Raw genomic sequence first — 72089 nt, forward strand, 5'->3', positions numbered from 1 at the left:
TGAGTGGGTTAATATTGCGTGTACTAATAGAATACAGTAAATCACTAACTCTGATGGCCTCTGACCCCATTCTATTGTGGCGTCTTTCATACCTACAGGAATTCCAGCACTTCCTGTGCCCAAATATGGTAATTTCCCCTGGAGTCCTGTACTTGAAGTTTTATAAACTCCCTCTCTTAAAGATACAGGCCACATCCTGTTGGATATCACTCACTCACTCACACTCTCTCTCTCTCACACACACACACACACACACACACACACACACACACACACACACACACACACACACACACACACAGTTTCCCTAGTGCAATAAGCAAATACTAGATTTCCTTTTAACCCTTTGCTTGCTGTTATAAACTTATTTATGGTGTATTTATTACTTTAAGAAGCTAATGCAGATTTGGGTGTTTTCTCCTTCCATTTTGCAACAGTTACTGTAAAATCTGCACTTGTTTCTTACCTGCCAAGTTTCTGTATGATGAAGGTAATAGCTAAGCAGTCAGTACGGAAAACTGGAAATCTTTTAACTCATTAATTCCTTCTAGTTTATCACCTTCATTTTCATTTCATTCTTACAGTCATAGACTCTACAGTGTATAGTATTTTAAGTCGAATGTAAATGTCTGTCAACATGAGGTTCAGGAAGTTCAAGAGAATTCCTAGAGATGTGAGAGTTTGTTTGAGGTGAACATGACATCACTGAGCGTATGCGTACTTTAACTGGACGTTATAGGGACACGTTTCTTAAGTCGCATTTCACATGGGCTGAGTCAAGTGCAGTAATCTTCTACGGCCGCCCACGGTGCTAACGAGGCAACTTGATAATACACGCTCTTACTCAACCCCTTCCCGTCACCATAATGTCAATAAAGTATTAGGTGTCATGACTTGACAACTTCTCTGATCTGGGTAAGGAAATAGAATGAAAACACACACACACACACACACACACACACACACACACACACACACACAGAGAGAGCAATGTTGAGAGATTTTTACAAGCTGTGAGAATTTTCTTTGACTCCATCCATACTCTGTGTGTGTGTGGCATATGTGAATGTTTTAGTGGTTTATTGAACCCTTAAATACATTTCCACTTTCAATACTGGCCACAGCAGTTGAGCTTTTTTTTTTTTTTTTGTCATTCTGCCCATTCTGTCATTACACAATGAGAGGCAGGGCGTGTGCACGGATGCTTAGCCTGCTAAGTTATGTGCCAGCACTGCTTGGTTTGCTCAGATCAATGCTGATTCTTGGCTTATAGAAAAGTACACATGTGCTGTAGTCGGGGAGAACAATCAGGCCCTATTCAGCACTGAAGGACACCCTCCCTCAGTCAACATTTGGCTCTCAAATCCATAGCCAGTGCGAGCTCTCTGGTCCCCGGAATGCATCACTTATTTCAGCACTTCAGAAGCTCCTTTGCGGTTACTGTATGACAAAGCAACAGAGAATGTTGTTGACGTTTTTCTTTTTGTGGTGCTGCTGTGTATTCTGATGAGCCACCGTTACCAATGATATATGAACAGCAATTCAGTGTAATGAATGTGTCTGGCTGAAAAGACAAAGTGCACCAATTTGCATGATAGCTCTCTCTCTCTCTCTCTCTCGCTTTTTTTTTTACTAGCAAGTTTACTGCCCCAGCTGATCTATGTGCCTTAGCATGTAATGTCTTGTCTGTTTTCCATCAATGTCTAATCACTGCTTGAGAGCAGATTAAGTGTCTAGATTTAGATCGGAGATTTTTATCAAGAAAGTTCAATTTAGGTGACCATAAGGGACTTAATCTATAAACCGTGACTGCTAATGAGTATTATTGTTGGATGCAGCATAAGTTAATTCACCGTGAGAAGGTCAAACCCAACTGTCAGATAGTTATTACAACACAGTCTCTCATACCTAAGTGCATTAAATTTTTGATCAGCCTGCATACTGTTGTGCAGCGACATTCTTCTATTTCCATCCACATTATACAGAGGATCAGTTCTGACAGAAATTACACAACAGTTGACATAAACACAGACGACCATTAGACAATCAGTTGGTCTCAGGGATCTTGTGTATACCAGTTTGGCTTATAAATTCATAGACATAACACGAAATGTGATCAGATGAAATAGATGACCAGCAGACAGCAAGTTCTCATGGGGGATATTGCATATATTCATGGAAATACAAATAGTGGCATTATAATAGTACTCAAATGACACATAATGAACACCAGTGAGCAAGGCTTATATTCTGACGAGCGCATGAGCTAACTCTGAAACCTGAGCTCTGCTGGTTGAGCAATCTCAGGTAAAGCACAGGTAACCACATACTCAAAAGCCGCCGCAATCCATCGACCAATTCCCCATGCAAATACAAAGCCAGCCAAGCAAAAACTGGCTTGTTTATTACACACGCACACATATAAACATGCACACACATGACTCCATGGAGCTCTGGTGCACTGGTGCTATGCTAAGCAAACTTTTTACAGGAATAATTTCATACCATTGTAAACCTCAGAAAGTCTGGGTATTAGCGGGCATCTGAAAATACGCTGAATAACTGCTGGGTTATGAAGTGCACTTGGGAATTGTGTGTATGTGTTTGAAATCATGTGACTGTACTTTTTATTGTGGCTGATTGCTTGCATGCGGTGTGAAGTTTACAGATTGAATGCACGTTAGAAAGTTAGCATTCTGCCCTCATAATGGACAAAAATTCATTTTTATAAGCCTCATTTTTAAACTCCCAAGAGTTGTCATTGGGTCCATGAACTCCAGGAAGAGAGATCAGCCTGTTCTTATTTTAGTGAACTTCTATATTAGACCAGGTTAAACATAGTATCAGATCTGAATATTAGATATACACACTAGAGATGACATGATACCACTTTTTGCTTTTCCGATGCTGATATCAAAACCATGAGTATCATGGTGTCTGTACTGTTTCCTTTCTTAAGAAAGGTGCATTCATTTGAATACTAAATCAGTTTTCTCATAAGCATTTCAGTTTCACCTACATTCCCTTGCAATGAAAAAAATCCATTTTCATGAACAAGCTTATGAAATGCTTCATAATGTACGTGAAAGAACAGGGTTAGAGATATAGTGCAGTACATGAGAGCTGATATCATGAAAAGGAAGCGCTGTGTAAATTCATGCTATAATGTTTGACTAAATGAAAGGCTCATGAAACCTGAGTATGCCGTGCGCCTCGCTTTGAACTGGAAGCCTCGAGGCTGTAGTCCAGCTGCCGCCATTTTGCATCTACTTAACTTTAGTTAAGTAGGCTCTTCTGTCATCAAGTCCCGCCCCTTCACACGGAGCACGCTCAGTTTCATTGTTATATTTAACCCTAACCCGAAAACAAATGGTGATGCTCGAGTCATAGGAAAAATGTTGACGTCCTCTGACCTCGACACAGGTGCTCAGGCCCTTTCTGACCTTAGGCCGTGATTTCGTTTAGCATAATGCATCCACCTGCAGTGCCCACATCTGTTTTAATCCTGCCCCCTGGTATCTACACACCGTCACAAAGACTAGTGGAATGCAGAGGATCCAGTTTCCTTTTGTCCTACATGGATTTTTATATTACATTATCATTGTGTTACTTCATCTAGATTCATATGGAAAAAGTTTGGTTATTAGTTATGTATCATAACTAATAACAACTCTGCATGCCACTACAAGTAAGCCAGGAAAAGACAGGGAGGCGAGGTAACGTCTAAAGACACGTTTGTAAGAGATGAAAGAGTCAGTGTTGTGCAGAACATCCGAGAGGTGAAATGACGTTATGATGACCAAGCAGATGGGCTTACGTTAATGTTGGGCTTCATGAAGCCTGTAATGACCACAGACTTGTTCACCTAGCTGACACGGGTTTACCTGTCATTCCCTTCTTGTCTCCACTGGAACAGAGACGTGATTGATGGAGCCACGAAAAGCGTCACTCAACCTGAGAGGAATTGTGTTGTTTACAAACTGAGCATTTCCTCCATGACGGCTTCATCTGCATACGGCATATCATCAGATTATAAACAACACAGTTTGTTTAGTGCTTTTTCACTGTTTGGTGTTGTTATGTTTAATCTTAAAAATTAAGCAAATAAGCAGATAAACAAAAAGCTAAACTAAAAAGTGAATTACTTGATATGTCACAGTGAAGATTTACACATTTGTTTGACTACCTTAAAATGGCGCAAATCCTCAGGTAAAGCAAACACCTCCGAGCTCTCACTGCACAGGTGAGTTCCACCTCCACGCCTGTGATTGGATAAGAACGCCTTTCCTTCTCTGCTCTGATTGGCTGCCGCGTCGTGAGGTTCACTTTCTATTCGGCTACTTTACAACAGGTAAAGTCTACCTGATTGACAGAAGGTGGGTTCGGGATATAACGCACACCTGGACTCGGTACAAAAAAAAAGGCGCTGTGTGTGTGTGTGTGTGTGTGCGTGTGTGTGTGTGGGTTTTTTTTACAGCTTGTAGTGATTTAGGGAGCAAAAAAACAGCTTTTTTAAAGAAAAAAAACCCCTTGATATTAGGATGGCAAGCATAGGACTGGCCGTGAGCGGCCCGGGCGCGGAGGAGAGGGCGGTTTTTACGCAGCTGAAGCCCGTGCGGATGTCGAGCGCAGACGGCGGGGAGGACTCGTCCGTGTTCGAGGACGTCAAACCCACGGTGAGGAGCACAGGGACAGGGCCTGGCAACCCTGCTTAGAACTAAGCAAGTGGGAAAAATCCCCAAATCTGAACGCACACCTGTAGTGCTGAATGATCACCAAAGCTGTTCCATTTGGACGCAATAAGGCGCAATGGCTTGCTGCGTAATGTTTACTGCAGGTTTTCTGGTTTTCTCTGTGTAATGCAAAATGTACCTTCTAGTACCATTCTATATATTACTGTGGGTTGATTTGATTTGAGTTTATTAAGTGTAATAACGTGCAAAAAATAATACACTTTGCACACTGAATACATGGATAGCACAAGAAGGTTTTTTTTTTAAATTTCCACTGTGGTCCATTGACCAATTTTATCAATTACTACTAATACTATTACCTTTACTACTACTACTACTAACAACAACAACAAGAACAACAATAATAATAATAATAATAATAATTTAATTGGTGAAAAAAACAAACAAATATGAGCAAAATATAATCATACAATAAGACATATCTGGATAAATTCTCTATTTTCCTTATTTCATTCGTAATTCCATAATTCATATATTCTACTGTCACACTATTATTGTATACATCATATACATAATATGTGAGAAAACTCTTCACCGCCACTAAATTGCCCGGTCCTTACAGCAGAATAATGAGCTGGATAGCTTCTCATTGTGGTGATAACCTTAAATTACACACTGCACTGATGGTGATTATGGCGTAAATTGTATTTTGGGTTAAAGGCTTGTGTGCTGAAAGATTATGACATCAGGAGATGACAGTATGTGGTGAAACCTGTTAAAAAAAAGTACATACAAGGTTTGAGGTACCTAAATTTAATGCCTATTTTTTAGAGCTGATGTAAGCAAGGAATTGTGTATACATAAGCTTAACATGCTGCTTACTGTGTTTGAAGGGATTTCTGATATTTTACCAATTGACAAAGGCTAAACACATTTTATTGCTGCTGTTTGCTTTTGGAGTGTCTTCGGTTCTTGGTTCTGTTGTTTTAGATGTTGGAAAGTGGCTCTCATACTTGTGATTTCCGGATGTTATTTAGTCTTCTTTGGCACGTTTGTGTTCACTGTGCTAAATGTCTTTCTTTCTTTCTTCACGTTAAATCTAACATTATTCCTGTTATTATTTGTCATATAGCCTAGATAAAAAAAAAAAAAAATGCTGCCAGTGTTAATAGACCAAAATACAAAGTACAGAATCAATAGACTTAAACAGTCACAAGACTGATCTTTTATCTCTTCTTGCTCACAGATTTCACTTGCACGTATGACTAATGTGCTATCTATGTATAAAGTGGTGACATGCCACGTTTCCTGTAGTAATTTTGCCCTCCGTCTGAGTCAGTGGCCAGTGTGGTCATTCCAGCGTTAAGTCCTGAAGATCAGCCAAAATGGCTCCATTCCAAGCAAGTGTCCTGAAAAAGACAAAACAACTGTTATCAGTCTTCCCTAAAGCAATAAAACATCCTTTTTCGTTTCAAAGGTTCTGTTTTTCTTCTCTGCCATCCTTGCACAGCTTAACAGACAAGAAGCCTATCAGTGCCCTTTTATGGGCAATTGCAGATAAATGACCATCTTTCTGCATTCCTTTTGGCCATAAAGGACCATTAGGACAGAGACAAGATCATTTGTTTTGTAATTAGGAAAGAGATCTTTAAGCTGTTAGCTTAATATGTGATCGAGGCTGCCTAAGAAAAGCCCCATGCCGTTTGAAACAAAATAAGCAAGCGATCTGGATTTTATCAAATGAATTGTTTTTTTATGACGTATTTACATCGCTTGATTTGAAATATACTTCACTGCATTTTTTATTAGCCGTCTTTAATGGTTAATGCTCATATACTTTGCAAACCCGGAGGGTTTTTTTTTTAAATGGCAATGACTGTAGTTTCTCTGTTTTCCCATTCTCTACCTCTCATTTTCTCATGCTCTTCATCCTTCATTCGTTATCAGCCAGTGCCATACATAACTGCGTAGTCATAAATCTCCTCCAATCATTAACCCGTAGGATCTTGGGCCAGGGTTCAGGTGCTGTCTGTTCTTCTGAAATAAAGACATGATGCTTGGAGTGGGCACTTTGGACTGAAAGTGGGAAGAGCCAAGGTTACTCTCTCAGGTGCCAATTCTACCCCAACTTGGGTATAAATACAATCGCAGCACTCTTTGCCAAGTCTTAACTTCTAAAGCCATTTTCAGTTAATTAGCTGTTTTTATTTCCCCAATGCTGCTGTCCTGGCACTGACATTATTGATGTAGCACAAGAGGGAAAAAAAACTAGCTATAAATACTTCACGTCCAGCAGCACTGTGAGCGTTACATAGACATATGATATGTATCTGACCTCACAGTTTAGAGTATGAGGTTTTCTGTATTTAGTTAATATTTGTAGGTTGCCAAGGCAGAGTCAACAATATGGCATTGTTGACATAGGTGGCATGACAAATAGCTATACACAGAGATAATGTTGAAATGCTTGTCCTCTGGTGACTGCCAGTGGTCAAGAACCAAACGTAGTCAGAGAGCTTTTAAACAAATTAGTACGTCTTTGTGAGGATCTTTTCGCTTTCCAGCAGCTTTTTGTTTGTCTGGCGTGTTTTGGTAACAAAAAAGTTTCTTTTTTTTTTTTTACCTTAATGTTTATCATTTTTATACAGTGTGTAAAATAACAACTACATTTTAAAGATGTGCGTTGAGCAATCCTAGAACAATTACTTTAAACTCTGCAATGTTGTTTGTGTCACACCTTTGGGGAAGTAGAGTTTTATTGCGATCACACTTCTAAACTGCTCAAGGCATACAGTTTCGTGCTGTTCCTTTTTTGCACATGTTCATACCCAGGTTTCTTATCATATGTCATTGTTTTGGTTTTGCTTTTTGTTCCATTCCTTTGAGATTACCACACCTATGAGGTTGCTATTTACTCCTGTGCACTGCTGTGCACGGCTGTGCAGTTCCTCTGTTGTATTTAGCGTACCGTACGCCATTAAAGCTGGAAATGCTTGGCGACAATCTGATGGTATACAGTGCTTTAAAGTCACCAATCACCATCTTACAAACCATGTTTGAAGATTTAGCAAAGCTGAGTTGTTCTCTCCTCTCCCTTTCTCCTCAAATAATAGGTGTTGTGGTAGACGGGCTAAAGGGAGGCGTCTCATTCCTGACATGGCCAAAGACTGGGTCTTTAATTATTATTATGTACAGAACAGGCTGATCTAAAGTTAAAGGGACTCAAATGTGGATATTAGTGCAGTAATCATGGCAATAGAGCTTGCTGATTTGAACTAAAGTTGAAAAGTTTAAATGAATCACATCTTGCTTACTTCTTCACTGTCTGTTATTTTCAGAACCCAATGGAGATGGATAAATATTTGCCCCAAAACGGGCCTGTGCCATCCCCAACCCTTACAGACAAAAAGTACCGCAGGGAAAGTGCCTCCGTAGTGGACGAGTACTTTGCAGATGAAAAGCCAGCCCCCTACAGCCTCAACATCAACGTCATCCTACCCAACACCACCCATCTTCGCACAGGGCTGTACCGTCCAACCAAACCGGTGTCTCAGATCAAAACAGAGCCTGGGGCAGAGGCGCCCTGCAACATCCAGACACTCCCCAACTTCACGTCTGTCTTCAGTGTGCCACAGACAGTTGACAACCTGTTCATTAAGCCCAACATGACCACCACTGATGAGCTCCACATTGGCCCACAGCAGCCACAGGTATACCAGATGGCCATCAGCAGCAGTAACCTCACCTCCATGACTTTCTCCAACAGCCAGCAGGTGAACGGAGCGGGCAGGACCATGCTTAACCTGAACGCCGTGGCCCTGACCACACCATCGGGTGACTTTGTGATACCAGACCAGTTCTACCCGCAAGCACAACCCCACAGCCTGCCGCCCTCGCCCCCCAACTCACAACCAGGTAGCCCTGAGAATCAAGCCGAGCTGATTAACACAGTTCCTCCTCCGCCTTATCAGACCCAAATGGGAGTAAAGGTGGCACAGATGACCCCTCACTCTGTGCTGATGACTCACGGACAAGGCGTTCTCACTGGCCCCAGGTACAACCGAAGGAATAACCCCGAACTAGAGAAGAGAAGGATTCACCACTGCGACTTCCCAGGTTAGCTCTGAACACGTAATTGTGTTGTTTGATGAGGTGTAGTCATGCAGTACACTCTGAACTTACTATCTGGGTCACTTTTTGTCCACAAACTCAAGGTGTGGCTTAATAGCTTTCCACATTTTAACATGTTCTTTTTTTTTTCCTCTTGGCAGGATGCACCAAGGTTTACACAAAAAGCTCCCATTTGAAAGCACACCAAAGAACACATACGGGTAAGAATCTAAAAACACACACACACACACGCATACACAAACCTGAAAAGCTGCATTCGAGACGGTTGTAACTGCCTGACCACATGCAATATACCACCAACACAAAGCCCTTAGATGTATCAACAGAGAAGATGGCCCGGGGAAACGGTGAAAAGAATGAGAAGACAGAGGCGGAGGGAGAGATGAATTGCCTCTCATTTCTCACTTTTATGCACATTATGTCTGCGTGCCCGTACAAGCCCTGCACGCTTCCCCAAGGGGGAAATCATCGAGTAGCGGAGGAAAAACCTGTTCCTCCTGCTTTTTTTTCTGCGCCTGCCCTAAGGAGGGAGGGGTGAAAGAACGCTGTAGTTTCACTGTGCATAAGATGAAACCTAGTAGATCCTCTGCTTCTCAGACTGAGACTGAGACTGAGAATAAGACCTACCCCTCAAAACACCCCAGAAAAGGCAGAATGGCTCCAGCAAAGTACACCCCAGTAAGCCACAACTGCTGTCTAGTGATGCGTAAGATTATCGAAGCACCGCCTATGCTATTGTCTTGAAATAATCCCTCGCCCCTCTCTTGGTCTTATTGTGGGAATGGTAACTGGTGTGGAAGGATTCCCTTTTACCCTCAGGCATTGTTGCTTTGTTATGCCTAATGACAGAAACTGGAGGCTAAGGTCATAACACTCTAGGTTCAGGATGTCCCTATTCATTCTTAGTGCCAAGTTAGGAATGTTTTGGTTTTTTTTTTAATCCACTGAATTTGCAGATGTTCAAATGCAAAATATCGAATGCATATCCATGATCCATTATCCATCAGGTCATAAGTTAGCCAACTTTGTCCTGTTGAATTAAAGAAATACGCCTGTGCTGACTTAAGGGATGAAGTGGTACGATCCGGGCATTTCCTGATACTGTGCAATTCCTTAGTGAAATTGTCATCTTTGGTGACTGAGTGTGAGTTTAAGTGAGATGTATCTGAGAAAGAGTGCCATCTGATAGGCTCTTTCATCATGTGTACGTACAATACATACGTTCAGATTTGGACCTTCGGTTCATTCACTCATGTCATGATGGTCGAGACATCCTTTCATTTCTTGTTGAGGTTTGACCCAATCGTTGATCCCTATCGTTGTCTAGCTCAGTACTGATAACAGAATTGAATTTTGATGGTGTAACATGTCAGACACGTCGCCTGTGGTGACTAGAAGGGTTTAGTGTTTGATTGGAGGGTGTATAAACATTGGAATTAGTCAATGTTCCTAGCACTATTAAGAAGTTAAACTTGTCATTGACCTAGGCATGGTATTATTTTCAACCCTCTTTTTTTGTGCAGAGAACCTTATTATCTTGTTAGCAGCTTTGCCCACCCTGCTCAAACAGAAACCGTTGTTAAAGTCCTCCATGTTTACATGAGTAGCTCTAGGAGTATGTACTTTTTATCTTGTTGAGTAAAACCTCCATAAAATTGGCCATCTCTGTGAGTAAACCTCATATAGTTTTTAAGAGGACAGCATTGACATTGTCTTTAATATCCCATGCCAACTTTTTTAGATGTTAGTCAGTTCTGTTTTGTCCGTACGATCCGACAAAGTAGTAAAATCACTTTAAAGAGACGAAAGCAAACTATTAGAAGTGTTCTCTCCTTGTGTTTTAGCTTGTTAAGAGTTTGTTGCTCCTTTCTCATGAAGGTTCATTGTGTTTCTAAGTGCTGCAATAAGAGGGAAGCTAGAGATAATGGTTTTGACCCCAAGTGCAGGTCCAGTGTTTAAACAAATACACCTGCTAACACCAACCGTCCATGGTTAGCACGCCAACCTGCAGGTCTGTTCTTTCTCCAATAAACATTTGACCCCAAAGGGGCTTAAACCTGAACATTTTCACCCAGCGTAGAATGCATTAAGCTACTCTCAAGCTAAATGAATTCTCGTTATCAGAACTCAAATGTTTGCAAATAAATGTGTGCTATCGGGTAAAGAACGCTGAACTATTCCACATATAGTACAAAAGAAGCTGCTAATATTTACGAGACACACCCCAGAAAACAACACTTTACCGAGGTGAAAATACAACTAGAGGTAATCTGATGAAAGGTTGGCTTATTGCGTAAAATTCTGTCATATATAACCAACGAGTGAATAACGAGTAAGATAAATATGGCAGGTCATAGCACTTGAGATAGCATAAGAGACTTAACATTGGGCTATCACATGTAGACTCTGACTCACTTAACTTTTTGCCTGTGTGTAACTCGCACAAGCTTTTTAAATAGAGCCCATATTTTAGCATTTTAGACGAGCTTTATCATATCGCCATTTTAGTCGTGCTTTTTTTTAAAATTTATTATTATTATTTTTTTTTGAGCATGTACTTGTTGACATGCACTTCGAGGGAAACCCCGTCAGCATCTTATCAGCTAAAAACCCGTTTGTTAGCTTTCGGTGGTCCGAGGGATCGAGTCAGCAGGATTGTAGACTTCAGAACAGAACTTTCCCAGATGTTGAGATCTGACACAGCTTGTGTGTGTGTGTGTGTGTGTGTGTGTGTGTTTATGTTTACAATGAGGAACAGTTAAATATTTTATAAATACCTTTGGTTTATTTTTTCAAATTGTGTAGCCAGTTGCTTAGTCTATACAATCGTTATATGATAGCTGAAGTAACGTCATCATTTTAATCTTCGTCATGCATAATGAATGCATAATAACACCAGCGTGCTTACAGTAAAGGCCAAATCGTGACCTTTGTACAAAGGTTAAGACTGAACAGGTTAAGACAGAACCTATAAAATTATGGTCATGAAATATTTTTCCACTTCCTACTACAGTCTCCTTTCTTCTTCAAGTGAGATAGATGATAAATGTCAGTGGGACTTTTCAGCTACTAACTTCCTGTTTGGCCCATCTGATCAAAGCAGAGATTTGTATCGTAGCCTGTTATAGAAAACTTTCTTTTTTTTGTTATGTTTCAGGCGAGAAGCCATACCGCTGCACTTGGGAAGGATGCGACTGGCGTTTTGCCCGCTCAGATGAACTCACAAGGCACTACAGAAAGCACACGGGAGCCAAACCCTTCAAATGTGTCGCATGTAACCGATGCTTCTCACGCTCGGATCACTTGGCGCTCCACATGAAGAGGCACCAAAACTGAGTTGTCCCCCCCCCCATCCCTCCCCCTCCTCCCTTTTTTTTTTTTTTTTTGTAAAAAAAAACTTTTTATAATATTTGTATCATGTATATGTTTCACCATCTTCACAAAGATCAAACATGTTTCTCTAAAAAAAAAAAAAAAAAAAGAGCTGCCAATTTCTGTCTGACCACCATTTTAGCTCTAGGACTAGTAGACTGCTTCAAGGAAGACAATGGAGTGGAATCCACAGAAATGAGTTTATTATTTGTAGATTACATTTGTGCAACTGTATATACTGTATGTATCTGAGTGCTCTGTGTATAATATGTTGTGAAATCTGTAGCTGAAATCTTTTCCACTTTGGTCTGAAAGGTGTCAGTACTATTTTATAGCAGAAATGGTTGTGAAAACAGGTTTTGCTTAAAATTTGATCATTGTTTCTGTGGAATTTCCCAAGTTAATACAGCAGGATAGGTCATTGTTCATTGATGAGTCTAACCTACACTGTTTATATTGGGATTTTTTTTTTTTTTTTACTTCTCTTGTATAAGAATCTCAACTTATTTGCTAAGGAGTTGAGAGTACACAGTTGAGTAATGTTTGCTTTTCTCAGACATTCGTATCCATGGAAACAAACCATTTTATGAGTAGCTTGAGCAAGAAACGACAGCTCTACCAGATCAATGTGTTCTTCTCATAGTATAATGTTAAAGAGATTACGTGCAGGATTTAAGCCAAGTATTTAACAATGCTAAATATGCCTATATTAATTATTGACCAACCTGTGTCATTTGTCCCATATCAAAGCCCCGGTTATCATGTCACAGTGTATGTGCCAAATTATTAAGAAAAAAAGATAAGATTGTACAAACAAACGACAAGTGGTTTGCGTATGTGAAATGAAATTCCTTGGAACATTTTATCAACTGTTGTGAAGTGACATCACATTTAACTCTGGTCAATACCGGAAGAACAAATCTCATCTGTACACTCGACGAGAGTGCCTCGAACACCATTGCTCATCTTTATTATCCCTGCTTTTAAGCACTTCCTCCTCAAGCTTTCCGTGTGCCCGTGTACATTTCCTTTACGTACGGCACGGAGGGAACTCTGATGCACCATGACTTACTGTACATAATGTAGTTAAACTCAAAGTAGCTTGTAAATATTTGTTCTCTCTTAAGCTGATTCTCTTTTTATCATGAACAAACGGGAGTTGTTTTGAACAGGTATGAGTTGGTCCGTTGTGATAGCACAGATGGACACGAATCATTTTGTATTTTGTTGTTTGAATATGGAAATTCTTGAAAATAAAAACACAAATCAAACATTGTAATCTGAATGGTGTTTATTTTATTTATTTATTTATTTATTTATTTGCATATTTGTGATCTTCACTTTTTTAGTGAATCTACTAGGAGATATTCAAGGATATTTCTGATGAAATAAATGCGATAAAGCCTTTTGTTAAGTCTTCTCGACTGAAAATTAATGGCGAAGTCTCCAAGTAGTTTCTTAGCCAACTTAGTGAGGTATTAAAGGACTGATTGATTGCCTTAACTCGAGTTAATTATTACCATAACCTTGAATTTGGTTTTAAAATGAATTCGTTCCACTCTGTGGTGTTGTAAATCAATAAATTTTTTAAAAATGCAATAATTTGACTTTTAAAAAAATGAAATGCCTTGAGACAAGTATGAGATGAAAAGATTCTACTTTACTTATTGAACTTTTTGAATATGATAAAACAGTGAACTGGTTTGTAGAGGACAAATGGACAAACGCTTAGACAGTTTGAAGAAGAACACAGCTGGGTGGAGCGGGGCTTAGCTTAGTGAAAATAATAATTATGCCATCTGCCAAAATGGTTTACTGATGAGATTCCGCAAACAATAAAAGGTGATTAGTCAAGTGTGGAGCCACCCTTGTTGTTATAGTGATACACTGATACACTGTAGCATGTGTACAATAGCCAAACATGACAATTATAAGATGAATGAACAACTACACCCTTGTTATTTTTTCTTTTTCTTCTTCTCTCTCTCTTTTTTTTGTTTTCTCTTTCAGACACTTTTGAGACACATCAGTGCAGGTATGTATTTCTTAAGAGGAAAAGTCAAGCTCTTTGTGTTACGTCCTGACTGATGAGTTGTAAACTGTTCGTTGTTCATTCCTATGGCCTTATAAGTGATTAGAGCAACTTGAGAATCCAGTTAAAACTTGCCTCGTGATGAGCTTCACTGCACAATAAAAGAGGCTTTTCAACAAGGTAACGATACAGGTGTGTTATAAATATACACACTTTAAACCCTGTAAGCGCTCAACACAGTCTCCTGGATGATATACAGGTACATATACATTTTTTTTAACAAAAGCACATTCACAATTATTGGTACTTGTCATGAACAAAATGTAACCGAAGCACGTTCGCACCTAAACCTCGGAACTGGGATATAAATATGAGTTGACACAAAAGCTAAATTCCCTTAGACATTCTTCAACCATGGGAAGGACTAGCGAATACATAAAGGTAATGAGACAAGTGTGCTGACCTTCATAAATCAGGCAACGGCTATTAAAATGGCACCAAACACTCACGTGGGTTTGGCATTAAAAGTATGGTGGTTATACGGAAAATACCTTAAAGGCCCTGGGAACCTTTTTATGATACATATCATCATGGACTCCATGCAGGAGCAGGATATTTTAAATTACTGCGTCTGCCAGGAAGTTACGACTGGGTCATATGAATCTTCCAGCAGGACAATTATCCAAAACAAAAATGATTCACTGTCCCCAGAGTCAGGCTTTTGACATGGCCGTCCCAGTCCCCTGACCTATAAACGGATTGAAAATTGTAGAATGAGTTGAAAAGGAGAGTCCACAAGATAGGATCAAGGACTCTCTCTGGAGGATCTGGAGACATTCTGTATTGAGGAGTGATCTCCTCAGTTTCCCGGTCTGTAATCTCATCATACATTATAGGAGATTCAGGATTATAAAGTACTAAATGCACAGGTGCCATTTATTATGCACACCATACTAATGCTCTCAGAACAGCCTTAATTCTTAGTGGCATGGATTCCATAAGGTGGCCCAGTTCCCCACACCGTTACACCATCACTAAAAGCCTTAACTCTTGACACAAGGTTAGGGCCACCAATTCATATTGCATTTGCATCGAGATTCATCAGACTAGGCAACAATCATGTCCTGTTTGGATGAGTCTGTGCTCACTGAAGCCTCAGATTCCTGTTCTTGGCTAAAAGAAGTGCTACCTGATGTGGTCTTCTGCCGTTGTAGCCCAGCTTCCTCAAGGTTCGGCGTGTTGAGATGCTTTTCTGCTCACCACGGCTGTAAAGTGTAGTTGTTTAAGTTACCTTAAAAAACCTTATTTTAAACCTTTCCGTTAGCTCGAACCAGTCTGGTCATGCTCCTCTGACCGCTCTCATCAATAAGGCATTTCTGTCCGCAGAACTGCTGCTCACTGGGTGTTTTTTGTTTTTCGCACCATTCTGTGTAACCTGTAGAGAATGTTGTGCATGAAAATCCCAGAAAATTTTCAGCCATGGTCAAACGTTACAGAAATCACATTTTTTTCCCCATTCTGAAGTCTTGGGTACTGAAGCGCTTGACCTGCATCTGCATGATTTTATGCATTGTTCTGCTGCCACATGGTTGGATAATTTCATGGTTTGTTTTTTAATTTTCTTAGAATAAACTGACTTCAATAAAAATGAAGCATCTTTACCAAAAAGTGCCAATAATTCTGGAACTAACAATAATGCACATATCTTGCGTATAGCATAATACACCTCTGGCTACACCTCTAACCTGTTTCCTCTTCAGATCGTCCTAAGTTTCTAATGTGCCATAAAAGAGTTAATCATTCTCCTACTACTAAAGTGGTGGAAGCTATAAAAACTGTTTTGACCTTTTTTTTGTTCAGCTCTTGGGGACCATAAACATTTAGCTGAAAAGAGCTTCACAGATTCCTACAAACTAAAAGCCTTTTAGCTAAAATGCTACATTTTTTATTACTACACACATTTCTTCTTTATCTTTTATTATTTTTGTTAATACTACAACTACTACGAGAATTACAAGTGCATGTGCATGGGAAATATAAACTGTAGCTTATTAACATGATGGCGATACAGCTAGAACAACATGAAACAGAGTTTAAAATATGCACAGGTTTACACTGGTGAAGGTTTGGCAAATTCATAAATAATTATTATTCTCAAAAGTGCAAGCTGAGGTAGTCTGAAAATACAATGTGATTTATGATTGAAAGAAAGTATACTGTACGTCTTGTTGCTTTTTCTTTAAAAACACAACTGGAAGTAGTAAACAAATCTAAAGACGCATAACTGTAAACATTACAGAGATCACAATTTCTCGGAAATGCACATTGGGCAGAGAGTGTATAATGCATGAAGAGAAGTAGAAGTGAAACTGGAAAGCAATTTTGGAGACTTTGATCCTGAGCTGAATCAACACACGGGACAAATGAACATGACGCTCCCTCTATTGGTCACTACACCGAACTGAAGGACATGACAAAAGATGTCTACATGCCCAAAATAGGATAATAGTGTACTAAATAATATATCAAAATAATACACCACTTATGACCTATTATTATTTAGTACAATAGTAAATGCTACCCAATAAAGTCTTAAAATGCTACTCATCCACTGCGCTTTATTTTGCAAGTACGGATCCATGTGAGGTCCAAAATCCTGAGACTATTAGTGAAAATGCTTCTTGCAATTTTTCATTACAAATGTTATCATCAGCAATAATAGGAATCCAATCACGTCGCAGCAGTGCAATGCATAAGATCATACAGATACATGTCTTCAGAATGGGGGAAAAATCTGATCTCTGTGACTGGGCTGACTGTAGCATGGCTGTTGATGCCAGAAAGGCTGGTTTGAGTATTTCAAAATCTGCTGATCTCTTGCGATTTTCCTGCACAACACAATAGTCACTAGATTTTACACATAATGGTGCAAAAAAAACAAACAAAAAAACCAAACAGAAAGCATCCAGTGAGCGGCAGTTCTGCAGGCGGAAACACATTGTTGACGTGAGAGGTCAGAGGAGAACGGCCAGACTGGTTCAAACTGACAGGAAGGCTAAAGTAACTCAAATAAGCACTCTTTACAACCGTAGTGAGCAGAAAAGCATCTCAAAACACACTACATGTCAAACCTTGAGGTGGATGGACTACAACTGCAGAAGATCACATCGGGTTCCAGTCCTGTCAGAGATGAACAGGAATCTGATGCTACAGTGGTTCCCTCACTCAAACTGGACGACTGGAAGAACATCACCAGGTCTTCTTCCAATCTTCAACTATCCAGATTCCATAAGGTGGCCCAGTTCCCCACACCATTACACCATCACCATTACCAGCCTTAACTCTTGACACAAGGTAAGGGCCACCAATTCATATTGCATTTGCATCAAGATTCATCAGACCAGGCAACAATCATGTCCTGTTTGGTGAGCCTGTTCCCACTGTAGCATCAGATTCCTGTTCTTGGGTGACAGGAGTGGAACCCGATGTAGTCCTCTGCTGTTGTAGTGCATCCACCTAAAGGATCGGCATGTTGAGATGCTTTTCAGCTCACCACGCTTGTAAAGAGCGGCTATTTGAGTTTCCTGTCAGCTCGAACCAGTCTGAACATTCTCCTCTGATCTCTCTCATCGACAAGGCAATTCGGCCCGCAGAACTGCGGCTCACTCACTGGAGTATTTTGTTTTCCGCGAAAATCCCTCCAAAATCACTGAGATGATATCTAACCATTACTTACATCACATTAGTTATCAATGAAATGACACTGATCTGAACAAAAAAACACTTTATTCTATAAAAGGCGTAGATAATCACAACTGTACAGGGGAAACTGACTTTTAACACCATTTCTCACAGTATCAAAAAGCTTGTGTTCGCCTCACTGATCTTTACACATTTGTTCTGTACAAATACAAAAGAAATAACATTAATTACTTGTATTATTATAATGATAACTGCATTGCACTGAGTAATATAGTACTGGCCCATAAGTTACTGCATTCAATATAAAATACCTATGATTCTGACCTTTAAAACAAAAAAAAAGAAAGAAAGAAAAAGAAAAGATTGATTTATGATAAAGACGCTTGCATACACTCATACAAACCAAACCCAATATATGTGTATGTGTTTTAAATTTTTTTTTTTGTTGAACTCAAAGTGAAAATGAGTAAACATGCTTGCAAAGATGTATACGATGGCAAATTCAGTCACGGGACATAAAATATAGGTAAAGGTCATAAATTTGTCAATTTTAAAATAAAATTCATCTACAAGAGTTCCTACTTGAGGTTCCTGATGGCATTTCCGTTGCACGGAACTGAGACGACGCATATTTCATTTGTTCAAAGGTTTTTTTTCCCCCTTTTGCGTCGTTTTAGTACTGTGCCTATCTATAAAGACAACGTAACTAAAGTCAGGTAGTAGCTGTTTTTTTTTTTTTTTTTTTTTACGTGCAAAGAATGGCTTTAATTGCACAAGAAATGCCACGTTGTATCGTAGATGGATTATCAGTGCTTACAGGCCACGTTTGTCAGGGCACCGACATGACACACTGACATGCTCAGCAACTTCACAAAGAAATTCTCTCCATGCAACACAAAAGAGTTACAACACATCAGATTAAAAAGGGATTTTTAAAAAAAAAAAAAAAAAAAAAAGAACACATTGTTGAGCCAACAAAGGGAAAAAGAAAAAAAAAATTCACATTGTCTAGTCAGTGTTAAAAATAGAAATCCACCCGTTACGTTTATTCAGAACTTTGATTATATACAGTATGTACATGTATTTGTTAATTATTTATAATTGTCTGTATGCCTATGAACAGTTTATAAAAAAAAAAAAAAAGAAGAAGAGAAAGGATCGCAATCGAATGCATATACTTTTCTACAAAGATGTGCTTAAGTTTAGAGTTGAAGCAAGAGAATAGAACGATAGATCTGACGTCTGAAGATTGCACTGGATCAAAGATTTTTTTTTTTTCATTTTTTAAAAATTATTTATTTATTTATTTATTTTTGCAAACATGCAGTCAACTCTTGAAGGCTGGAATCGAATAAGCTGCGTTTATAGCTTCTGAAACAACGAAAAGTTATAATGCACCTCTTCATAATCTGCTAGCTGTTGAAATTATGACCATGATTACAAGTGCTAGCGTGAAGGGATAGAGACGAGGTCGACAAATCTTCCTCTCTGAACGGGACTGTGCTCTACGTTTTAAATTAAATACCGCAAGAAGGTCAAGGGGAAGGTCTGAGTCTAACTTTTGCATAATCAAGTGAAACCAGGGCTGGAGCTAAAACTGTTCCTTTAAGAAGTGGTTATTGTCGATCTAGATATAAAGATGGTTGTTGTTGTTGTTTTCTTTCTTTTTTTAAATGTTGCCTTACTTTACTAGGGGTCCCAACCCAGAACCCTGAGGAACTCCGACGAACGAGTTGCACATTTACTTCAATTAAGGCTCTGACGGGCGTGAACAATATGTGCCTAGAACACACACCTCTACTATTTAAAACTCTGATTATGTTTCTTAGAAACACACACACACACACACACACACACCACGCACACACTGTTATCAAGCGCCCCTATTTCCTGTTCTAATCCCATTTGGATGAACTTTTTTTTTTTTTTCTTTCACAGCCTCATGTGAGAAAGCACATCCACCAAATCATATTCATTATATCAAATGCCAATTCTGGCAGAACGCAAATAAAAAGGATTTTAAAAAATATATATATATTTTATAAATACTGTTACCAAGCCAAATATATTTTGTTTGTTTTTTTTTTGTTTGTTTTTTCGTTTTTGTGGAAGATGTTCGGTTGCGATATCTCAGCACAAAATTCCATAAAGTTCAGGAACTCTGTAGCTTGCTGAAAACCTTGGAGTGAGGCCTTGATCTGTTTCTCTCTCTCAAAAAAATTAAAAAAAAAACACACACACAACCTAACAAATTATGAAAAGAATTAGCCAATCTGAGAAAACGAAACCCTATTTCTAAAAAATTCACAGTCTTAGCTCTCTACCTCTCGGGTGGCGTGGGGTAGATAGTTGATAAAGACGGAACAGCGAACCCCTAAACATTTGTTCGTAAAATAGCGGGTAGGACTTATTTTAAAAAGAAAAAAAATACACGTGAACATTCAGCAACACACAAACATTCAAACAACTCAACACAACAGAGCTAGTTCATGCAAACCAAAAAAAAATAAAAAAATGTCTAAAAAGACTAAAATGTTCAGGTAAAACCTACAAATCAAATGATCAGAAGAGACTTTGTAAACTCATCATCAAAACCATGCCATTTCTCTTCTCGTGCCGTCTCCATCGTCTGGTCCTGCTCTGCTCTGCTCTGCTCTGCTCTTCTCATGGTGACAGGCTCAGACAAACCCTCACCCCTTCAGTCTGTTATCAGCAGTGAGTCTCACTGGTCCGGCTTCCCTGCTGAAGCGCGCGTTGAAACAGCGTAACCTGGTACACATGAAGACTGGACGGATGAGCGGATTTGTTTTTTTGAAGCGTGTTACGTGACTTTGTGGGAGAAGAACCCCAAAGACATGCGGCGTTATCTTCATCGTATGCGGCTCTGAGGAAGGAAGGGACAGCTTCACAGTTCTCTCAGCCCTTTCTGAGGGGGGTGGAGTCTCCTGAGGAGTAAATGGGGGAGAGGAGGCGGGGCTAAACTGAGCCGGCTGCGAAGCCGGGCTCACATCATGACGTGGCGGCGCCGATGAAGGGCTAGATGGTCGGAGCGGGAGAAGCTGCGGTCGCAGTCAGTGCAGCGGAACGGCTTGATGCCTGTGTGCTTGCGAAAGTGACGCGTTAGCTCGTCGGAGCGGGCGAAGCGCCATGTGCAGCCCTCCCACGTACACTGATATGGTTTCTCTCCTAAAGAAAGACAGACAGAGAGGGAATTAGTTAGCCATTACACTCAGGGTACAGGTCACATTTGTCCTTTTCAATACTTAAATACAGTAGATGCAGCAATCTCTAGAGATTTTAAGGTGACTGTGTTGTAAAACCAATTCCCCCAATCATCTTTATTTTAATAATTAGCAAAGAAAACAGTATGATGAGAAGAAGACCTAACAAATCCACTTCCTGTATTCTGGAGTCTCCTGATGTAGGAGAATTTTGAAGCAGTTGAATCTGGAGTATCTGTGACTTATACCTCGTCCTAGAGCTGATGTCAAAATGTGTAAAGCTTGGCAGGTCTGGTAATATAATACAGCCAGAGCAAATGTCACTAGATATCATCACAGTGTGTTGTCGCTTAGATCATTATTCAAGCAATATCGCACGAGCTAGAGTGAGGTTATACGATATATCGGCACGGACGTAGCTAATCACAGCCGTGGCGATATTCAGTATAACCACGTGATTGTGAATGCGATATTGCTTTTATACAACAGTTCTGTAAACAAGAAATTTATATCAAGCAATTGACATTTCGGACACAATATGGACAAATGTTCTTGTAGCTCTGCAATTTAAAATCAGCACTAGGATGAGGAATAAGTCACAAATACTCCAGATTCAACTGCTTCAAAACTCCCCTAAATCAAGAGACTCCAAAATACAGGAAGTGGTTTTGTTAAGTCTTCTTCTCTTAATACTGTTTTCTTTGCTAATAATTAAAAAAGATGATTGGAACATTTATCGTATGTCGCATACAACAGTTAGTTTCAGTCCACTAATCTGATTGGTTGAGCAGCGTTCCAAGAGTGTTTGTATTTAGTGTATAGTAGCCCTGTGACGTTTCAGTGTGTGTATCACTCCGCTTATCTGTGTTCACTACACGCAATTCCACCTCCTACTTCGAAACGGTTACTACAGCAGTGTTAGCGACATCATCAGCACACATTGCAAACGATACTTTTCAGGAATACAACGTCTGACTTTCTGAAAATAAATAAAACTCTTAAAATAAAGCTTGACAGATGAAGATGAAAAGGAAGAAGGGAGGCCAATTTCACCAGAAGCACCTTTAACAAGAAATGTACAAATCAAAGTAAGTTAGCTAGCCAGCTAGCTGACGTGCTATAAAGAGGCTTCTTCAGGATCTATTTCCATCAGCGGAGCAAAAATAAACAGAACATATAAAAGCAATATTGTACTCATAATCATACGGTTATACTGAATAACGGCACGGCTGTGATTAGCTACATCCGTGCCGATATATCGTAGAACCGCACTCTAGCTCGTGCGATATTGCTTAAATAAATTGTTACATCGCACACACCAATTGTGGACTATCATTATTTCAGACATTATAACAAATATTCAATGCAGAGGAACAAAAAGTTCCTAGATCCTACCCATGGCCTGTTTACTCATCGCAAATCATCCTAAAAACATGCAGGTTAACGAGATTATCATCTCCACCTAGAGAACGCCTCGAATACTTACACGGTGAATAATATACACAACTGGTTCAGTAATTATTAAGTTGTTCGGAATGATGGCGGTGGCTGTAAGTAACTGATAATAGCTCTGATAATAAGAATGCCACAAGAAAGCTTGATGGATTTCAGCAAACCATCACATGTTTTTTCACAGGCAGAGCCACGCCTTGTTACCTAAATAACCTAAACGATAGCAGATCAGTGAGGTGGAAGTCACAATGTAGCTTTAAAACGGATTTACTAACACTTCGTGATAGAACGCAGAGACTAGGCATTTCTCAGGAGAGCTGTGGTTATTTCTGTATTCATTTATAAATCTGGTTATTTGCCTATTTCATTAGTTTTTTATATACTTAACATAGTAGTTTTAATACACTGAAATGTCAGTGGTGTATTTTGATTCTCTGTTTTAACTTATTTTCACCACCAATATAAATGATTTCATTCCTTTATTAATAAAATGATTCGCTTCTGTTGCACTGGGAAGATTAAAAGTTTCACATTAGGGAAACAAAAGTTTATGTTTCAGAAATTCCTTCTTTTTAACATAAGAACAAATTAATGAAATTTAAAATCAAGGCTAAATGATCTTAAAAATAAGGCCCTAAATATTTATTTACTTATTTCAATTATTAATAATAATAATAATAAATTAATTAAATATTAGAGAAATCTTTAAAGCCAAGCAACAAGGTTAAAGCTTTATGTCGGAAAAAATATTTTCAGTACTGTTCTACTTTTAGTAAAAAAAATAAATAAATAAATAAATAATAAAAAATCATTTTGACCCAAAAAGAACATATAAGTTATAAGGATCATTCCAACACCAGGACATATTTCTAACAGCGAATCAGATTAGCTTTTACTTGTTCCATTGCGAGCTACTCAGAAAGCTGAAAACACACACCTGTGTGTATTCTGCGGTGAGCTTTCAGATGAGAGCTTTTGGTGTACACTTTGTTGCAGCCATCGTAGTCGCACATGTGCACTCGTCGTCTCTTCATGTCAGGTGAGTCGGGGTCTGCTTGGATGTCCACATCTGTGCTTAAGCTGAAGAGAAGACCGGAGACAAAATGTTGATTTGGGCTTCAAGAGCCACGTAATCATGTAGCGAGTCACAAAATGGAGTCGCTTACAGCAATTAACAACTACAAGGCTGAATTCATGGATGAACTTTGATGTTGGCTTTACAGTGTTTTGTTGTCACTGATTTTAAAATGTTAAACATTTAAAGTGTAAAAGGCTAAAAGTTTATAATATGTAAAGGTTAAAATGTTAAAAACAGTGAAACGTTTAAAGTTTAAAACACCAAAACACTGCTATGCCATCCCAGCTGGTTGCTAGGGTGTTGCTAGGTGGCTGTTACGGGGGTCTCAAGTGGTTGTTATGGTGTTTCTATAAGCTTTCAATATGATCCCAGTTGGTTGCTAGGTTGTAGCCAGTCGGTTGCTAAGGAAACTCAGCTGGTTGCTAGGGTGTTAGCTGTTTGCTGTCATAGTGCAGGTGGTTGCTATGGGTTTTATTAGGTGGAGCAATGTCATTTTAATTGTCTTCAGTATATCTGAATGAAGAAAGGCTTAAATCGTGTGAAAGCAGGATCAACAAAACATTTTCGATGTATTCCTATAATGGAAAAAAAAAAAAAGGCATCTGGAGCGTTGCTACGCGGCAACCGTAATTCAGCCCTCCCCCAAAAGCACACGCACACTATTCCTGTATAGCATCTGTGACTGTGTCGAATTTCATGGCTCTGCAACCTGTGAAGACAGACAACATTTTGGAATAGAAGAAGAAGAAGAAGAAGAAGAAGAAGAAGAAGAAGGTGGTTATGGAGAACAGTATGTTGGCTCCGTCAAGCAAACATAATTAAAAGAAAAATAATTGCTTGTGCAGACACAACATTAATAGTAAATCATTAGATAGATTAATAGTTTTGTTTTATTGTAAACGATGATCGTTACGCTCCGATCACTCAGAGGAATTCCACATAAACTGCCGGGCATTAAGGAGAACGGTGCTAATCACATTACGGATAGACACGAGTGAGCTGAATAGATTACAACAAGAATTTCCACCATTTCAGGTGTAAGGAGAGTAGGGAGGCGTAAAAACATTACCAGCTGTGCAGTCAGGAGCTGCTTGGTGGCAGTGGCAATTGCTAAAACTCAGCAGGATGGTGGATTTTTAAGTAATTTTTCCGCAATTTGCAGTAAATAGAAAACCATTAGACAGCTGCAGCTCATACAGAACGCTGCTGCCAGGATTCTGACAAGAACCAGAAAACCTGAGCATATCACACCAGTCCTCAGGTCCTTACACTGGCTTCCAGTTAGATTTAGGATTGATTTTAAAGTACTTTTACTCATTTATAAATCACTCAATGGCCTAGGACCTAAATACACTGCAGATATGCTCACTGAATATAAACCTAACAGACCACTCAGATCATTAGGATCGAGTCAGTTAGAAACACCAAGGGTTCACACAAAACAAGCTTTAAAATAAAATAAAATAGCTTTTAGCGATTATCCCGTTGGAACCAGCTTCCAGACGAGATCAGATGTGCTAAAACATTAGCCACATTTAAATCTAGTCTCAAAACTCATCTGTTTAGCTGTGCATTTACTGAATGAGCACTGTGCTACATCCGAACTGACCGCACTGTATGTTACGTATAATCATTTTCTATTCTTAACCGTTTTAATTCATTTTAAATCAATTTTTAAATCATTTTAAAAGTTTTAATTTCCTTGTTTTGTTGTGATTGTTGTGATTTTTTAATGATTATTTTACTTCTTTTATGTAAAGCACTTTGAATTACCATTGTGTATGAAAGGTGCTATATAAATAAACTTGCCTTGCCTAAATAAACCATAAAAGTACATTTTTGATCAATTTTTTTTTTTACAAATCAGTTGACTGCTGTCCACATGGCTGATATTTTTCACGGCTGAACTGCTGCTCAAAGTGTTTGTGCACGTCTGATCGCTGACAGCTCAGGAAAAAAATAAAAGAGTGTATTTAATTACTTTCTAATTATCATCATTATTCCCATTATTTGACATTTTGTTAGGAATGTTGTAGGAATATTTCATCTTTATTTATTTATTTATTCATTTATTTATTATGATGATGTCCAAAATATTTCAGCATGATCTGATACTTTTACTTTTCCTACTCTAATATTGAAACTGTCCCTTAAAACATTATTCATTATTGTGTTTTTGCTTATCACATGAGTTCAAATCATGTATTAAAACCGTCAGTGGATTGGATTTGGGATGATCTCAGCTCTGACACTGATCCAGGTTCATATCGTCTGACCCTAATGCACATGATTAGTCACCCATAGCTGTCTGACCTTTTAGTGAAATACCACTAGAGCACCAGCAGAGGGAGCTAAAGGGTGTGAATGTCTAAATCCCATACAGCTGGAGCATTTCCAGTCCAATGCTGATCTCTCCTTCTTCTTCCAACTTACCCTCCCCCTCGTTTTTTTACGCCTGTGTGTCTCTTGCTCCCCTATTTTCCTTCCCCTCTCTCTTCCTTCTCGCCCTTGCCTGTCCACTCCCTCTGCCTGCCAACTAGTTCGCTCCCTTTTCCTTAATTTCAGCCCTGTTTCTTTGTCTTTTTATCCACACAATTCAGCTGTAAGATTTTCAGTACTCCATCCTGTCTTATTATCCTCTCTCTCTTTCTCTTTCTCGCTCTCTCTGTCTCTCATTCTCTCTCTATTACTCCCTCTTTGAAAAGCATTCATCAGGAGGTGTGACGACAAACTGAGTTACGTAACCTTGTTTATACCCAGTTTGGAGAGAACCCTGCCCAGCAACACACACACACACACACACACACACACACACACACACACACACACACACATATATATCCACACCCAGCTTGTAGCTCCAGGAGAGCAGAGCAGTGGTGCTGCAGTTACGCAAGTGTCGTGTCTATTAGTGATGCAGCTATGCCACACAGAGCTGCAGAGATGCCACTGGTTCAAATCTTACACACACACACACACACACACACACACACAAACTCTCACCTGTTGTCCATGCTCTGTGTTCTGAAGGAAGCTGATCCAGACTCTGTGCCACTCTCTGCATCGCTGTCACTCTGGTACTCCACCGGGGACGTCGAGCCAGGCTTAATTCGCACTGAGTACACACAGAAGACAAGAAAAAGGCCAAGAATTTTAGCAATTTGACCTCAGCTAGACCCGAAACACGGCACTAAGCGAGCAGAAATCGGTTCCAGACGCTCACATGACCAGCACTGACCAAGAGCTTTCTCATTAACACTCAGTGTAGCTGTGACCATTAAAGGAATACTCCGGAGTTTTTCGACCTAATCTCTATTATCCGCATCTGCAACATATGAACAATTACCGCAAAGAAGTATTTCACGTGTCCCTGTACTGAGCAAAGACAGAAAAACCAATTCACGTGACAGTCTTGTATAATGGAAGTCTAAGGGAAATTGCAATACATAGCTACTACGCAAAAACAGGTGACAAATTAAAGGAAAATCCATCATAATGTGTCTTGATAAGGTCTTGCACCACCACAAGTGACCAGCACGCACCATGTCATCGATTCTACACGTCTCTGCAACTTTTGAAGCGATGAACACAAAAAAAAAAAAAAAAAAACCATCTAAGACGTCGCTCCAAAATATCCTGCAGATGTTCAATCTGATGAGTGTGAAGGACATAAGATCATTTTCATCCTCATCAGTCAGCTCTCATGCACTGGAAATGGGGGGCGGAGTCATCCTGGAAGAGACCACGCCCAGTCAGGAGAGAAATGGTTCCTCGTAGGACAAATGTGATCAGTTAGAAGTTTGTATTGATTTGCGATGAACTTTTGGATCCAAACCAAAATTTCTACAGCAGAGTCAAATGGGTATTTTCCTTCAATTTGTCACCCAAACTCAAAATTGCCATTATACTAAAGGATCACACAAAAATGAGAACAATTTGTGTTGCATTATATATTGAAAAAAAAAATATATGGGAAAAAATTTTATGCCTGCAATGTCTACAAAAACATAAACTGAAAAGGATACGAAAAAAAGTAAAAATTACAGTAGATAATTTTTTTTACCATTTTAAAAGTTAAGTACAAAAATCAAATCAGCTGCTTCTACAGTTTGTAATATTTATTTCTGAAGTTGTTAGATACCTGTAATATCACAGAAAAGTGTATTTCGTTGATCAGACACTACTCCAGGCACTACAGATGCTGCAGATTTAGATCAGGTTGACAAATAGGTTGACAGATAGATGGCTATTTTCTCCACTTATTCAAGTCAAACAATATCTCTTCCAGAACAACAAGCCGTTCCCTCCCGGTGTCTCGTTCAGAATTGGTGAGAATATCTCGTTAAAGCTAGGTGTGGCTGTGGTATGCAGACTGCTCTTTGGGCGCGTCCAGAAAAGATGGAAATATGGAGAGATCGTAAATTAACCTCAAGCTCCCCATTAAAAATAGGTGTGGCTGAGCAGGACGTGGGCGGATCTCTCTTTGGGGCAACTTTTAACCTCCTGGTGGGAGAAGAGAATAGAGCGCTCTTCACACAGTTCAGTTGGTTTGATTTGGAATCAAAGAGGGAACTGTTTGGACTGAAAAGTGTTGGCAAGCCCCCATCTTCTCCCAAAGCATCCCAATATTATTCTGCTCAATAACTATGTGTGTGTGTGTGTGTTGGGGGGGGGTGCCATTTTAAATTCAGAGCTCTTCCATCTCAATGTTTTTCCACAAAGTGAAATTAGTAAGTGAAACTAACCCTCTTTATAAGCCGCTGTAAAAAAGGAACCCCACCCAAAAAAATAGCATAATTCACCTCCCTAGTGTTCATGTTCAGCCCTTGACATTTTACTGTGCGGACCATTAAAAAAAAAAAAAAAAAACTGTCCCTTCCTTGGGGTTAAGAATGAAATCACAGTAGCTAATACCCAAGTAGACAAGTTTTCTAATCATTAGCTTTGTGCAGAATCCATCAAAATCCCCCTAATTTCACCCCCTGCATATTTCATGCTGTGTTTTCTCTTTCATTTCCCATCTTTGTCTTAGTTTTCATTATTAGGCTTCATTTCCTTTTTGGCAGAGTGAAGTGGAGAGCTGTGAAGTCAAAAGGGCAATGGGAAGAAAAAAGCCTCAGGCGGAACAAACCATTACAGGATGAAAAAAAGGGGAAATCATGTCCACTCCAATGACCACCCAGTTGTATAGGTCCTCCTTGTGCCGCCAAAACAGCTCTGACCCATCGAGGCATGGACTCCACAAGACCTCTGAAGATGTGCTGTGGTATCTGCCACCAAGACGTTCGCAGCAAGTCCTTTAAAACCTGTAAGTTGCGAGGTGGGCCTTCCATGGATCAGACTTGTTTGTCCAGCACATCCCATAGATGCTCGATCAGATTGAGTTCTGGAGAATTTTGAGGCCAAGTCAACACCTTGAACTCTTTGTCATGTTCCTCAAACCATTCCTGAACAATTTTTGCAGTGTGACAGGACGCATTATCCTGCTGAAAGACACCGCTGCCATTAGGGGATACCGTTCCCATGAAAGGGTGTATTTGGTCTGCAGCAATGTAGGTAGGTGGTATGTGTCAAAGTAACATCCACATGAAAGCCAGGACCCAAGAGCATCACACTGCCTCTGCCGGCTTGCCTTCTTCTCATAGTGCATCCTGGTGCCATCTCTTCTCCAGGTAAGTGACACACACACACCAGGACATCCACATGATGTAAAAGCAAATGGGATTTATCAGACCAGGCCACCTTCTTCCATTGCTCCATGGTCCAGTTCTGATGCTCACGTGCCCACTGTAGGTGCTTTCGGCAGTGGACGGGGGTCAGCATGGGCACTCTGGGCCCCATACGCAGCAAGCTGTGATGCACTGTGTGTTCTGACACCTTTCTATCATAGCCAGCATGAACTTTTTCAGCAACCTGTGCTACACACCCCACGCGCATCAATGAGTCTTTGCTGCCCATGACTCTGTTGCCGGTTTTCATTCCTTGGATCACTTTTACTAACCACTGCCTATCGGGAACATCCCACAAAACCTGCTGTATATATATTAATCCTAATAATCCTCGTTATACAGACAGCTGATTAATGATCTCTCATTCTCATTTCAACCTGATAAATGATAAAGTATAGGAGCACAGGTCACAGTTTGATGAGGGTATATATTCTTCCACTCAAATTCACTACATGGAAGCAACACAAGCGGGCAAAAAAAAAAAAAAAAGAAAGAATACATTAGTGCTTTTTCTGGCCAAAACAATTCTGTGGGTGGAGCTTAAAGCATCGCTCCACCATTCAAAATCACTGCATCATCCGTATTGGTTAATCTTTAGTTCTCAGTCTGTCATGTGTATTCTCAAATATTTGTGAGAACAGGAGTATGTTGACTAATACATAAAAAGGATGTGTTCATCGAGACAGAAAAATGAGAGAGAGAGAGAGAGAGAATAGGAAGAGAGATAAGAGATACCAAAAGGCCTACAGCCACAGATTATAAGGCATTAGAAAACAGTGAGTATGTTCACATGTACACTAATAATCATTCTGGTTTTGGTAGACCTCAGTTCACTCAAAGTCTGATTACTGGAAACAGTACATAATTTAACAGCATCAAGTAGTACTTTCTAAGAACTATAATAAAGAGACCTGGATTTTAGCTCGATAATCAGGTTATGGCTCCTGAAACAATGTAAATATTAAAAAGCCACTTGGTTCAAAATCTTGTTCATTAGTTTTATTTAATTATGTTTTACTACCACCTTGCTACTGTAGAATGTAATAAAATAAAACTAATGAACAAGCGGGTGGCACACTGGATGCTGGTGCAGCAGGTAGAGTTGCTGCTTCACAGCTTCAGGGTTCTCAGTTTGATCCTGAGGGTTTGATCGTGGGTTTTCTCCGGGATCTCCGGTTTCCTCCCACAAACAGGCCGGTAGGTGGCCTGACTGCTCTGAAATGAATGACTGTGCAAATGGTGTCCTATTGAGAGTGTAGGATCCACTGCAACACTTTGAAAGAAATGTAATGAATGATTGGCTCAGGTAAACCCTGTAAAAATGTAAAACTTCTCAAAAACACACGTTTTTCATGTATATCAGCTTCAGAACATGTATATCAGCTTCAGCTTCCTGATTTTAGACCAGTCGTGGAGCGTCAGATCTCCCTCAGTTTTCTGCGTAGGACATGAATACTATAAGCTACCTGACACCAAAGCAATTGTATACCACGCTAAATAAAACAACAGCTAGAGGAGTGAAAGAGAGGAAAACAGATAAGGCGTTCTCCTCACCTGACCCTTCGGAGCGGCCGTCTGTGCCAATGAGGGGCACGGTGATGGCGGCGGCGGGTACTCCGTCAGCAGGTACGGCCGTGTAGACAACAGGCAGCGACTGTACCACCACAGGGATGGTCTGAAGCTGGCCCACTTTGCCCGCAACGTTCACTGAGGGGATGGTGTGGATGACGTGTAGGATCTGTTGTCCCCCGACGCCCTGTGCCGAGGCTAGGATGGAGCCCGGGGACGCCAGGACAGCTGGGAGCGTGGCGCTGGTGCCGATGCTACCCGTCGCTGGCGCAGGGTTGACTGGCGTGGCTGCGGGTGTGGCAGCGATAGGTAGCGAGGGGCGGGGCTTGTTAAGCGACAGGTCCACGGGCTCGGTCTGGTCAGCGTCGGCCAGGTGGGTGCTGATCACGCAGAGAGGAGGGGGAGAGGACTTCAGCTTCAGATCTGTGGGCTCTGGGCAATCGTCCTCAGGCTCTTGCTTCTGGCGAGAGAGAGAGAGAGAGAGAGGTCAAGAGGGAAAAAAAGTCTGTGTGAAAACAGGAAAATAGAGAAACAGAAAGCAGAACAGAAATAGAACCGAAAAAGCAGAAGAAGAGACGGAAGATAAAGATAACAGAAGGAGAACTGTAAAGCAAAAGAGAAGACAGAAAGGGCAGGGAGTAAACGTAGAGCTGAAAAAGACAAGGAGAGAGATGAAGAAGAGAAGGTGTGGGAGATGAACATGGAAAGGAGGAAGAGATGGAGACTGAAGAAGAGAAGAGAAGAGAAGAGAAGAGAAGAGAAGAGAAGAGAAGAGAAGAGAGAATGAAGTGAGAGAAGCAAAATAGAAGAGAAGAGACAAAAAAGAGAGAAGAGGAGAGGAGAGGAGAGGAGAGGAGAGGAGAGAAGAGACAAAAAGAGAGGAGAGGAGGGAAGAGACAAAAAGAGAGAAGATGAGAGAATGAAATGAGACAAGCAAAACAGAAGAGAAGAGAAGAATGAACAGCTCAGGAAGAGAAGAGTTCCAGCTCAGGAACAAAGGTTGTCCTGATGGGGCCTCAACGCAGCAGAGGTTTGGGCCTGAACCCTGGCGTCTATCCAGCTCCACACACACACACACACACACACACACACACACACACACACACACACACACACACACACACACACACACACACACACACACTCCCGGTGGGGGGGGCTATAGTTTTTCACAGCAATGTATTCAGAGGAAACTGAGTTGAAGAATTCTCCAGATCTTTTTAAGTTAACAAAACACAATGAGCACAAACTGTAAAAACGTAAACGACGCTCTGGTTTCATTAAAGCACAAACGTACACAGCCTCCGTTCACGTAGCATGAATGACAGTAAACAGTGTGTGTCACGGAGGCCCAAGCACACAGCAACGGAACTACAGGGCGAGACTGTGAAACTGAATAACAAAGAATTTGATCCGTTTAATTCCCCTCATAGGCGGCCTGTAAATAAAGAGGCCGCGAGGTTGAGGCTAGGTGCCAGGAGGGAAAAAGACGTGACAAAAAGGAGTGAGCGAGTAGGCAGAGAGAGGGAGAGAATCAAAAAAAAAAAAAAAAAGAGTGGGTGGGAAAGGCCTCCGGTTACCATGGAAACTGGGAGGTATCAGCTGAGTCATTTTTCCGCCTTTGCTCCCTCGTTCCCGCCCTCCCCCTTTTTTTCGCTATGTTCCTCCACCCTGTCACCTCACCCTCTTTCGATCTCCACCCTTCCTCCACTCCACCTTTCGCTCCAGTCCCTTTTTCAGCTACTTGAGTCCGGAAGAGAAAGGCATCGATAAGCGGCCTCGTTATCAGCTCGCCGCGCGTGACGTTAATCGAGAACGTTTCAATAGCTGTCGCCCGTTGTGAGACAAGCTGATGTGAGCGGTGAGATAAGACACAAAGTACCGCGGGCGAAGCCGGCGGAGGAGAATTCAGTGCTCCACCAGGGTGGGGGTGGTGAAAATGTTGGATGCATCATGGCATCCGTGAAAGTGCATATAATGAACATAGCTTTAGAGCTGAAGTCTCGGTGCAATTATAATGTTCTCCAGCATCCAGTGGTGCGTCAACCAACGTACAGGCTGCCAAGAGAAAAGAGAGCAATGTTCTCGTCCAAAGCTCGCTCTGTCAGAGCCAAGCTCATACTACTGACTGCACTGCAGAGAGAGAGAGAGAGAGAGAGAGAGAGAGAGAGAGAGAGAGAAGGGGGAAGGGGGAAACCTTTGTACTAAATCAACTGCCAATTTCTTGGGAAAAAGAATAAAACCGTCAACAGCACTGTACTGACAGCAATCCTGGTTGATACTCATCATTTCATTGATTATTAAAGGAACATTCCGGCATTCTTCAACTTTGTCTTTGTTCATCACCAAAAAAATATCGATACACTTCCTGAACTAAGAAATGAACAGAAGTGGAAACCTCTGATAAATTCCATCAACAGGCTTATGCGATTATATATCACGAATTCAAAACTCTAAACAGGGCTGTGCGATATGACGGTATGATATCGATATCGTGATAAACAACGTCACAATATGCTTTTCTTAGATATCATGGCCAGGGCTGTGCGATATGACAATATAATATTGATATTACGATAAATTAGGTGAGAATACATTTTTCTGAGATATCACTGATATTGTGATATCTTTGTTATTAAACATTTTACAAACTGACTCCAAGTAGCTGATGTGGTGTTAAATGTTATTTTTTAAAAATAAAAATTATAAATAAATTTTATTATCGCATTATCGCACAGGTTCTTTTTAAATGCAACACTACCACATCGCTGGCAGTTTGTGAGCAGATCCACATATCGTGATACGTTTCCTGCGATGTAGAAATGCCTTCGAGAATCGTGATATGATATTTTTGTAATATCGCCCCACTCCTAATCGTGGTATCTATTTATTACATTTAATGGAATTTTTTTTTTATAATTACAAACTGACTTGAGAGAAGCTGATGTGATGTTACAATCTCTTAAATTGTAAAATGTAAATATTTTATAGATTTTTATTTTTTTCTCCTTCTAGTGATGTTTTTAGTACTTCAGTTACAGCAATAGCTATACTCGTTATAGTACTCAGTACTAATATTAAGCACTAAAAGTACTATGTATTTTTTTCCTAAAGTCTTAAAGTCAGTACACATATTACAAAATATATTACATTCATTATCATTCATGATCACTTCTCACTTTTCCTGTTTAATCAATTCCATAAAAGTCTTTGCTGCATCTCCTATTTAACTCATGCAACATTTCCTAATCTCTTAATCTCGCTGCTTATATGATAATGAGGGGGCGTGTCTTATCGACCCAGCAGTACCTAATGCAGGGGTTCCCAAACCTTTTAGGCAAATGACCCCAAGTTCACATTATGAATTTTGTGCAAGGTACAGGCTTTGGCATCATGACCATCATGCTCAGAAATCCATATTTAATAAAAGCTTATTTTCATGTTTGTTTTGTTGACTTCAGTCCTACCGCTGTGTCAGAGTCACACTATTATCAAGGAACTAGCGGTGGTTGTCTTCATGCGACACCATTTGTAGATCGAACGACCCCACACGGGGTCACGACCCCTAGTATGGGCCCCGCTGATGTAATGCATCGTAATCAAAGTGCACATAATCATTGTGTCCTCAACTACCATAGTCTAGGAATAAATCCCACCGTAGCACCATATTAAAGCTGATAGAGGTCAGTGAGTCTATAAGTGGGTCAATGTATTTTCAGAAGGTCAGTTTACTGAGAGATTTTTCACAGTCAAGAACAAACACACTCAGTTGTGGATGAATAAAACTAAATCATAACCCTGAACATATATAGCTATATGAAGTGTAATTTTTTTATTATTGCCTTGAGATAACTAGCAATAAGCTGTACGTTCTGTAGCTCGTCATTCGTGCAAAATGCGGTAAAGAACCTAAAGTCTGCACATATATGAAGCATCACAGTGCGTTATTAATGTCTGCTTAGTATCCCCACAGCGTTAAAGCGTACACATGTCGACTGTATGCGAGCTGCAGAGCCAAATCCGTCCAAACCAGAATAGACTCTCCGCTGCTGACACGGACACGGAGCATGGACTGGTGTGTATCTATATACAGTCTAGTGCGTTATTAATGCTAATATTAAGCAGCGACTCGAGAATAGATACAGAGCCCTAAGGATGACATATATGAAGTATTACAGCGCATTATTAATCATTAATGAATAATCCCACATCAAATTCCAAAGGGTTTTGGGGAATAAATTTGCAAGTCTGTCCTTTCATGGTCACAAAACTTTAACTTTGCGATATTCGATTGAGGCATTTCTGAAAATATTTCTGAGGTCTCACCTTTAAACAATGTTGACAGGGAAGACTGCTGTAATCTAGTATGGTGTAATCTATTAAAATCTGAAAAACTCCATCTTAACCAGGAGCAACTCACTGAAAAGAAGTTGGACACGCCCCCCTCATCATCATATAAGCAGTGACAATACATGAGTAAATGAACAAAAATAGACTGATAAATGATAAATTAAAGAATAACATAAAGCTTTTTAAGTATTTTATTTGCTAAGAATTAATTATTTAAGAAAAGAATCAAAAACACACACATATATATATATATATATATATATATATATATATATATATATATATATATATATATATTAATTCAGTTATATTTTTTTACTCATTAGATCACCTATTAATGACTTAATGAGATTTCCATGACTTCAAATTCCACAGGTTCATGTGATTCGTTCTGTTTCGAGCTAAAATGAAGAGTGTAAAATTTCAAATCAACTATTATGGATGACAAAAAATAATCACATTTAAAGTAAAAAAAATTTGTCTCTTCATCTCAACAGTGAGATCAGCGATTGCACTTTATGAGCATTATAAAGTAAATAAATAAAGATAAAGAATAATCAATTTTTAATTATTGGTCACACCGTGTCCAAATTATTTTCCAAGGTATCCACACACACTACAGATTTAAGAAGAACAGCGATTATATTCTGTAATGAAATGCTTCAATTGACAAATTTATTGAGGAATAAACGCCTTTAGATATTAGATAATGATGTGAAAATGTTGCCAACCAGCCACATGGGTGTCTTTAATAAGTCATTTTATAAGCTTTTTAAGATTTTAGATTTGAATACAGTGAATAAAACATAGAAATATTTTCTAACTCCCTGAGAGCAGCCCATAAATAATAGAAATAATAGAAATATAACTAGCTCAATAATAATCCTTTCCTTATCATTATTTTGTTTTTTTTGGAAAATGTCTTGCCTTACTTGTCTTACTTTGTTCCATGAGCCACGATAAAGCCTTTCCTGTTTCTAAGCTCCACTAAAGCCAGTACACTGCATCTATCCCTCAATCAGAAAGTCCCGGTCCTATTTCTAGACAATGAATCCCAAAGTTTGTTTGTGTAACTTATAGAAAACCCCGCATTGTCACACAGCGGACGTGTTGCGGTACTGTACGTCTGCGCTGGCCTCCGTCTGCTGGGTGAGGTCAGCCATCAGTCTGTTTGCCATGTGATGTGCCAGAGTGTGAGGAGAGATATGGATGATAAACTGGAGGAGGCGGGGATGGATGAAGGGAGCGGCTGCTGAGGGAGATTATTAATGCCAGACAGAGGCTCAGAGAGGGAGTGGTAGTTGGCCGCACCCTTTAACAACTATCCGAGCAGCCAACGCGGCAAGTAACAGCAGCTTTATCACGCTGCAACAGCTCTATCACTGTGGATCTACTCAATCTTCTCTACACTCTTAAGACTCATCAGATCCTGCACCAAGCAGAGGTCACTGTAATAACAACCAATTAATAATGCACTTATTTGAGTTTTCAAAAGGCGATATAACAGAAATGAACCTAAATAAACAACAGCAAGACACAAAAACCTTTCAAACTACTGCAGAATACTTTATAAAATTCCAAACATCTATTACAAACTATTGCTCTTATAAGTTCTCATAAGGGTTCAGTATGAAATAAAGATAACATGAACACAGGAAAAATATTACTATTAACATTACTATTAAGTTATAATCTCTCAACTATTAACATTACTATTAACAGTACTATTAGCTTATAATCTATTAACTACTACCATTACTACTGTCATTACTAATCTATAAACTTACTAATCTATAAACCTAATATTACTATTAGGCTATAATCAATAAGACATGAACATTACTATTAAAATGTACTCGATAAGAAATAAATAATATTAACATTAGGCTATAATCTACAAAATATGAACATTACTAGAGACATTACTGTAAGGCTATAATTTACAAAATATGAATATTTCTATAAACATTACTATTAGGCTATAGTCTTTAAGATATCAACATTACTGTGAACATTAATATTAGGCTATACTCTATGTATAAGATATGAACATTACTATTAAAATGTACTCTATAAGAAATAAACAATATTAACATTAGGCCATAATCTGTAAAATATGAATATTTCTATAAACATTACTATTAGGCTATAGTCTTTAAGATATTAACATTACTGTGAACATTAATATTAGGCTATAATCTATGTATAAGATATGAACAACATGACTTCCATTGCCTAGAGAGAAATATACGATGCTGTTATAAGGTGCTATTACTAGGTTTATAATATGTTTAAGTATTTTGAAGTCCGAGTAAATAATCCACTTTGTTCGTGTTTAAATCACCTGCATGTATTTCACGTGTGCTTTCTCAATCACTGCTGATGATGTGTTATGGATTGGAGTCAGCAAAGCGGGCTGAATGCACTCAAAATCGAGGGGACGTGGCACTCTGTGTAATCACCCGACACGCTGGTCACTGATAAGCTGCACGAATCTACAGTCTGGGCTGGAAAGAAATCGTTTCTCGCTACCGCTGATCAAACGCAATCATCACAGCATCATCAACTTCCTCAGCTTTACATGATGGATAACAGACACGTCATCCGTGGTATGAATAGTTTCAGCGTTTGGATTCATTTCACACTGCATCGCTTTGTAGTAAAGGAGTTTTACAGACTTTTTTTAACAAAAAAAAAAAAGGACTTTTACAGAAAAAAAAAATAATAAAGCATTTGCTGTACAAAAGCAAAAAATTTAAGCGGGTGTCCATGTGTGTAAAGAAGACAAATAGTAGAAAAAGGGTGTGGAGCATGTGTTGTGCATGAATGCCCCCGTTAGATTCAAGATGAGTGCACACAAGGACGTGTGTGTGTGTGTGTGTGTGTGTGTGTGTGTGTGTGTGAGAGAGAGAGTCTTCCGCTGCAGGTATATAATCTTCGGTGTGCACCTCCTGGCTAAGGGAGTGGAGTGTGTGGGAGTGGGAGTGTTGTGAGGGGGTGGGTTAGAATGAGGAGTGTGTGTGTGTGTGTGTGTGTGTGTGTGTGCGTGTGTGTACAAAAGGAGGGGTGTGGGCTGGCTACATCACAGCCTTTCCAACTCCCGCCAGAGCCCCGTTGCCATGACTACAGCAGAACGGAAGCCTCCCTCGATATATCCTATTAGGGCCTAGCCGAGACTTGGAATGAACAGATAGAGAGGGATAGAAATGGAAAGGTATTGAGGGAGGAAGACAAAGAGGAAGCTGAAGCTGTTCACAAACCAAAAAAAAAAAAAAACCCCGATTCATTTAGGCAGAATAGCATTCAGTCTGTGAGCGACAGTCATAGCTCATATTTTCACAAAAAACTCCAAATAGCCTTGGGATGCTAGTCGAAGTGCTCTCTCATGCACGTTACACAAAAGTGCTTTTGTTAATCATTCAGCCCATTTCTGTGCAGCCTCATATTGGTATCTAAACACTTCAGCTCGTGACCGTAGATTTTGGTGCAGCGTGATGGCATTAATAACGACAATTACGTCACATTTGACTTATGCTATAGGCTAGTATCAGGTGAAATTAAGACTCGTCAACATACCGTCATCCAGCGTACAGTCTAGCAGCTCGTTCTGAGCGGTTTTAGATGTACGACGGTGTTCGATACAGCAGGTGTGCCTCCAGAAGTGCTATTATCATTAACCAGGGTTGCCAGGTTTCAACACAATTTCTAGCGCAACAACAGCTCAGAAACCTGGCAACCCGGGTTAATGATAATAGCACTTCTGGAGCTATTATCATTAACCAGAGTTGCCAGATTTCAACAAAATTTCCAGCCTGACTACATCTCAGAAACCACACAGTCCTGAATCTAGCCCAAAAAAATCATTAGAAAACAAAGACAGATCATCGTTTTGTTCTTTTTCTCAGCCTTTGCATGGGAAACAAGGTCACCATGGTGCACACACATTTCTGATGCACATATTATCCACACCATAATCCCCCTTTCTGGCTCTCAATCTTTGCAGTATTACTCAATAGAAATGTGTCTGTCCATCACAGACACACTGCCTCCACTTAGACTTTGCCTTTGTTTGCGAAAATGGATTAAATTTCATTCGGAATATTTGCTATAAATAAGATCTTGGCATGGAGTATTTTTAAACTAGCACAATTTTGCATAAAAAAAAAATTAAAAAAAAAAAAACTCAACCCAGTTATTAACTGTCCTGTCCACTGCTCCTCCCCCGTGCATGGGGCAGCGTAATTCCTGCCCTATGTACATGCTCCATCTTTCACACAGTAACACAACTACTTGTTTGGTAAATCTGACTGATTACAAATGTCCTTTATGTGCGTTAAGATGCTTCGTAATGTAACGCGACTAAAAGATAGGGTAGCTTTGCAGACAGCGGAAGATAAGAATTAGGTAGTACTGTCATTTGCCTTTAAAATGTCTTTAAAAGCTTAACCTCAAGGACGAACTCTAGCTGTGCTATATTCTAGAGAAAAAAAAAACTCCAAAGACGTTCACTTAATTTGTAATGACATCCTGACCACACCTCTTTTGCCCCCATCCAATCTCCACCCACTTACCCAACTGCCCAACCCCCCCCAACACACACACACACACACACACACACACACACACACACACACGAAAACACACAAAAGGCCACTCACCACCGTGCACTCCACCTCCTCTGGCTCAGGCTTGATCTGTATGGATGGCATCTCCTCGGAGGACTCTGAGGTAGCGGCGTTGGATTTTTCAGGATTCGACTGGCACTGAAAAGTAAAAGCACATTTAGCCACATGCTAGTCACAAATACAAATACAAATACGCCTGGGGTACCACAAAACATTCTGAGGAGATACCAAAACGCTCACTTAAACAGGGGTAATGCAATGAAATGGCGTAAATCAGCTAAACATTGGCGAGTTAATCGTGTTGATAAAAACAAAACAAACCAATAAGAAATGAGATCAAACAACAAAAAGATGCTGAAAGGTTGATCTATGGCTGTAAAAGAGAACACAAACATGTGAAATGTTACCTTCTATAAGATAAATCTAGAACTTCGGATTAATAAAAGAATAAAACATTTGAGAAGATTTTGCCCTTGAGATGGGAAGTGAGTGAAAGAAGACGGAGAGAAAGAAAGAAAGACAGCAAGCAAAACAGGAGCAGGGAGGAGTAGTGAGAGATCCTGTGTAGCCTCCCTCTCTCAGCTCAGTACAGTCACACCCTGTTCTTTTAGAGGAGAGAGAGAGAGAGAGAGAGAGAGAGAGAGAGAGAGAGAGAGCAATGTGGTAATGCTTAGATATGGGGCGGATGCTGGGGGCCATGTGACTGCAGCAGATTCCACACAGAGGTGTGGTCACCAATCAGCCAGGGTGTGGCTGCACAAGATGTGGTCCTCTTCCTGATCTTATACACACACACACACACACAGTGACAAACATGCACTTATACCCATTACGAGATAATTCAGTAATCATGCCCTAATATCAGTAAACACACATGCTGTAAATGTAACATCTCATGGAAGATGTATGTACTTCTGTTAGTGCTGAAGTGTAAAAGTTTGAGAATGAGAAGTCTATTTCTCCTGAGACCAACCTATTCCTGAGTGAGCGAGCGTATCTGTGATTGAAATAGCCTGTGTGTGTGTGTGTTTTAAAGCTCCCCAGGGAACTTGCACAGTGAGTAATTTAAGGAATAAAAAAAGGGTGGGGTGGGTGTGACTCTACTCCCCAGCAGGAAGTTACACAGCAGGGAGGGGCTTGGTGTGGAGAATGGCCATGAAAGGGATTAGAGAGAGAGAGAGAGAGAGAGAGAGAGAGAGAGAGAGCACAATCTAGGTCATGGCTTCACTCTGTAACTCCCACACCCCCATGGCCATCAGCCCCTACCCCAAAGCAGCCTGGGTACGAATGACTGCCTGGGATAGCAGTGCTTACCACACCCACCCTCTGGGCCTCTCTCATTCCTTCCCACAGAATAAACTACATGCAAACATGTATGGATGCAGACTTTCACATCAATTCCTGTATTCTCTAGGCTTCTCTACGATATTACACCGCCACGATATCCCATACTCCGATTATACTCTACTACGTCATATGACCAGGTCTGACAAACTTCACACATTTTGCGTAGAAGCTCCTAATTTAACATCAGAGTACGACAGCATGAGTTATCACTCAAAAATATATCAAAAGAGTAGCTTTCTCTCTCTCTCTCTCCAATAAAACAGGAGCTCATATGAATCTGCAACGATTTGTACAAGTGTTTCGAACGCGCCAATATTAACTGACACTGCCTGGAAGCCCCGCCCCCTTCTCCTCATCTCACACGCTCGAATGTTTTTAGTTCATTAATGTGCAGTAAAATCTATCAACGTATGTTTTAGTTAGTTACGTAACATTACTTACTGTAGTACTCTATTTATTAGGGATGCCACTGAAATATTTCAGCTGAAAGAGGAAAAAAAAAGGACGAAGATTTTGACCATTAAACATGTCTACAACAAAGTGTCAAATCTCACACTTTACAAATAATGTGAATGTATAAGTAAATGACAGCAAATAATGTTAATGGTGATAATTAGAAAGTGATTATATACACCGCTTTTTTGCGCTCCCTTACGTCGGTCAGCGCTCAGACGCGTTAAAACACTTCGAGCAGCAGGACAGCAGTGAAAATGTCAGCCATGTGGACATTAGACAACTGATCTGTAAAAGAACTATATATTGAAAATGTACTATATGGAACAACCTAAAAATCCACCATCCCGCTGCGTTCTTTCGTGATCGCCGCTGCCGGCAAGCGGCTCCCGACTAGTAATATTATTACACCTTCCTCTAACTCCCCTTAAACCTGAAATGGTGGATATCCTTGCTTTTCTATCTTCTGGATAATTAAATCACCTATCACTGTTTTTTTAATGCTACATTGTGAGCAGGGAAAAATCAATACGCACATAATGTCACCAAGTACAGATCTTCAGCAGTTCTTTAGTAACGTCTTAAAACAGGTCTAAAAGCACAAATCAATACTTGAAACCTTGCAGTGACACACTGTTATTTATCAAGCGATCTGGAAAGGGATGGACCGATCCGATAACAGTATTGAGCCAAAATATGGACCAGAAAATACGAAGCGTCATGTTTTTCCAGGATATTTTATGCCATACATGCAAACAGCGTCTTAAATCATGCTGCCATCACACCTGCAGTGTTTCACACAGACGTATTAACGGAAGCTTGCAGAGAATCCGCTCTGACCATGTGTGACGATATGTGTTCTGTATTCGGTATTGGCCGATGTTCAGATCTCTGATACATGCATCATATAGGAAAAAGTACGATCAACAACGAAGGAAGGACAACGCCCTTTTGCTGTTTGGTCGCTGATACCTATAGTAATCTGACAAAGTTCCACATATTAACAGAATATTAGATTCACATCACACACACAAAGCAACTATTACAAATGACTTCCATTACTTTCACTGCAATATAATGTCTAATTACATAAAACTTATTGATTTGTCATTCAGTTGATACTTTGCCGATACCTAAACCGAATACAAGAGCCAATAATGACTGCAATTAAGTTTCTAAAGAATATACACCATGTCATAACAAGAACTGCATACTCCATGCCCCAAAACACAGAAACTAAAAGTAAAATCTGTCATGTATTAACAGGGCTGTCAGCAGCACTGAAATTCTTGCATGCTGTTATTTATGCTAAATGTTACTGCAGCAAATAAGAATGTTAAGGAGTATCATGTATACTCAGCTGCATGACAGAAGACTGAGGACCCATAAAAATGATTTTAATAAATGAATACTTTCTTTCTCAGTCCAAACAATCAGTCAGTTTTTCCGGGCGTTCCTCATGGAAGTGCTCTAGGACCTCCCAGAAGTTTGTAGAGTTTCCTGGACACCACTCTCAAACATTTCAATCCAGTCCCACCCAGAGCACCTGACAGCACTGCCTCCTTCCCCTCCGAAGGAAAATCAAACAGTACTCGAAACATTTGGAAATGGTATCTCAAAACTTTTATCTGCTGGTGCATAAGTGCATTTTTACACAATGTTGGCAATGAGGAAGAGCACAGTATGGAACAAAACTGTACTCTACCAGGCTGAGTACCTGGGTTTTTCTGTGTTTTTCATTGCAGAGTTGTACCCATTAAAGGAAACATCCTCAGTTGTCCCTATATGTTGTAGAACCTTGTTATGATTCTGAATTTTTGGGCTGCATGCATGGAGTTTCGCATGTTCTCCCCGTTTTCATGTGGGTTTCCTCACACTGTCCAAAACCATGCAGGCAGGCAGACTGACTACAGTGATTTGCCCCTAGGTAGGTATAAACGAGTGTGTGAATGTGTGTGGGCATGGTGCCGTGTGCTGGACTGGCATCCCATCTGGACTGAATTCTCCCACCTTGCACCCAGTGTTCCCAGGATAGGCTTCAGATCTATGTTACTGAAGATGAATGAATAAATGTTGTTCTAGTTTCTTTATTTTTTCACAGCACCATTTGGCTCCCCATCTCCAACAAACATTCAGAATGATTTTTTTGGACCTTCTGGAAGACCAGGTCTTGCACCTTTACCAACCTACCAAACAGAATTTTTCATGTTTTCGATTATACTCGATGGGAATAAGTCGCTTTAGACACTGCCTTTACTACACATCAGAAAAGCAATTCTGGGTAGCTATGGTGTACACAAAATGGTGATCTGGCTGATATGGAGATTGGGCTTGACCAAAAATTGCACCAATTTTGGTCAAGGCTCCCCCATATGGTATCCTTGGTACCCTGGGTACCACGGCCATTGGCAATAGAAAAACGAACAAAATGTGGGATAATGAATTTGTTATCATACCATGCCATACCACTTGGTTGGTGTTGAGTTCTATATACTGAAGACATTTGTATATCAATACTACCGAACTTTGCATCCCACAAATTCCAAAAAGGAAGACATGCCCTTGACACAGACAACTAGAGAGGGGAATCTATCTAATAAGCCTCATTCATCATAAAAACTGACTTAACTGACTGTAAACCCAGCCTCCACTTTGGGGCAGTGGTAAGTCAGTGGTTAAGTGGTGGTCGAAAGACTGTAATTTCAAATCCATGGACAGCCAGAGAGCCACAGCTGTGCCCTTGAGCAAGACCTTTATCTCTCAGCTGTTTAACTCTAGGTTTGGATTGTATTCTGCCTCATGTATATGTCACTGTGGATAAAAGCATCTGCCAAAAGAACAAAGAGAAGTTGTACTTAAGGACGACATACCTTCTCGATTATCAAAACCTGACTTTAGGCAGATGTTGTTTGTATTTGGTTAGAGGTATGTTGCTTTTCAAGTCATTCCTGGTGCCCAACCTGAGACAATTGGGCAATATCTGGCCACCACAGTACCAAAGAAGTGTTGAAACTTTCTGAGAGGATCCTGAGGCCAAAATGTTCCGTGACTGCTCCTTTCCTACAAGAACTTCAATCTTGAAAAGCAAACCAACAATCAGCAGAGGCTGATGATTGTACTTTTGTTTGTAAAGTTGTTCTAGTCCATGGACTAAAGAAAAGTTCATGAACAAAAACAAAAGTGGCTAAAATCACCACGTGAGGACAAGGGCGTCAACTTCTAAGGGCACTGACTTTGTGCGCGTTCAAAGCAACACATTGCACAATCGAGTAACCCGAGCTGGAGAGTGTGCTTCACCCTGGCATGGGGCCTGAGTCAACCCACCCCCTTACCACCACTCTGGGGGAGTGCGATGGGCTGGGTTCTGTGGGGCAGTTTTGCAGAGCAGGAAAAAGAGCAGGCATTTAACCTCCCCCTATACCTGGTTTCCATATTCCAAATGAGAATCCAAGCCAAAAGTCGGCTTAAATTGCAGAGAGCAAGAGTTGCCCGTTACATGCACCACCATCTGGAAGGTGGGTGGGGTTGAGTGGGATTGCGACCATGAGAGAGACAGAGAGAGAGAGAGAGAGAGAGGGACTGTGAGTGACAGCTTTGACACAAGGGGTGGGACTGGTTTGGGGTCAACAATTCAACCTCCCTACAATCAATGCCAGTGGAAAAAGGGGTGGGAGTGCTATAGAGATACTGTGGACAAGGAAGCCCATAGTACACTGACAAGCACTGCAAACATACAGCAGACTCACTGCATTTGAAATATGAGTTTCTGTCTAATACTCACTCACAAACCATATAATTCTATTCAATCTGTCATGGAGGCACCTATAAAGCATGTAGATATAATGCTTTCAATAAACCCGTGCAGCTGTTTGAGAGTTCCCGTATACAGTTTTCATTAACATTAGGATTAGGCTTTGGAAACGGAGACTCATGGAAACTCTTGGTGAGAATGCTTTCACCATTATTCTTGGATTTTGGCTAAACTCAATCGCATAGTCGCACATGAGCTAGGAAAGCCAGCTAATGCATAAGGATCCACTTTTGGGTCTAGGGAGGTTAGGAGAAAGGGAAATTTTGCAGAACGTTACCACTGGCTATGTTTACATGCAGCCTAATAATCCATTAATCATCAAATTCAAAGCTCAATTGGAATAAAAAAAACAAGGTTAAACACCTCAGTGGGAAGAGAGTAAACTAAGGCCAATCCGAATGAAATTTCTATGCAATTGAATGAGATGGGTCACCATTTTAATAATCCATTAAACAGACAACAGATGACTGAGAATTATTGAGGATAGAACATATCTGCGCATGTGTGTTTGAGTCACAATGCAATAAAACAGTCCCGTAAGAAAGCACAGCACATGTTACAGATTTTATCTATTTAAGGTTGGACGGGCGATGAGATGGGCATCAAACTAACATTTTTGAAGAAAAAGCCAGATTGGAATTAACCTCAGTAAAGTTCACCGTTTAATATTCACCAGAAATCCAGTGAGGATACACTTGCACATAGTAAAAAAAAAAACAACATCATATATCTGTTACACCTATAGATTATGTGTGAATTTCATGTTACTTTCAACAAGCCGAGCGTCCTTGATCCTGAACGTTGGACAGATATGAAGTTCTGAGCAACTTATCCACGGTCACCAACTCTTCTTCTCAGTGCCTGTTTGAAAATCATACTCTGATGTGGGTTTTTTTTTTTTTTTTTTTTTAGATGGAAATAATTTAAAACTCTTTAACAGCACGAGCACGGACTCACGCGCTTGATGTGTTCTTATGGCGTTAACACTAAACCTCGCTCCACGCATGCGCATGACTTTGGATCGGATTACGTGTAGCATGCGCATAAATGAAGATTGTGTAAAGTTTAGGATATTCGTAAGCTGCTTCGTAATTCATAATCGGCTTGGCTAAAATCTTTGCATGTAAACACAACTGATGTAGCCCTTTTGCAGCTCGTGACCAAAATGTGAACTGACCTCCGTGATGCCACTGACTGACAAGTAAACTTATTTTTGTCATTGCCTTCTCCAGTGCTGCTTCTCCAACAATGTACACAGCCTAATAAGGTGCACCGAGACTACTGGCTAAAAGGGAAGTAGTTTAAGCAATGTTGAGCAACTGTCCTTGCAGGATTGTGCTCTTTTATGTCTAAGATTAGGATTTAAAAAAATGGTGGACGTGTTAAGGGGGTTTTGCATATGTATGTGTGTGTGTGTGTGTGCATGTGTGTGTGTGTGTGTGTGTATGCATACGTATGTCAGGGCAGTGTAAGTTTAATGCAGTTTGCTGGGCCCTGGGGCACATCTTGTTCTTTGTACCGGTCAGTGCTGTCACTGTGTCCCTCTGTGGAGACAACGTGGCCGTCCAAGGGAACGAGGAAAGAGTGGGGGAGAGAGAGAGGATACACATGTAAGGTCACAGCTGTGTGGGGTGTGTGTGTGAGAGAGAGGGAGGGAGAAAGAGAGGGTGATACATAGGCAGTAGTAACACACACACACACACAGAGAGAGAGAGAGAGAGAGAGAGAGAGAGAGAGAGAGAGAGAGAGAGAAGAGAAAGGAAGGCTATAGACCAAGGACTCTCCCTCTGGATTTCTGCATTACTCCCTTAAAGGTACAAGCCCTCCTTCGGATTCTCATGTGTGTTTTCCGATGTTTCTCCCTTTATGGGCATCTTGTGATGTTTTACTCAACGTGTCCTTCTCCTTCTTCGGGGTGTGCTAAACAGAATGTAGGCATACTGGGATGCCATTAGGCTTGTCCGATATAACGATTTTAATCATCTCTACACGATAGTACACTGCCACGATATCCAGTGACGTTTGCTCCAATTTTATTATATGTAATATTGCCAGACCCGCCAACCATTTACACATTTTGCAAAGGAGTTGCTCGATTTAACATCAGAGTACGTCAGTGCGAGTTATCACTCAAAATAATATGTGAAATGAGCCAACCGATATCTGAATCTGGACTGGTTTGGGCATACGTTTTTGACTCTTCAGTATTAACCAACACCGCCTGGAAGTCCTGCTCCCTTCCCCCATCTCACATGCTCTCTGGGTTCACAGGACTCGCAGGGCGCCCGCGCTTTCCGTCACGATCAAAGGAGAACGTTTTGAGTTTATTAATATGAAATAAAATCTATATTATATAATGTATATCTGACTTAGCTGCCATTAGACACGTACACTGTTAACACTGGTTAACTATATTTATTAGCGATGCCACCAAAATACTGTAATTCAGCCAAAAATGGTCAAAACGGCTCTTTCGGTGTTTGGCAAAAAAAAAAGGGAGACCTTAACAAAGAGTTATTACTGCAGAATCACCTAGAAATCCACCATCCAGCTGAGTTTTCATGATTGCCGCTGCCACCAAGCAGTTCCTGACCGTACAGCTGGTAATACTATTGCACCCTTTCCTACTCTGTTAAACCTGAAATAGTGGAAATGCTCGCTTTCCTGTCTTTTTGTAGGTTATCAGTTCTGGTCATTGAATCAGTTAACTTTAAATTGGTTCATTAATTTGATCATTTATACTTGTCTGTTTGTCAATAAAAAAACTTGTATACTGGTTTCTATCGGATATGATTTCTATTAAACACTACATGAAATACGGATACATATTATCTCGGGTTATTTTGGATTTCTTCTAATCCAGTCCAAGTAGGGCTATAGTCAAAAGTCAGGTGACGTTTAGAGACAGGCAAAAAGTCATCGCTTTTCAATGGAGGACTACGGAAAAACAAGAGTGATCATCTATTAGGTGATTGATACCCAGTGATACCTGTTTGTAATATGACCAGAGATTTGGGCTGCACAATATTTCACTGCACAAATTAGCGAAATATTGCAGATGTAAATATCGAGATATGCATATCTCAAGGGCTTGCAATAACCGAATGATTTTTAATACTTCAAAAAGTTACGAAAAGTCCGAGAATGCTTTCTTTCCCTCAAAAGAACATGAAACATGTATGTTGGTTATGTCATTTTCAGTTTTTAAATATATAGATATATATAAATATAATTTAAATTGACTTTACACACTTATCGTACCGCATATCGCATTTTTCTTCAGTATCGTGCTCTCGTACCAGAGATACGGACTAACAAAGTTAAAAAAAAGGCTCGTTTTGATTTCAGCTTAGCTTTAAAGCCTGTGGTTTTAGTGTCTAATCCTGCCATATAAAATGTCCAAAGTGTATAATGCTTGTTATTGTTACATTCCCACAGTGCTATCCTTTAATATAATGCAGCGGTTCGCCATCTGTACACTTTCACTTCTCTGTGACTTCTCTCTGACTTCTCTGTGACTTCTCTCTGACCAGTTGAGATATTTCAACTTCACCGAATGTCTGTGGTACACTACTGAGGTCTCTCTTATCCTCTTCTTCCACACGGCATGTGCGAATACACCACCGAGGCAAAACGTCCTCTCAGACACTCCACCCTTCCTCTGTAGCAGAGCGTGAGATAGAGCCGTGACCTCTACTTACAAACCCTGAGATGGAGGAAAAAGTTTGTAAAGAAAGACACGTGACCCGATAGGTGAGTTAATGCGTGTGCTCTGACAGCGACAGAACATTTCGAACTAAAGAAGTCACAAAAATGGACCCTGACATAAACCATACAAGGTCACTGAGGTCTAAAGAGTCATATTTACGCACGGTCACATGATCAGACAAAACAGAGAAGGCGCACACTGCCACGCTGAATGGCAGTAGTGTATTTTAGCTTGTCACTTCTGCAGTAAAATTACGTCAACACTCTAGCATGGGTCGGAGCTTAACAGTTCCCAAGATGACAGCTGGGATTCAAGAGTTTAACAGACACAAAGGCTAACATAAATACACACACACACACACACACACACACCACACACACCCCTAGGAGTGTCTCCCAAATGGTTGGCAGAGTCGCCACAGCACAGCAGAGGCAGAGACAGCGAGCTCTTATCTCACCACACCCTGCTGACGCAAAGGCCTGCTGCTACTTCCCACAGGCCTCCCCTCCCTCAAACACACACACGCACACACACACGGAGGCGCGCGCACGTATCACGCTTGATTTGTAAAGCTTGCTAGTAGTATTGAGCGTAAATTTAAAAAAAAAGTAGAAATGATACAAAGGCATAAAGACATGATGCTTCAGCAAAAACATACATTTTACAGAATGAAGAACCTTCTGGATGTCGTCGAGACTCTAGTTATCAGTTTCTTTTTCACAAGCCCTTCGGGGATCTTTGAGGCAGATCAACACCCCAGACAGGAAGAGCGAGTGAGCGGGCGAGGGAGCGAGAGAGCAAGGGTAAGAGAGAGAGAGAGAGAGAAAGAGAGAGAGAGAGAGGGAACTAGTGATGTCAGCGCAGGGCCACAGACTGTTTATTCCCAGAGCGCATACCTGAGTACTTGGTCTGCCTTACTTCCACAGAATAACATCAGCAGTGAAGCAGAGACACACTGATGCTGTGACTCATGTCATTTTTGACTATAACTTACATTCACACATACACACACACACACACACACACACACACACACACACACACACACATATTTCTACATTACCCACTGCCATTGGCCTCCCAAACTGAGCCTCTTACTGCATTCAACATCAATAGCCTCCCCCACTTCCACTTTCATGCACACACACACACACACACACACACACGCATAGACACACCCTCTCCACCCCTGAACACCCCACCCCCTCCGCTCCCTTTTTTTTTTTTTTTTTTTCCATTGCAGCCAGTTTGGCAGAATTGCAGGGGTTGCTATGGGGACGAGATTCTTTCCCTGGTTAATGATTGTGCCGCAGTGGTGGGGGATCATTCTGTCACATCGCCTCGGATCTGGGGAGACATGGACAATATCCTCGAACCCTAATACACACAAATACACACCGGTTTCTATACGGCCTCTGCTCACGTAAGCCCCGGCCCCGCACACTCCACTACCAGGGAAGAGGAGGGGGAAAACATACACACATCACATCGAAGCCCCTTGAACTCCTTCCTCCACCCTGATGTATACTCCTGAATACAATCGCACACACGGGAAACGCATGTATGACTCAAACAGTGGAGTCTTCATCTCTTAACTGTTAGCACGGTTGCGTATCTTCACAATGACGTTTTCCCACAACAAGAAAAACAATCCTGATTTTCGCTGTCCGTGTAAACGCTCCTTGCGTTCAGACCTCGAGTGACTGATACCAGACATTTACCCCAGAACTGCACCAGCCAAGCACTGAGGAAGGCTTTCACCTCAATATCAACATGCTACATGTGTAGTCTTGTGTACCTGGGGATGGCCCTGAGGGCTGCACAGTTCCGAGGAAAAATGAAACTGAATTTCTATTATGTACTATATAAGGAATACTCAGGAATACTGTATCCACCATTTCTACAGTACCGTATAAGCTATTTCCAAGAAAAAAGGCTTTGATTATCTAAGTTTTTTTTTTTTTTTTTAATGTTTTGTGGTATTCACGTGTGATCAATAAGTAGCCCCATCTCAGTGTGCGGTTAGAGAGACGACAGAGAGGTTACGACCCAAAACAGCACATCCAGAAGTGTTTTATTCCTCTTATACTACAGCATTTGGTTAACGGTTACAATTTTTTTAACTTATTATTGAATAATACATTGTGTCAGGGGTCCTTCAAGCATAGCTGGTTTGGAGGGGGGACTATTTATTTATTTATTTATATATATATGTATGTGTGTGTGTGTGTGTGTGTGTGTGTATATATAATTTTTTTTTTTTTTACACTAATGGAAACCCACATTATCAACATTATTATACATAGGTGCCCAAGCACCAAAGTCAACTCAGACCTGATGTATTCTATCAAGGGACACTGTTCAGGATTAGAAAGCGTTATGGCTCTGAAAAAAATATTATTTGAAAATTTGAAATAAATGTTCATGAATAAAATTCATACTGAATTGGCCTGTGGAATTTGTGTTACAGTTAACTGGGTCCCTGAATACAAAAATCTGAGAACCACTGGCAGCCATGGACAGTCGTTCCCTCATGTACTTCTCTTTTTTCTCTCTCTTTTGAAGTTAATATGACAAAACGCAGTTAATTTGAGAGGAAAAAAAAAAAAGCAGTTCATTGTTACAAAGCCATAACACTGGAGACTCCTTCCATAAGCGTTGAATAAACGTCTCCTTACAGATTAATTCAGCAGTTCAAAAAATTCTACATTTTTCTTTGTTAAATAATGACACTTTTTTAAAATCTGTTCGTTATTCTCTTCCTGTTAATGAGCTGTTACTATAGAAACAATAACGTAATAGAACGAGCGTACTAATATAAAGCTGTCATTTGAATTACAGCTGGAATTGCAGCACTCCGTGGGAACAGATGTTACACATCAGGCCACTAATTCAACGCTCAGTGATAATCTCAGATGTATTTGTTATGCATTACAACGGCCCTCCAATCTCGTGATTAGGATATTATATGATATCATGACAACAGGCAATAACGATTATACCGTACACCCTTGTGATTCAAGGTTTCCTTGGAATTTGCATTTCTTTGAGGTTTTCTCAGGTCTGCAGGAGATCAGAGCTTCGACAACAAAGCTTCATCTCCCTACCTGTGACATGTGACCTTGATAACGGGGTTTCATTACACTGACTGATTTCCCCATTTTCATTATGACCATCAACCTTGCACCTGTTCTAATCTGGTGCAAATTTGAGCAAATGTGGTCTTATAGAGTGAACAGTAACTAGTGGGTGTAAAATCTGATCCCAGGCTGCACTTTGCATGAAAGAAAGAAGGCTTCACACTCAGCTATGTGTGAAACCCTTTTAACTTTTATGACTTTTAGATAATAAGAGTCAGCGCTGACATTCAGACATGGTGAAAATACTGTTTAAGGTGTAGGATCTGAAACCTGTAGGCCTCCCAAATAAAACTTCCCACAGACCCCCTGAAAGTCCCTCTAAATAATGTCACTACTCACACAGTTCATTTCAGAAAAGACAGAATCATCAGACTGTGAACTACACCGAAGACGGAGTGAACTGCAGTGCGTGGATGAGCGGTGCTTCGTTAAAGAAAAACACAACCTCGGTCACACCCAGAGATAGCATGTTATAGACACCCAGCTCCTAAAAATAACTGTTCTCTCTAGTACAGAGGCAGACCCTAACTGTCTTGATGCCTAAAACAGACACTCCCTTCACAACTAGACACTTCGACCTGTGATGCTCTCTCAATACAACGCTTCTTCAGCTACACCCTAGGGTTGGGACGGGTGGATGGGCGCACAGTGTTTAACCAGTTTGGCCAAAGTTTGTCCAGGGCTGTTAATGATTACCAGATGTTTGGCACACCCAAGCTGGAACATTCGCTCTTCCTCCAATAGCAACACGTTGATGTGTTCACCTCACTGACTCCACCAGTGTCAAACCCTTCTGCAGCATATCCACTCCTGTGTGTGTGTTTGTGTGTGTGTGCTCACTGATTCCACCCCTTGAAGAATCTATTTCTAAGGGTGTCTCGCATAGTACAGCAACAAAAACAAACAAACGTTTGGTTGTCAGGGTGCACTACCCTGATCTACACAATACACTGTAGGTGGGTAAAGGTACAAGTCTGCTGGTAGCCTTTTGTCAGGAGATAATAACGCAGGTTACAATCGCACTACATCCGATTACCGGCAAAGTACTAGTTATGTACGTGATGTCCATTCAGACCCCTACAACCGCAGTCGTGACTTAAACAAAAATTCCACACTGAACGACTCGCATATTCATCTTTCACATTAACGTGAGCTTCAAATCCATCCCAGGTTTATTTATATAATGCAATTTTAAGTTGACTTTTGTTTTGTTTTGTTTGTTTAAACTTCTTTCATCGACATGTCAGTCTATTTCCTACATTACCCACAATGCCACCTGCTGATAGCGGCGCTCTCCGTGTGTACAATCTGCTTTAATAGATTCCAAAGCCTCAGCTTTCATGTTAATAACATCGTCAACGGCATGACGCTCGTCATTTCTTAGGTTGTAACTAGCTGAGCTGAAACGCAGCGTCATATAGCTGCATTGCATTCTGGGACAGAATTTGCACCATCATCGCCACGACTTCTATGCTGGATTTCTAATAAATATGACATTGGAAATGGGTGAATTTGAAAAGAAGCTCTTGCTCTTTTTTCCCCCCGGTGCCAACAGCAGAATTTTAGCGTTATCCCTTATGTTCGAGATTGTTGATTTTTTTTTCTACAATTGTACCTGCACTAACAATTAGGCTTTTAAGATCATGTGTAAAATGCCACCATCCTGTCGTGCCACCTAACTCTCGCTGATTGACGATAATATCACCAGTGGCTTTGATGGGGATAAGAAGGGGGCGTGGCCAGATATACGTAACAAGTAACGTGTGCAAGTTATGTCATTACAGCAAAAAAAAACAGAAACTAATTTAGTCAGGGGATTTTTTTGTTTGTTTGTTTTTGCGCTTAATTACTCGTTAAACAAGGACAGGAATGCTTGCAAACCTGAAGGCGGGACTGTAAATAAACATAAGGAGCTATTAGCTGTAACTAAGTTTATTATAAAATTTCAATAAAAACTATATAAACTATGCATGCATGTTTTCTGTGTTGAACAGCAGCATAAGAGATACTTACTGAATTATTGTATAGCGAAGTCACCCTGATAAAGAACACTTTTTGTTCTTAATTTAAACCTCTGTTCACGTTTTGTAAGCGAAAACGTTCACGGCTTTTATCGGTTCAGCAGCACGTTCGAGGGAAGATGTTTTGCTGCTCTGCTCCGAAGTCAGACAGCAGGATGTTAAGGTTCACGTAATATACAAAATAGGTGAAAAGGAAACACACTACAGGTGTTTACAACACAACACAACAAAGTTTATTTTTATTTTAGAGTCACAACGCTTATCAAGGATGCACATATTTACATTGGTTCCATCGCAATAGCTGGAATCTATCACTGATTCCTGACGCTATCGTCAATCGTCCCAAGCCATCCATCCTCTGTAGCGCTTATCGTACACAGGGTCAGAGAGCCTGGAGTCTATCCTGGACTCGGGGCACAAGCCAGGGGACACCCTGGACCCATCGCAGGGCACAATCACACACACACGCACACACTACGGACAATTTGGAAACGCCAATCAGCCTACAATGCATGTCTTTGGACTGGGGGAGGAAACCAGAGTACCAGGAGGAAACCCCTGAAGCACATGCAAACAGAGCGGAGGCAGGAATCGAACCCCCAACCCCAGAGGTGCGAGGCAACAGTGCTAACCACTAAGCCACCGACCAGCAATAACAATACCAAAACCCCCTCGCAGTGACGTCAGAGCGACACACAACCTCTGTCTTCTCACAGAAATAACAAATATACCACCACCAGCCATCAAGTCAGCACCAGACTTTTTAAAGTCTTCAGAAATATTTCAATAGAAATATATTTAATGTGTTTCAGGGTGGATTTTCCTTTAATGTGGAACCTAAGAGTAGACATTTGACACAGATGTCTTGTGTAAATGAGGACATTTACAGGAAACGTGCTCAGGTTTAAATATAGAGTAGTAGTGCAAAGATATAAATGAGTGTGGGGGAAAAAAAAAAGCAAAGTGAAATGTTTCAACCCACACACTTGTACTGAGATGAGCATGACTATATTTCCGCTCTCCACTTACAGGTTCCTGTCTCTTTAAGAAACTAAGATGGTGTCTCGCGAGCGAGCTGCATTTGCTTACAGTGTTTCCTTCCTGCCTCACATTTCACCACTTTCAACCTGCACCGACCAGGACGAGGGACGGACACGGATATCAGAGAGAAACAGACACACACAGAGAGAAAGACAGAAACAGAGGGAGAGGGGAAGGAGGAAAAAAACTGGTCTTGACGCTATACTACACCGGCTTTACCGAAATGAGCTCCATGGTTACTCAGGAAGGAGGCTAAGTGAAGAAGAGCTTAACAGTGAAAGCTAGCTAGGAGGCAGGTAGAGAGAGAGAGAGGAGAGGAAACGTTAGCTAAGCTAATCTTCCTGTCACCTGAATAATGCTGGTTTTGTCCAGTATGGCTGCTCAGTTAGTTGCACTGGGGAAGTAGATTAAACCCTGACTGCTGCAGGAAGACTCAGAGCTAGGACTGAGGGCTAGGAGCAAGTCAGCGACACTGAAAATAAAGGACTTACTTTGTTATTGCGAGCCTCCGTGTGCATCTCGGTAGCTGGGCTGGGGTGCAGCGGTACAGAGGGGTGGAGTGCAGCGGGCGGGGTGCTGGATCTCAATAACAAGTTTTTTTAAGCTCCAGCTTTCGGAAAAGGAAAAAGGGGGGAAAAAAGAAGCGACAGTCGGCTCTGAGAGTCAGAGAGGCTCGTTGATCATGTCGGCCCTGATATACGTGTGAGGAGGAAAAAAAAAAAACAACAAAAAAAAATCCGCTTTGCTTTGTGCGCGGCGTCGTTTCAGCAGCTGTGTTTGTGCCGTGTTCGGGCTGGGCTCAGAGTCTCTCTCTCTGCTTCTCTCCTCCGCCTCTGTGTGACCCCACCCTGCGTCTCCACCCCTCCGCCCCACACACACACACACACACACACACACACACACACACACACACAGCTCACTCACACTCTCACACATACACACACACAGAGCTCACTCACACTCTCACACACACACACACACAGCTCACTCACACTCTCACACATACACACACACACACACACAGCTCACTCACACTCTCACACACACACACAGCTCACTCACACTCTCACACACACACACACACACACACACAGCTCACTCACACTCTCACACATACACACAGCTCACTCACACTCTCACACACACACACACACACACACAGCTCACTCACACTCTCTCTCACACACACACACACACACAGCTCACTCACACTCACACACACACAGCTCACTCACACTCTCACACATACTCACACTCTCTCACACACACACACACACACAGCTCACTCACTCTCTCACACACACACACACACACACAGCTCACTCACTCTCACACATACACACACACACACACACACACACACAGCTCACACTCTCTCACACACACAGAGCTCACTCACACTCTCACACATACACACACACACAGCTCACTCACACTCTCACACATACACACACACACACACACAGAGCTCTCACACAGCTCACTCACACTCTCGCACATACACACACACACACAGCTCACTCACACTCTCACACACACACACACACACACACACACACAGCTCACTCACACTCTCTCTCACACACACACACACGCACAGCTCACTCACACTCTCTCTCACACACACACACACACACAGCTCACTCACACTCTCACACACACACACACACACACAGCTCACTCACACTCACACTCTCACACACACACACACACACACACAGCTCACTCACACTCTCTCTCACACACACACACACACACACACACAGCTCACTCACACTCACACACACACACAGCTCACTCACACTCTCACACATACACACACACACACAGCTCACTCACACTCTCTCTCACACACACACACACACAGCTCACTCACACTCTCACACATACACACACACACACACAGCTCTCACACAGCTCACTCACTCTCTCACACACACACACACACAGCTCACTCACTCTCACACATACACACACACACACACACACACACAGCTCACTCACACTCTCACACATACACACACACACACACACAGCTCACTCACACTCTCACACATACACACACACACACACACACACACAGCTCACTCACACTCTCACACACACAGCTCACTCACACTCTCACACATACACACACACACACACACACAGCTCTCACACAGCTCACTCACTCTCACACATATACTCTCACTCACACTCTCTCACACACACACACACACACACACACAGCTCTCTCACACATACACACACACACACACACACACACACACACAGCTCTCTCACACATACACACACACACACACAGCTCACTCTCACACATACACACACACACACAGAGCTCTCACACAGCTCACTCACTCTCTCGCACATACACACACACACACACACAGCTCACTCACACTCTCACACATACACACACACAGAGCTCACTCACACTCTCACACACACACACACACACACACACACAGCTCACTCACACATACACACACACACACACACAGAGCTCTCACACAGCTCACTCACACTCACACACACACACAGCTCACTCACACTCTCACACATACACACAGCTCACTCACACTCTCACACATACACACACACAGAGCTCTCACACAGCTCACTCACACTCTCACACACACACACACACACAGAGCTCTCACACACGCGCACATACACACACACACACACACACACACACAGCTCACTCACACTCTCGCACATACACACACACACACACAGCTCACTCACACACACACACAGAGCTCACTCACACTCTCACACATACACACACACACACAGCTCACTCACACTCTCACACATACACACACACACACACACACAGAGCTCTCACACAGCTCACTCACACTCTCACACACACACACACACACACAGCTCACTCACACTCTCACACATACACACACACACAGCTCACTCACACTCTCTCACACACACACACACAGCTCACTCACACTCTCACACATACACACAGCTCACTCACACTCTCGCACATACACACACACACACACACAGAGCTCTCACACACACACACACACACACAGAGCTCTCACACAGCTCACTCACACTCTCTCACACACATACACACACACACACACACACACAGCTCACTCACTCTCACACATATACTCTCACTCACACACACACACACAGCTCACTCACACTCTCACACATATACTCTCACTCACACACACACAGCTCACTCACTCTCACGCTCACACTGCTCTCACACACACACACACACACAGAGCTCTCACACAGCTCACTCACACACACACACACACACAGCTCACTCACACTCTCACACATACACACACACACACAGCTCACTCACACTCTCACACATATACACACACACAGCTCACTCACACTCTCACACACACACACACACAGCTCACTCACACTCTCACACATACACACACACACACAGCTCACTCACACTCTCACACATATATACACACACACACACACACACACAGCTCTCACACAGCTCACTCACTCTCACACATATACTCTCACTCACACTCTCACACATACACACACACACACACACACAGCTCACTCACACTCTCACACACACACACTCACACACACTCACAGCTCTCACACAGCTCACTCACACTCTCACACATATACACACACACAGCTCTCACACAGCTCACTCACTCTCACACGCACACACACACACAGAGCTCTCACACAGCTCACTCACACTCACACACACTCACACAGCTCACTCACACACACACGCACACACAGCTCTCACACAGCTCACTCACACTCTCACACATATACTCTCACTCACACACACACACACACACACAGAGCTCTCACACAGCTCACTCACACTCTCACACACACAGCTCACTCACACTCTCACACATATACTCTCACTCACACACACACACACACAGAGCTCTCACACAGCTCACTCACACTCTCACACACACAGCTCACTCACACTCTCACATATATACTCTCACTCACACACACACAGAGCTCTCACACAGCTCACTCACACTCACACTCACACACGCGCACACACACACACACACACACAGCTCTCACACAGCTCACTCACACACACACACACACACACAGCTCACTCACACTCTCACACATATACTCTCACTCACACACACACACACACACAGCTCTCACACAGCTCACTCACACACACACACACACACACAGCTCACTCACACTCTCACACATATACTCTCACTCACACACACACACACACAGCTCTCACACAGCTCACTCACACTCACACACACAGCTCACTCACACACACACACACACACACACAGCTCTCACACAGCTCACTCACTCTCACACATATACTCTCACACACACTCACAGCTCACTCACACTCTCACACATACTCTCACTCACACACACACAGAGCTCTCACACAGCTCACTCACACTCACACACACGCGCACACACACACACACACACACACACAGCTCTCACACAGCTCACACAGCTCACTCACACTCACACACACAGCTCACTCACACACTCACACACACACACACAGCTCACTTACACTCTCTCACACACACACAGCTCACTTCCACACATACACACACATATACTCACAGCTCTCACACTCACACCGCTCACACACACACACTCACAGCTCTCACACAGCTCACTCACACACACACATATACTCACAGCTCTCACACAGCTCACTCACACTCTATCTCTCACACACAAAATCACACACACACACACACACACACACAGCTCTCACACAGTTCACTCACACACATACACACACATATACTCACAGCTCTCACACTCACACTGCTCACACACACTCTCACAGCTCTCACACAGCTCACTCACACACATACATGCATATACTCACAGCTCTCACACAGCTCACTCACACACACAATCAGCTCACTCTCTCTCTCACACTCACACTCTCACACACACAGCTCACACACTCACACAGCTCACTCTCAGTCACACACACACACACAGTTGACACACTCACACAGCTCTCTCTCTCTCACACACACACAGCTCACACAGCTCACTCACTCACACACACACACACACACACAGCTCACTCACACTCTCTCTCACACACACACACAGCTCACTCTCAGTCACACACAGACACACACAGTCAGCTCACACAGCTCACTCACACTCTCACACACAGAGTTCACACACTCACACAGCTCACTCTCAGTCACACACAGACACACACACTCACACGCAGCTCACACGCACTCACACAGCTCTCACACACTCTCTTTCACACTCCCTTACACTCTCTCACTCACACAGCTCACACACTCACCCTTTAATCCAACAGCACAGCTAACACTCACTCTCACACAGCTCACACTCTCACACACACACACACTCACCCTTTTAATCCAGCAGCTTCACCAAACACACCCTTGTCCTTTCACCTAATCACATCATCGCACACCGGATGCTGTTGTTCTTCATGACTTCCTCACATTCATTCTGATTTTCTTATCCCTTGTGGGGTTGAAAATGAGCCGCCACTCTGTTTTACACTCTACTGTTTAACAGCAGAGAAATGCAGGCTTTCTGCACTGTGAAGAGGGAAAACCCAGATCTTCACAAAGTTAATGATGAATGACAGATTAGATTCGGGGTTTAAATCTCAATTAAGCTGCTTTGTTTTAGAAGTTTAGTGAAGGCGGGTCATTTTCCAGCCTTATTACAAGGGAAGTATACATAATGTTAAGTCTACACAAGGGTTAAGTAAGGTAATGAAACACTTTAGGGTGTGCTGTTATAGGAAAATAATCAACAATGGGAAGATGTGATGCAGAGCTAAGTGACCATCCTGAAGAAGACTATTTTAACAGCACATCCTGGAGTGTTTTATTCCTCTTACGCCGCTGCGATTTGCCACTGATTACAATTTTATATAATAATAATAATAAGAAGAAGAATTCATGCTTTTTAACTACATTTAAAGATACCTTAAGTAAGATTTCTCAAAATTTCTCAAGATTAGTTCTCTAACATTTAAGAAGGTGGAGCTGAATAAGATTCAAATGATGTTTTTTATTCATTGAGCCCATGAACACAAAGCGGTGGTTCAACTAGAGATAGCGTTAGCATGACATCACTGTCATGACATCACTTTCAAGCGCACAATATAACTCTGTAAAAACACTCAAAGTCCGGCTCATAATGTTTTATGAGAATGGTCACGAGTGCATTTGCAGTCCCTGTCCTTTTTTCTTCGTAATGAGCCCTTATGAGCGTTAAACTGCATTATTAGCATGTTGGCAGGGGGCGGAGTGAAGCAGTGTGAGGGAGTGTCTGTAAAATGATTGACAGGAGGGTCATGTAAATGCAAACATGTTCCAGACCGTAATGCAATTTTCCAGTTTTCTCAGCCACGTAATACCACGTCCTGAGGTCACAGCTTAAACCATGGTTTGTTTTTTTTTCTCATGTTCTACATATTTTTCCAGTTTATTTGTATTATTAGTAAGAAAAAAATTTAACTCTTGCACCTTTAATGTTGTGGAATATCTGCGAGACAAGTCAATGTTATCATAAGCAGTCGTTCCCTCATCATCCTCTCTTTTTTCTCTTTCTTGATCAAAAGTGTCATGTTACCAAGAAAGGCCAAAGTATAAACCCTTCCGTCCTGAAGACTTTCCCATTTTCAGAAAACCTACTGACTGTTACAAAGTTCTGACACTGGAGACTCCTTCCATAAATTTTAATTAGATGACTCCTTACAGAAAGCTTCAACATATTAATGATTATTCTTTTTTTCTTGTTAAACATCAACACATTTTTGTATGTGGAGCGTCCACCACCCAAGTCCCTATGAAAGAGCGCACAGAAAGTCGTTACTATAGAAACGATAACGTATTATCATGAGTGCATTAATATAAACCTTGAAGCCAGCACTACTGTCAGATTAAAAAACTGTATAACACCTAACACCTGACCAATCAGATTAGAGAATTCAAGAGCACTGTGGTATAAGGATAAGCTTCTGTTATAAACATGTCATTTACATGCTACTGAATAGCCTGCACTTTATGGCCAAAAGTTTTTATAGCCGTGACCATCACACACACACACACACACAGTACTGTGCAAAAGTCTTAGGCACCCTATTTTTTTTAGTACAAACTTTGTTATAGATTTTTATTTTCTGACTTCTATATTATTGATTCAGTACAAAAATATTTTAGATTCCAAACATTAGTTTTCCAGCACAAAATGAAATGTTACAGAAAAATGTTTGTATGTCAGTAAAGAAAGCAGCAGATTCCATAAGAGACACTTTTCAGATAAAAACATCATGAAGGTTGCTGGGTTTCGCTGCAGAAATAAGAAGCGAGTCGACAGTCAAAGTCTCCAGAAGAACTGTGGCTGCTTCTGCAAGATGCTCAGTAACACTTCCAGCTCATTTCCTTATAAAACTGCAAAACAAAGTGTACCTGAGAATACTCACTTTTTTTTAAAGCGAAGGATCGTCACACCAGATATTGACTTTGTTTCATTTATTATGGTTTACTGCTCTTTATAGTACTTTTTTAATGTAGAAACATTTAATTTAATTATTTTTGAAGGCATCTTTGCTCTACTGCATTTCTTTGCATGCACCTAAGAACTGTATATGGTTCTTCCCCAAACTGTTGCCACAAAATTGGAAGCACACAATTGTATAGAATGTCTCTGTATGCTGTAGCATTACACTTTCCCTTCACTGGAACTAAGAGGCTCGAACCTGTTCCAGCATGACAATGCCCCTGTGCACAAAGCGAGCTCCATGAAGACATGGTGTGTGAAGGTTGGAGTGGAAGAACTCGAGTGTCCTGCACAGAGCCCTGACCTCAACCCCACTGAACACCTTTGGGATGAACTGGAACACCGACTGAACCCCAGACCTCCTCACCAACATCAGCGCCTGATCTCACTAATGCTCTTGTGGCTGAATGAACACAAATCCCCACAGCCACGCTCCAACATCTAGTGGAAAGCTTCCCAGAAGAGTGGAGGATATTATAACAGCGAACAGGGAATAAATCTGGAACCGGATGTTCAACAAGCACATATGAGTGTGATGGTCAGGGGGTGCACAAACTTTTTCAGCCATATAGTGTATATGTGAGCGTTTCCGTGACAATAAAATGATTTAAAAGTTATGAAGGAGTTATCAAAACTTTATGGCTCAATATATTAAAACCACACAAGTGTCAGATTGTTATATTTGCAGGTCATAAAGTTTTATACTCAGATTATTCTTCATTCTGCAATCAATCCTTGAGAAGAATGGATATTCACATATCAGTAAGAGTCTTTATGTAGAGTTCAGTGCAAACATTCGCATATGCACTGAAGAAAAATAAAGAAGACAATGAAATTGTATTCATCCAAGGCCTTTAGATGTCTCTTCATTATTAACTGAAATTGTCACTTATTATTATTATGTTAGGTTATTATGAATTATATCCATTCACAAGTTTGCATCTCCCTTCCTGAATGCTCTGTAACTCTGACAGATTTCATGCACAGCCTTCTTCAGAGCTTCGGTTGACCACAGAGGTCATGGCACTTTGGGTTTTCTGGTTTTTGGCTTCCGTTTTCAGATTGTTGTCCTGTTGCAAGATGCAGCCGCATTTCATTTTTAACATCCTGGAATTGTTTATAATAGTTTATTATGAACACAGTCTCTCACAGTCCTGCACGCCCTCGGATATGAACATGAAGTTCGTTCTTGACATTATTTCTTCCAGAATTTTTTTTTTTTTTTTTTTCCGAAAGAAAAGGGCGTACTTGTGGAAACAGTAATTGTCAGGAAATACTCTGTGTGTGTGTGTGTGTGTGTGTGTGTGTGTGTGTGGAGGGGGGGATGAGTGATAATGTAGGGAATGGACAAAAAGTGATCATTGTTGTCATCATCATCATCATCATCATCTTTATCATCATCATCGGACCCTTACACTTACAGATAGTCTACAACTGTAACTGACATAATGATCAATATGTTTATTGTTTGTGTGTGTGTGTGAGAGAGAGAGAGAGAGATAGAGAGAGAGATTAATTATTCAAGTTTAAACCAAAACTCGATTTCTTTTTTAAACTAAAATGAATCACAGCTAGGTGTATTCTCTTGGACGATCATGAAACGTTTCAAACCAGTTTTAACTACATATCCCAGGGTGCTTTGCGTCGAAAACAACACTTCCGCTGTAAACAGGAAGTGGAGGTTTTCTGCAGGAAGTATGAAGCGGTGAGTAGTAAACGTGTAAATAGTGTTTCATGTAGTAGCGCATGTTGACTTTTTATACAAGAATGAGTTCGCGTTTTAGTTCTCAGTTGCTTGTATAATGTCTTTAAGCTGTCTTTAAGGTGTGCACAGCGTTAGCTTTAACTAGCTAGGAGGCTTAATGCTACATTATTAGGAGGAAATTCTCATTGCATGTATTGGAGTAAGTGTAATTAATGTTGCCACTTCCGGTTGGGAATTTCAAACCGCTGCTCTATCTCTCTGTCCTGCTTTATTAAATTGTTGTACTGTTTTGTCTAATTTATTATTGTGAGCTTATCAGAAACTAGACCTACAGGCAGCACAGCCTCAGTTCTTCATGGCATGGATTCTACAAGATGTCTGTCTGCTCCATGTTGACGTGACTGCATCACATGTGTGTTGTGATTGTGGGATACATGTGGCCCGCATCAATACTCAGATAGACTGTGATGTTCGAACCATGCTCGGTGTTCAGTTGGTCTAAACGTGGCACGATGTGTGCCAAGAATACATTCCCCACACCGTTACGCCACCCCCACCAGCCTGAACTGGGTCCATGGATTCATGCTGTCGATGCCACGTTCATGCCTTATATTGCCTCATGCTTAGCTCAGAAACGCGTTATAATAAAAACATCTGCCTAAGAATATCATCTGGGTCATTACCTAACAATAAGAAATGAATACGAATATTATATCCTTAAATAATTACTATACATGTAAACAAAAAGTGTCATACAAATCACTAAATTGAAAGGCAGACAGTAATGCAGTAATGTGGTTAGGCCATAGCGCTCTCATTGCTGCGGCACGGGTTCGATTCCCGGCCAGGGAACCAGCAACAGTGCAACAGCGCGCTCTTAGTGCAAGTCCAGTGCAGGAAGGGTATCCGGCGTAAAAACTGTGCCAAAATCAAACACACGTACCAATGATCTATAGTGGTGACCCCTAACAGGAGCAGCTGAAAGAGGAACAACAACAACAACACTATGCCTCATTACAGTTTTAGTGTGAATTGTGTGGTTTGGGACACAGCCGTGATTTATATGTGATAAATATGTGAAACCTTTGCCTTAAGGCCTTCTTCTACAAGTAGTTTACAAGAGCAGTTTTCTAGCAGATAGAGCGAAATGACAAAACCGTACATCTCTATCGTTAGTTTTCATCTGATAATTCAGTTCCATGTTATGTTTATCTGTGGTTGATCATTCATGTCTTACAGTTGGCTTCTTTCAGTAAAATCAGATAATCCCCAAGTGGTATTATGGAGAGTAAATTAAAACATGCATCAGAAACAGCCTGGTGTTGTAGCACTAACATGAAATACTGTTACATGAAGTCAGCTGGGGTTTCTTTATAATATTAGGCATGAAGTATAGTTCCTTCAGAATCACAGTGATACACTGAAAACAGGAAACAGTAGAGTGTAACGTTAAACATCACAAAACCAAAGTCTATTGCACAGCAGTACTGATAGTGTAAACTCTACTCTTACTGAGAAACTGGTGTTTACCTCTAAAAATGAATTGTTATATAGCCATTAGCATTTGTACATACTGGTGTGTCTCTGCAAAAGAACTGGGTCATGACGCCTCTGGACATACGTCTACATGAACTGTTCCGGCTGTCAGTCAGTGGGTGTGTCAGCACCATGCAGATGAATAAGGCAGGTGTGTCCGTGTCCGCTCCCATTCGTGTATAATAATGCAGTTATTTTTGGAGGCTTTGGTAATTGTGAATCAAAGCTATAGTACGAACACAATTCTGTGAATCCTATTCAGGAGGTCCGCTGGTGATATCCTTAGCTAAAAATGGCCACAAAGTTATGAACACGTGGGAACGAGATAATTAAGTCGAGGAAAAGAGATAATTAAGTCAAAGGAAAGAGATAATTAAGTGCGGCTACGTATTAATAAGGTGTGATCATTGTGATGTGCCCCATATGTGATGTGAGCATATATACAAGGTTTTACGGAAACCTCCACCACATGCAGGGTTTGGTCTGTTTTAGTTCAAATGTAGACACTAGAGAAGTTTACATTCACAATTTCTTATTAATTACTGTATCATCTTTTCCCTAGAATAGATTGTTTATTTTTTTCTGAACTGAAACAGTCGATTTTTATGTAAATCTAATACAAAACAATTCTATAATTTATAAAAACTCGATAAAATACAGAATGTATTAATGGTAAAATCGCTAGACTCAATAAAGAGTACTACTTTTAAAAATGTCTTATATTTTAATATTAGGGCTGCACAATAATTCATAATTTAATATTTCATTTATTAGCTGTCTGGTTACAGAGTGATACAATAATTAATTGCTTATTTACTTGTGTACTTATTAATTTATAGTATAATTTAGCCTTTAAAGATAAAACACTCTGTTAATGAGTCTTAGGTTAATAAACATATAATGCATATTGTAAAAAAATAAAGTTTTCTTTTGATTTAATATTATTTTGCTTTGAATAACTTCGATAAGTAGTTATGATTTCTGTACTGAGCATCTTTTAGCATCTTTTCATCCATATTTCCAATCTGTTTTGAGATTTTCTGAAGATTTTTTTTTTTTTTTTTTACTTTTCATGGTATTGGAAATGAAATGAGAAACATTTCAGAATGTTACAGTAAAAGACCATTTTAAAAGAGTTTGAATTCTGCAGGGTCACTCGTCGGGTTTGTGATGAAGGCCCGGTCCCTGAGGAGCAGGAGACGGAGGGACAGAGGCAGCTGCACAACCTGCTGCTCCAACAGCTGGATACAGACGTCAACATCGACCGGTAACGCTCACGTTTCCACAACAACTCCAGTCCTGGACTGTTTTACATACTCTCAACACACGTGGCCCACCTCATTAAGGGTTTAATAATTAGCTGCGCAGTTGGACCAGGTGTCTCGGCTGTAGTAAGACACCTGGTAAAGGAAAACTCCACCCTGAACAACTTGCATGACAGTCTTTAGAATTCTCCAGTGAGATCCAGGATTTGCTTTGTAATTAAAATTCTGAGGTGACTTCCTTAGTTTAAACTTCTTTCATTGACATGTTGGTCTGTTTTCACTTTGTTTAACAGTTTCCTACATTACCCACAATGCCTTTCGACAGCCCACTGCCTGCACCAGAGGGAATTAGCCCTCGCTTCATTTCTACCTAAAGAGAGCGTTGCAGCAGCGCTTTAGTCCTTTACTCTGTCCAGCTGTTTTACCATCCCATCTGTACACTCAAAGCTTCAACTTTAATGCTTATACTCAGTCACCGTCATCACGCTTGTCATCTCGTACATCGCTAACTAGCCGAGCTGAATCTCTGCCATAACGGTGTTGTATAGCTGCATTGCATTCTGGGACTTTGAGTCCAGCGTTTGCACTAATGTCTCCACTACTTCAACGCTGCAGGAAATTGGTGGGAAAAGAAGCTCTTGCTCTTTTGTTTTCAGGAGCTAACAGAAAAACTTGATCGTTATCCGTTATGCTCGAGATCGTTGAATTTTTCCTCTTATTAAACTGGAACTGCGCTCACAAGAGCAATGTCCTCCTGTGACGTCAGCGCACCACTCAACGGCTACCTTCTCAAAGGAAGAATAAAAATACAGCACCAACCAACAAATTAGGACCACAACCACAAAACACGTCACAGATATTTCAATAGAAACATATTTAATGTGTTTCCGGGTGGAGTTTTTCCTTTAAGAACCCCTGGAGCCAGTCAGATTTTATTACGTCTAGAAATAGAAGTGTTTTAAAAAAACGTGGAGCCTTTTGTTCTTGTTATGGCTTTTCTCCTTGCGTACATGCTTGAAATGGCTGGCAAATAATAAATATTGCTTAAACATGTTACTTGTCACGATGACTCACAACTCTGATTGGACAAAAACCCACAAGCAATCCTTCTCTCGTCCTGACAGTTGTGTAGCGAAGAAGAAATGCTTTGCCCCGGCTGCGCTGTACAAGCCGTTCGGAGAACAGGCGGCAGGGGTGCGCAGTCTGGCCCAGTTCCAGGCACTGCAGGACGGAGAGAAGGAACTCGCCAGCCTGAGAGAGCTGGGCCTCACTGACGCTGAGATCGAGCTGTGGAGGAACAGAGATGTGCGAGACAGCGGCGGGAAGGTCAGAGTCAAACCTGAAGTACTAATGGAGTATGAGGTCCAAGTAGAAGAATAATTAATTACCCGCAAAATGGGGTCTGATCTTCATCCAAGTCCTGCTTTAGGGAAACAGCCATACAATGGGATGTTTTGATGTGGTTACAGCAGAGGGCGGTTACCACCGACGTGTTTTATTCATCTTATGCCACAGCAGTTTGCCAACGTGAACAATTTTTTACTCATTAAAAAATGACATATGATACTTTTCATCAGGTTATAATTACATTTAATGTAAAAAAAAAAAAAAAAAAAAAAATCCAGGGAAACGAGTTAATTCCTGTCGTTGCTTACGCTATGGCAGTTATGAACAGCCGTTCCCTTATCAGCCTCTTCGCTTGAAGTTAAGAAGATGAAATAATTGCAGCTTGGAATGTTAGTGAAGACCAGAGACTGGCAACACCTAGGTTAACAATGAGAAATTGTGTAGCTGCAAAGTGCAGTCAGGTTGTAGATATGATAAACCTAGTATTAGATATGACAGACATACCAGCCCAGTGTGTGTATACAAGAACTGTTGCGTGTGAGATATTTAAACAGGAAAGCTTATGCAGGAACCAATTAAAACCTTTTTTTTTTTTTTTTTAGAATCGTGGAGTGAGTGTAGCTCCTGAAGCGCGGGACGAGCGCCTGCAGGTCATTTGGGACAAGATGGCGGCGAGGGCGGAGTTATTGTCCCGTCCCCAGCGCTTCTCAGGCAGCCGAGCTCTCACACGGAGAGAGATGGAGATCGAGAAGGCTCTGTTCCACGGCAGCGACCGCTCCAGCTTCCTTACTGCTCTCTACCATCAAGGTAGAAAATAGAAAGAGGAAGTTTGTCTAGATAGAGATCCCTTTAACTGTAAAAAGTTAAAAAAAAACAAAAAAAACACAGATCTGACTGTTCACATACTGTATATCAAGATTATTATTTAAATGTATAATTTGATATTTTGGGCATTTATTGTAGCCATTTAGGTTATTTATTTATTTATTTTTTAAATGATTGAGGTTTGGACTAAACCCATACAGGCTAATATCTATAAGAACTCGATAATAAATATAATAATGTTTAAAACAGTGGCTTGAAATTAAAAATTACAGACCCCCTGTGCTATACTTCGACCGCATTTGGGTCTAGACAAACGATCATGGTGTTCTGATTTTTATTCCTTCTGTGCATTGTGATTTCTGATTTCTTAGGATTTAAGAGGTAATGATTAGAATGATTAATATGACTCATCTTTCACCCTGTGTCTTTCCTCATAGAGGGAGATTCACAGAATGGACAGCAGGGGGAGACCTTTTCAAACCCAATGGATTCATTATACAGAGACTTCCTCAAAGATGACCAGACAGACTCTGAGAGCGTCTCACACTCATCCCCGACAGATTCCGATCATAACCAAACACCACGTCCAGACCCGGACTCTAATCAGTCACATGCTGTCGACGACTGTAGCAGCCAATCATCGATAAGCAATGAATCCTCACTGCGCATCTGTACAACACAGTCTCAGAGTCAAGAATCATCATCATCATCATCATCTGTTCCACAGAAATTGACAGTTAACCAGCCCATCGGACGTGTGACCTCTTGTTGCGGTCAGGGCCAGAGCGGCCCACTGACCATCAGCGGTAAAGTAGAGGAGATTTCAGATGAGGAGATCAGGAACAATCGGGAGACGGAGGATGGCATAAGGGGAATTTCACGCTTTCAGAACTATCAGCGTGGAGAGCCATCAAATGTAGGTTTTCTGTATAGCGGCATTAAACAGATTATTTAAAGATTACCAGATTTTCAGTTATATTTCTATTTATATATCCATATTGTTATTAATGGAAACTAATAAAATTACTGAACACAAATTGCATTTCTGGCACTGAACATATATTGAGATTTATAATGTTTTATAAAGTGTTACAGCCCTGAAATAATCACATATTACTCAAAGGTACCCTGGAATAGAGTGATAATGTATATAAAAAAAGAATATACTGTATATATAAAAATAGCACATTGCAATTATATTTCTACACATTGCAGTTACAAAATCCTGTGCAATCACTCAGTCAGTCTTCGCCTGTTTAACCAAAATGAATCTTTTCTGTGGATCGAATTTTATCAGTACATCTACTGGAACCTCTCAGAGGATAAACTGCTCACTGAACATAAGAAAATATTTGTTTAGAGCTCATTTGCATACTGCAGGCTTCTGTGACATGGAGTAGTTTTCAGTTAGTAGTTTCTTGACCCAGAAATACTCATGAAGGCATAGTAAAGAGGATGGGGTCGGTTAGGAGAAGACGACGTTTTGTGAACGCTTTCATTGCAGTTGCAAGTCACATGCAGACAAACGCTCTTAAAAAGAAAAGAAAAAGACTATTCTAATTATTGGTTGGTGAGAACGCACATGTGCACGTATACTATAACAAGTCGTGTGACTGCTACGTGTTAATTCCGTGTGTTTTCTGCGTAGGTGCTGTGTGTGAAGAACATGAGTCCTTGGGCTTCTCTGGCCCAGCTGGTGGCTCTTTTCTCCCGGTTTCAGAAGGACGACACAGATCCAATTGTGTATCGCCTCCTGACAGGCAGGCTGAAGGGCCAAGCCTTCATCACTTTCTCTGGTAGGAAAAGCCATACATCACTGTACAGAAACATTACTGCACGTGTAATAGTTTTACTTTTTCATAACCTCAGCAGTTTTTGTACACGTTTGACTATTAGCTTGGATGATTCATTAACTAATGAGTTTTGATCTATTGTTTTACAGATATAGAGACTGCACAAGCAGCGTTGGACACTGTGAATGGGTACCGGCTGCAGGACAAGCCTCTAGTCATTGAGTTTGCCCGAGAGAGGAGACACGCAAAAACTGAGGACTCTTCAGAAATTCACAGCACAACTACAGCGCAAAAGGATCCGAAAAACTGCTTCTCATAGGAATAAAACAGGACAAGGTGTGCTGTTCCATCCATTTTCCATACTGCTTATCCTACACGGGGTCACGGGAGCCTGGAGCCTATCCCAGGGGTCTCGGGGCACAAAGCAGGGGACAACCTGGACGGGGAGCTAACCCATCGCAGGGCACAATCATACACACACACACACACACACGCACACACTACAGACAATGTAGAGAGGCCAGTTAGCCTACAACATATGTTTTTGGACTGGGGAGTTTGTC

At 41.0% G+C, this 72089-nt stretch overlaps 3 protein-coding genes across 6 annotated transcripts in view; 2 read left to right on the forward strand and 1 right to left on the reverse strand.

The window, feature by feature from the left end:
- The first annotated feature begins 4363 nt into the window (after positions 1-4363).
- On the forward strand, positions 4364-13482 carry klf5l (Kruppel-like factor 5 like). Its single transcript, XM_026938310.3, has 4 exons — positions 4364-4676; positions 8033-8810; positions 8966-9025; positions 11983-13482. Exons 1-4 carry the CDS (start codon positions 4542-4544, stop codon positions 12159-12161), a joined length of 1152 nt encoding a protein of 383 aa, XP_026794111.1. The 5' UTR covers positions 4364-4541; the 3' UTR covers positions 12162-13482.
- A 4516-nt stretch (positions 13483-17998) lies between these two features.
- Positions 17999-56322, reverse strand: klf8 (Kruppel-like factor 8). 4 transcript variants are annotated; one of them, XM_026938682.3, is made up of 6 exons: positions 55969-56322; positions 39989-40093; positions 30966-31437; positions 26686-26797; positions 23542-23684; positions 17999-21117 (listed from the first exon to the last, which is right to left on the reverse strand). In XM_026938682.3, the coding sequence occupies exons 1-6, from the start codon at positions 55993-55995 to the stop codon at positions 20936-20938; spliced, it is 1041 nt and encodes a 346-aa protein (XP_026794483.1). In that variant the 5' UTR covers positions 55996-56322; the 3' UTR covers positions 17999-20935. The 4 variants fall into 4 exon arrangements, with proteins under 4 accessions (XP_026794483.1, XP_026794482.1, XP_034167158.1 ...); XM_026938681.3 differs by having other exon boundaries at positions 30966-31440; positions 55969-56319; XM_034311267.2 differs by lacking the exon at positions 55969-56322 and adding an exon at positions 40363-50328.
- Positions 56323-64695: 8373 nt separating this feature from the next.
- The window catches only part of rbm41 (RNA binding motif protein 41), a 7864-nt gene continuing 470 nt past the window's right edge, over positions 64696-72089 (forward strand). Inside the window, exons 1-7 of the mRNA XM_026938335.3 lie at positions 64696-64760; positions 67447-67563; positions 68686-68887; positions 69511-69715; positions 70171-70649; positions 71382-71529; positions 71676-72089. The exon at positions 71676-72089 is cut by the window's right edge and continues 470 nt beyond it. Of these exons, the coding sequence (XP_026794136.3) occupies positions 64753-64760; positions 67447-67563; positions 68686-68887; positions 69511-69715; positions 70171-70649; positions 71382-71529; positions 71676-71845 (1329 nt within the window). The 5' untranslated portion in view covers positions 64696-64752 and the 3' untranslated portion in view covers positions 71846-72089. The remainder of the gene's footprint in view (positions 64761-67446; positions 67564-68685; positions 68888-69510; positions 69716-70170; positions 70650-71381; positions 71530-71675) is intronic.

This window comes from Pangasianodon hypophthalmus, chromosome 15 (assembly GCF_027358585.1).
Source record: "Pangasianodon hypophthalmus isolate fPanHyp1 chromosome 15, fPanHyp1.pri, whole genome shotgun sequence".
NCBI lineage: Eukaryota > Metazoa > Chordata > Actinopteri > Siluriformes > Pangasiidae > Pangasianodon > Pangasianodon hypophthalmus.

Bases quoted from the DNA above. Each gene is read 5' to 3' on its own strand.
- klf5l (XM_026938310.3), top strand. From the start codon at position 4,542: ATGGCAAGCATAGGACTGGCCGTGAGCGGCCCGGGCGCGGAGGAGAGG. The intron at 4,677-8,032 runs GTGAGGAGCACA...TGTTATTTTCAG, and splicing joins TCGAGGACGTCAAACCCACG to AACCCAATGGAGATGGATAA. The intron at 8,811-8,965 runs GTTAGCTCTGAA...TCCTCTTGGCAG, and splicing joins TCACCACTGCGACTTCCCAG to GATGCACCAAGGTTTACACA.
- klf8 (XM_026938681.3), bottom strand. From the start codon at position 55,995: ATGCACACGGAGGCTCGCAATAACAAA. The intron at 40,094-55,968 runs GTAAGTCCTTTA...TTTACTTTTCAG, and splicing joins CGGAGGCTCGCAATAACAAA to TGCCAGTCGAATCCTGAAAA. The intron at 26,798-30,965 runs GTGAGGAGAACG...GTGTGTACTCAG, and splicing joins CGGCCGCTCCGAAGGGTCAG to TGCGAATTAAGCCTGGCTCG.